Here is a 72,089-nt window from a genome sequence, read left to right on the forward strand (position 1 = left end):
ATGCACAAAATAATATCTTTCTATCTATTGGTATGGACGGTATTGGAGAGCTTCTAGAACATGCTTCTAGATGTTTCTTTGTTCATGACAACATAAGAAAAGCCCATTTAGAATTTTCACATAAAATTCCATGAAATGAAATTCAATCCTCAAGGCCCAATATTCCTATATGGCCGTGTGACTTGAACTCATTGTCATCATATGACAATGTCAAAAAACTTATTTATTGACATTCATACCATCCTATGTCCAAAAGGACAAAATTACTCTTTAGACAATTTTCGTAAAACTTGTCTAGTTCTTGTTTCGACTTAGCTTTCTTGTTTAACTAATCCTACTCTAATGACTTGTGGTAGTGACCTCATGGATCCAAATGAACAAAGCATTTGAGCTAGCAAACTTGGACTCAAAAGTTCAAACGTTTTCAAAGTTCTAGCTTAATGTCGACTGACTTCACTAAAGAGTTGACACTAAAATCTCTCGGTTCAAATGAATATATTTTCTACTCAAGAATTATACTTAATTGTAATGAGTGGATCCATTGAATATTATCTATGTTTACCCTTCATGAATATCATCGACTAGATGGGATTTACAAAATTACCATTTAACCCTTTTAGTTGTTATTTCCTCAACTCATTTGTCGCTTGTGAATAAGTTAGAAACAATGTATTGAAGAGGAGCTAACAAGTCACATTGATTCATCCAAGAGAGTCATGACTCAATTTGAACACTGGCCAGTTCATTTATTCACATTCCAAGGAACAAAGCATGAGGTGATATGCATTGCATTTCAGCAATCTTGTACATGAATTCCATATCTATGAGATCTTAACAAAGTTACTCATGACATCTTCACAACTTATTTATTCACCAATATGTCATGTTCAGATCACATAGTGAGTCCGAACTCTGACTTTCTCAAATGAGAATACGTAAGCTATGAAATGACATCTCTAATTTCAGGATTGAGGTAAGCATGATGTAATTCATACGTAGTGACTCCGAGACATAAGAGGTTAAATGGTTTGTTCTTATTCTATCTCTAGAAGTGCACTGATCGATTCAATACCTTCAGAAGATACCTAGGAAGAACTATAGAGTCTCCAACTCTCAATGCCTCATAACCAGACATCATAGATTCTCCTAACAATCATACTGAGACCAATAGCCTTTTTGATCCTTAGATTGTGAATATACTGTTTTAAGCAAACCATGAAGAGTTTGTTCATGCAAATCTATATTTGACTCTTCATTTGTTGTTAGGTTTGTTTAAGGACTAAAGACTATAGTTTATCATAAAGCTTCAAATAGACAAGGAAGAATGAATGAACGTTTCAAATTTTATTAATTATTCAGCAGTTACAAGCAAGAGTCTTCGTGAGACTTTATTACATCAAATGTACATAAGTAAAGACTACTACTCTTCTTGTGGGCACCATTGAAAACACTTCACATGTCTAGCTTCTATATGGCTCAGAGCGAATGAAGAATTAAGCCCCTCGAGAACATGTCTTTGCTTCTCAATCTCTTGCCTTGTGTGATGGAACTTCTGCTTCCCTCAATCTGCCAACTCCTTAGAGAAGTCCTTGACGGCCCTTGGGAAGTTCGTAGACCATGTAGCTTTTATGATCTCTGTGCACTCGGTGTCCTCGCACCATGCTGCGTCGAACATGAACTGAGAAGTACTTCTTCTTTGGCGGCCCCTCACAGCTGGGTTTTCTCCATCTAGTAGCAAGATGAGGGGACGATGGTCTGACGCCCACATATCGAGATGGTGAGAACATCTTAGACGAAACGCCTTGTTCGAAACACTATTGGGAACACATTTTTCTAGGCGTTCCAAGATATAAACTTTGCCGAATTTTTTACGCTAAATGGATGGATCACCGACGTAGTCGATATCATCCAAGTCACACTCATCTAGAACTTGCCTAAAGGTTTCTACGTGCCTTGGATTTCTTACACGACTACATCTCTTATCGTGGGCAAAGAGAATCTCTTTTAAATCTCCGTCGCATAGAATCGGCCCCAAAGTAAGCTTGTACACTCTCTTCAAAAGCTCCTAAGAAAATCTCAGTATCGATGTCTCAAGATTACGATACATCCCAATGAACCTCTATTATTTACCATTAGTATTTCTAATCCTTTCTTCAACATGATACCTTGAAAACATGCCCACGTGAACATCACCCCATCATTCTAGAATAGAGTAAGACCTCCACTCCGCCCTATTGGTTCCACCGCAAAGCAGCTCCCAAAACCGAGATTAATTCGAAGTCTTACGGCTGAAGCTTTGGATAGTGCTTTGACACATGGAACCGTAGGGCCTCCACCGTCCAAGGGTTGCCAATCTCTTAAACGTTCCAAATAACAACGATCATTGTGCTCGTCACCCCTGCATTGCAGAGGTCACCGATAAACTATGGGAAAAGTCATCGTCCATATCTCGGAGGCGAGAAAGAACTAGGGGTGAGACCAAAATACGATCATCACAGTCAGGAATTACGCCCGTGTTTCCAAGGGTGGCGAAAACTCTCGGACTCACTCTGCTTATTCTCCGCCTTTTGCCAGAATCACCAGCCTCAATGCTAGAACTCGATCGACTTAAGATCTTCACAAACACACATTTCCGAGGCTTTTATGTTTTTAGCAAAGAGGAAGGCCTTGGAGAATTAAAAACGAAAGCTTTCTTTAACGATTCAGAGAATTTACCTCAGCGGGTCTTGGGTGCGCAAGAGGGCCCAACTCCGTAGACAAAATGGGGAGTGGGGCTAGGTGACGGTGTTGTGAATACGTCAAATTTAGAAACTTACTTCCTAACAATAGTATAGGGATAATAAGGGTCGATCCCACAGAAACACAAATAGTTACGATTCTTCTATTTTCTCAACTAAATTAACCGGAGGGATTTTTCTTGTAACAATAATAATAAAAACACGAGAGAAAATTAACTAGAACAATCAACGAATAAAAATAAAGAGAACTTTCACTAATGAGATGAATATGGTCAAGGGATTTCTCGCCACTACTAGCCTAACATGAATTTCCTATTGCGCAATTACTCCTAATATGTCTACTCAATTACCAGCCGTTAAACACCAAAGTTCAGTTTTTCATAAGATTTGCTCGAACCCGAAAGCACAAATTCTAACACTCAATCCTAATTAATTCCTAACAGGCGTTATTGAACTAACTTAGAATTGGCAATACTCTCTAAAAACCGGCTATTCGAGTTTAACTAATCAAGCGTATTAATTAAACAAGGTCTTTCTCACAATATGTTCATAAATGCATAATCCCATATTTTATCCACAATTCAAACCGTTGATCATAGACAATCCCGATATTCAAACTAGCTATCAAAGCATGTATAAATAATTTAGTAAGCTTCCTAAACAATTCATAGGAAAATATCAAATAGAGAGAAACACAATTTCATAGATTACTCAAGGAACTTTGCAATATTCAATTCAAGTCATAGAATTAGGGTTTTGAAATTTCCCCAAACCATTAAGGAATTTAGTCACACATTATTGAATCAGAAAAATAATAATTCATTGAAGAGAAAAGAATAAAACTGTTTTGAAGTGTTGTAGCCGTCCATTAGCAATCGCCGCTCCTCTCCAATGATGCAACTCTCTTGTTTTTCGTCCCCCTCCTTTTTTCCTTCGTCCTTCCTCTGTTATATATCTCCCTTCTCAACTCACGTGATGGGCTATAAGTCTTCCAAGCTCACGTAATGGGCTTTTACCCCAGTTTAGATATTAGGCCGATAATCATTATCATCCCACATTAGCTATTAAAGATTATAATGAATCTCTAGCTCTTTGGTGATTAATAAACAAATGTGAACTTGTAAAATGTTGTGGTAGAATGTACAATCTCTCCAGCAAGAATTCTTCCAAACTTTTCCATCTTTATTTTTTGCCTCTATTTGCTGGACTTTCACACCCCTTTTAATTCTTTATCTCCAAATAAATCTATAACATCATAAACACATCATTTAGATTCATAAATATAATTTTATAATTAAAATGCATATAAATCCAATATAAAATATTTATAGATTTAATACCTTATCAAACTCCCCCACACTAGAATATTGCTAGTCCTCGAGCAAACCGTTTATTAAAATAAAATAAAATACTTAAAACAATGAAAGAAAAAAAACCGTTAAACCCCTAGGTGGCCCATAGAGGACGAGTGTCGTCTCGTGAGGGCTTCCAGTGATGATACCAACAAACATCTTTTGTCTCTTTTGTAGTCTCCTAAAATAAACAACGCTTCAAACCGTCCAACAAAACACAAGTGATACTTAACATTTTTTTTGCATAAGAGAGAGAGAGAGAGAGAGAGAGAGAGAGAGAGAGAGAGAGATTGTGTGTGTGTGTGTGTGTTAACCAAGCTATCATCTATGGAATTGTGCATAATACCAATCAACCATTAATTCCTATCAGGAACTCCGATGTTTTAATTACCTTCTCAACATCTTACCTTCTCCATTGGGCTCCCACTACATCGCAGGCTTCGCACAAGATCAAGAGGTCTTTGCAAGGTTGTAACGGGGCCATTAGGTTAAATTTTGGCTCATGAGAAATGGGAATAAGGAGATTTTCTGAGAGGTTTCAAGAACTTCATGATAGAAACACCCTTTAGCGACACATAATTACTTGTATTAATGTTGGAGATTAATACACCCTTTTTCACACTTTCACATATGTCTCGTGTTTATTAACTCAAGCATTGTTGTACTCTCACACTCTCAGCCCCCAATGTATAAGCTTGTATGTTCTCTCAATTATTTCTTGTTCTTTTGGTTTGTTTGTTTGTTTTTTTAAGAGAGAAACATATGGCTATTTTTTTTAACCCATATAACATTGATCACTCCCCCACACTTGTCTTACTAACCATCTCTCAACAACAAACTTTGACCTCAGATTTCATTGATCACTCTAGCACACTTGTCTCATTGTCCATCCTCTCAACAACAAACTCTGTCCTCATTCATTGTCACAGCAAAGTATTTCTATCAATCGGTTCAAGAACAAAGGGTAGGATAAAAAAATATAGGCTAGGTAGGAGTGGCTCAGAAAAGAAAACCGGCTAAAATGAATAAGGCTCGGGGGGCTTACTAATCGGTACGTTTTAAAAAAAACATCAATTTAAGAACTGGTCTTTTTGGCCATGGTGTTAACTCCTAATAGCCTTGATCATCTCCTGTGTTTTGCACCACGATCGTTCGCCTCGAGTAACCGCTAAAGAAGTCTGATACTATGATCTACAATTGAGATTGAGAAAGTAATTGAGATATTAATAGGAACAACAATATCAGGTATTCTGCAACTTTCCTGGACTCACGGCGTGGTTAACGAACGTGATATATGACTTTTTTCCATTATTTTTGCATGAAAAATGTTCAGCAACAATATTAAGATCACAAGATTTTTCCTTTCAGAAATCCACATTTTTCACTTCATTCGACTGCAAAACGAAACATCCTAACCTAGAACAAAACTAAAAGCAAGAATAGAAAAACACAACTTTATGACCCCCCCCAAGTAAAAAAAATATAAAGGGAGGAAGAAGAAGACTCCCTGAACAGACACGCTCATTTAATCAACATTCATAGTGATCTCTATCTTCTTTGTTGTCATGATTTTTTTTTAAACAAAAAGGAAAACAAGAATAACATTTTTTTAAGTACTGGAATAGTGAGGAATAAGTGCAGAAAAAAAATTAAATAAATAATAAAACCTGAATGATTTTTTTTAAAGATATATGAACTAAATTAGAACAAATAAAGGATACAAACATGTTTCGGCGTTCGGGTTGCCTCCCAACCAGCACTTGGTTTAATGTCCTCGGCCCGACACAGTAAAACCATCACGCATCATAAGTTACCTCCGCGAGAGTGATCACCTCAACCTCTTCTGTTGGGAATGACTCGTAGTATGGCTTGAGTCTATGCCCGTTAATTCTGAAAACCTTTTGTGTATCGAGGCTCTGAATCTCTATTGTTCTATGCGGAGACACATCGAGGACTACAAAAGGTCAAAGCCCTCGAGAACGTAGCTAGCCTGGAAATAATCTAAGTCTAGAATGGTATAATAAGACTTTCTGCCCAACCGCGAATTCCTTCCGTATAAGCTTTGAATCATGATATGCCTTGGCTTTTTCTTTGTATATCCTTGAACTTTCATAAACATCATTCCGGATCTCTTCAAGTTCTTGAATCTGCAATTTGCGTTGTTCACCTGCTGAATCACAACTCATGTTGCATTGCTTAATCGCCCACCATGCTCTATGCTCTAATTCCACAGGAAGATGGCATGGTTCTCCATAAACCAGCCGATATGGTGATGTCCTGATGGGTGCAAAAAGCTGTTGGGGATGATTCCCCCATATAACCATATTAATGCGGAAAAATAATTAATTACGCTAATCATGAGCTAATTAATTCATTGATTATATGACAAGATCTAGATTTACGTTAATTAAAATTATACGAGAGCATATATGTCAAGCAACCGATATAAGAGTAAACGAATACTTACATTGATTTTCGGTTCAGCTACAGAACGCTCCTAAACCAATCGCGTACTCCTTGCGTCGTCTTGATGAAGGACTCGAGGATGACACCTTAGTCTTCCGAAACGTAATCTCCGAGATGAATAAGAAAGATGTGTGGGCACAGTCTTTATCGCACTAGATCACGAAACTAGGTGTTTCGAGATCTCGCTCTTATTTTACTAAGAATGGAAACGAATTTCCGAGGGGAAGAGAAGCAAAAGTGCACGGCCAAGGAAGGCTAGGATGCACGAAGTTTTCTCAAATTAATTGCTTATTTTTGCCTTCTCATGAACCCTATTTATAGTAGTAAAAGGAGATATTCATGGAATCTTGCAGAATATTTTATTTCCTTTTATTGTGTTCACACTAGTGGATTAAATCTAGGCCATTGGATCTCAACAAGTGAATCCTACTTTTTCTCTCATCCATGAGATCAATATCTATGGGATATTATTCTCTATTTAAATAGAGAATATTTTATTTAGTGAGATAATAAAGGAGAATATATTATTTCCTTTAAATATATTCTCATATATTCTCATAAATACTTTCCTTTAAATAAGGAGAGAATATAGGACAATATCTTATATTATTCTCTCTCCTTTATTTAAACAACTAAAGAGAAAATATTGGTAAATACCAATTTTGAAATTTTCGAACTTGATGGCACACGGCCAAGGAGATTTGCGCAAATCCTAGTGCCATAAACCCTATTTCGACTTTTCCATGTGTGCAAGGCTCAATTGCTTAAAACCCAATTAATCATTTATTTACTTGGTCCAACATTAAATAAATAATTAATAATTTTTTATTTACTTGATCAAACAATAAATAAACAATTCTACCATAAATATTTATTTAATTCTGCGAATACCCGTTTTCCAGAATTAATGCTGTCAATCATAATTACAGCAAGTGAGATGAATAATGATAAACATTATTATACGAAAGTTCTTATCCGCCTTTATCAGAGCCGAATCGGGGACTATGGATCTAGTAATAGAAGCTTAACAAATCCGATGAAAAAGACGAAATAGTCTTTTCTCTTTTTCCATCGATTCGTTTAATCTTGGTCAAATACTCCACTTTGTAAGCCAAGACTGAACTCTCCTTTATACTAGAATTATATTTATTCATCGTGACGAGTGTCCACTGATATAGTCAGTTCGTGATCAAGATCCTCCAGGTTCAACCCGTATCGAGAGAAGTCAATTTATTCCGTTATACTTCCCTTGATACATATCAGCCCTAAGCATTGTTGCTTCCCTAGCGAAAGATTCTTTTGAACGTTACTTACTTCGAAAGTGCGCGCAATCTGTCGGTTCTGGAATCAACCCTTAGGTGAGAGAACATTAACCTTCTTTCAGGAAGGCTAGATTCCGTATCTGTAAATCATTTACCACTCGAATTATGCTCTGAGAAAACTCCCATGACATAAGCTGTGATTAGCATGAATAGCCTTTTAGCGAATGAGTCAAAGAGCTCAGTAACATAACCCAGTGTCCATGATCACTTCAGGATTTATATCAAGTCTCACTGTGACCATCATAGTGGCCTCGGTTAGTGTGTCGTAATGGTCCTCAAACGAGACATCTACACCAAGACCTGTCCAAGTCGTACACTTACCACAAGTGTAGAATGCTCCCACATAGTGATCAGCCTTCACCTATGTGTTCCACATATATGACTTTAGAAATAGTTTTCCATGCGTATATCAGTCATCGACCATGTTTTAGCACACCGCCCGAACTCAGGTGCCCAGCACGTGACTCAGTTAGATACGGAGGCTATGGAATAATGAATGTTTGATAGATCCCATCAAATAAGATATAATGCTTTCAATTCAAATAGATAATAAATGTCAAACTTTATTTTATTAATAATTTCAACTAGAATTTACATAAGTATCTTCTCGTGGGCAAGAATTCCTAACAATCTCCCACTTTGACCTAGAGAAGATATGGCAGGTATCTAAGGCCCATTCCTCCCACGTGTTTCACGAACACATGTTCAGATAGTCCCTTTGTCATTGGATCCGCGATGTTGTCCAACGTCAAGATCTTCACGACTGCCACGTCTCTTCTTCGAACTATTTCTCTTATAAGGTGGTATTTTCGCTCTATATGCTTTCCTCTCTTATGGCTGCAAGGTTCCTTCGAGTTTGCAATGGCTCCAGTGTTATCATAGTGGAGTTGCACATGCTCGTTCATGTTAGGAACTACCTCCAGTTCGGCTAAGAAATTCTTAAGCCAAACAGCCTCTTTGGCTGCCTCGGAAGCTACAATATATTCAGCTTCCATAGTAGAGTCTGCGATACTAGATTGCTTAACGCTTCTCCAGACAATCGCTCCTCCATTGAGAGTGAAAACTGACCCAGACGTTGACTTCAACATGTCACGGTCTGCCTGAAAATCAGAGTCAGTGTATCCTTGTATCACCAAGTCATTACTTGTGTATACAAGCATCATGTCTCTAGTTCTCTTAAGATATTTTAGGATATGCTTAACAGCTACCCAATGTTCTTGATCAGGGTTTGACTGGTATCTACTAACAACTCTCACTGCATAGCATACGTCGGGTCTAGTACATAACATGGCATACATCAGACTCCCAACTGCTGAGGCATATGGAACTCGACTCATATCATCCACTTCTTGCGGTGTCTTAGGATACTGCTCTTTCGACAGGAACTTTCCTGAACGAATTGGAAACAACACCCCATGGGAATTTTGCATCGAGAAGCGAGAAAGTACCTTATCTATATAAGTACCTTGAGACAGAGCTAGTAGTTTGCTCTTCCTATCATGAATGATTTGGATTCCTAGAACAAAGGCAGCATTCCCCAAATCCTTCATTTGGAATTGCTTTTCCAGCCACTCCTTTATGTAAGACATTACTTTAATATCACTTCCTATAAGGAGGATATCGTCTACATAAAGGACTAAGAAAACAACTACTTTCTTCGAGTATTTGTAAACACAAGGCTCAGAAAGGTTTTGTTCGAAACCATAGATATTGATAACCTCATCAAACCTTTGGTTCCAGGATCTAGACGCTTGCTTGAGTCCATAAATGGACTTCAATAATTTGCAAACCTTGTGCTCTTGACCCTTTTCTATGAATCCATCTGGTTGAGCCATATAGATTTCTTCTCCCAGATAGCCATTCAAGAATGTTGTCTTTACGTCCATTTGCCAAATCTCATAATCGTAATGAACGGCAATGGCCAGAAGAATTATGATGGATTTAAACATGGCTACATGAGAGAAGGTTTCGTCGTAGTCGATTCCTTCTCTTTGGATAAAACCCTTAGCCACAAGTCTAGCCTTAAAGGTTTCGACTTGTCCATCAGCTCCTTTCTTCCTCTTATAGATCCAGTTGCACCCAATCGGTCTAATTTGTTAGGGTGCATCTACAAAAGTCCAGACTGAGTTCGAGTGCATAGACTCTATCTCTAGATCCATGGCTTCTAGCCATTTTTCTTTGTCCAAGTCGACCATGACGTCATTAAATGACACGGAGTCGTCGTCGTTCGCATCCAAGGCAACGACGTTTGCTTCAAAACCAAGATATCGGTCGGGCTCTCTAGAGACCCTCCCGCTACGACGAGGCAGTGTAGCACTTGGACCAACGTTTGTGTTTTCTTCTTCATCTCCCACTCTCACAACAAATGTAGGTGGAGATGGATTCCCTTGGACGTTAGTCTTCGGGGTTGGTTTAACAGTTTCCTCGAGTATAATTGTACTTCGAGGTTTGTGACTTTTAACATAATCATCTTCAAGAAAAGTAGCATGAGTTGAAACGAATGTTTTCTTATCAATAGGATCATAAAAAATACCTCCTTTTGTACCTTCTGGAAAACCAACAAAGAAACAAACGTTTGTTCTTGGTTCCAGCTTGCTTGATTTCTTTTTCAAGACATGAGCGGGACAACCCTAAATACGGAAGTGACGCAAACCTTCAGGTGCTCCATTCCATAGTACTTTGGGTGTTTCGGATACAGATTTTGAAGGAACTTGATTTAAGATATACATGGCAGTCTTCAATGCATAACCCCAGAAAGATGTTGAAAGTGAAGAGTAGCTAATCATGGATCTTACCATGTCTAATAGAGTTCTATTTCTCCTTTCAGCAACCCCATTTTGTTGAGGGTTACCAAGAGCCGATAATTGCGACTCAATCCCATGCTCAAGCAAGTAATCGGTGAACTCATTGTTCTAAGAACTCGCCTCCCCGATCTGATCGAAAGGTCTTAATAGTCTTACCCAATTGGTTTTCAACACAAGCATGAAATTCTTTGAACTTACTAAAAGTTTCAAATTTTCGTTGCATTAGGTAAATGAAACCATATCTAGAATAGTCGTCAGTAAATGTGACGAAGTATTCATAACCGCCTCTCGCAGCTTCACTCATTGGTCCACAGACGTCAGAGTGAACAAGTTGCAGAGTTTCGGTGGCTCTTAATCCTTTTCCAGCAAAATATCGCTTGGTCATTTTTCCTTCAATACAGGATTCACAAACAGGTAGAGTTCCCACTTGAAGGTGTTTCAACGGCCCAAGCCTTGAAAGCCTCTCTAGCCTCTTTATATTTACATGACCAAGTCTTAAGTGCTATAAATAGGTTTGTTCATCACTAGACAGTTTAATTTTCTTATTAGATGTGGGTTTAGCTACTTTAAACATTTCAGCATTAAATGAACATTTATTTTCAGGAGTTAATACATATAAACCATTATATAATAAGGCATCACATATTATTCTTCCATCTAAAGAAACACTCATAGTTTTCTCATTCACAGATAAAGAAAAATTTTGTTTAAGTAATTCAGAAACTGAAATTAGGTTTCTACAGAACCCAGGTATAAAATAAACTGAATCTAATATCAAATATTTATTTCCAAATCGGAGTCGAACAATTCCTAAAGATTTAGCCGTGACGGACTCTCCGTTCCCCACTCTAAGCTGTAGTTCGTCTCCCCTCAGTTCCTCCCACGAGTCAAACACCTGTAAGGTTGTACAAACATGATTAGTTGCTCCCGAATCAATTATCCAAGACGAGAGAGAATCTCCGGCATATAATGCTTCTAATACATGTAAGTGAGTGAACGGCACATTACCTTCACACGACTCAGGGCTGATGTCATCATCATCAGGAATCACTATAAGTGATGGTTTTTCCATTACGAGAACATTCTCTAATGGTAAATCTTCTGGTGAAGGTGGACGAGGCTGTGGTGCCAAACTCGGTTGCACCTGATGGTAAGTATACTCTATCAAACCATCACGCCAAGAAAGAAGTTCGCTTTGAAACTTCATCATCTTATAATCCGGGCCAAAACCACGAAAGTAAATGACAAAGTCGGCGTATTCCTCGGCGAGTGAATTCAGAATGATTTCAACCCGAGTTGCCTCATCAATCTTTGTGCCCCGAAAGGCGGCTTGATTCATTCAATCCGACATGTTTCTCATATAGAGAACTGTGCATTCACCAGACTTCATTTTGTTATCCATAATATACGTCAAGAGATTATAATTCGAAGCCATGCTGAAATTAATAAAATACAACTACATAAATTACTATTGAAAAGAAAAAAACATTCATCATATAAATTTAGGAAATAAAAAAAATAATGCATAAGCACGGGGAAAAATACTAAAGATTTAAAAGACCCAGTTTTTTATATTCCAAGGTAATTCGACTAATAGTCACAGTCCGTTTCACTCTGGTGACATAACAGAGTGCACCTAGTGAAAATGAGAACCATCTCAAATTAGTGAACAATCACAGTACATGTACCTTCATAATTATGCTCACTGACTACCATTTTAATAGGAATCGTTGGCCATATGAGCAACCACCGGTTGGTTCATGCATGAGTCGACCCTACATTTCAGTGAAAGAAATTTAGCCCATACGCACTAGCGTAACTAGTACACGCAGAGATCAACCCTCCCACCTATCGTCAGAGACACAACCTTGGTATTGGAATCAGAAAAGCCCTTCCGAATGGAACTGACCACCATGTTTAGAAAACCGCCGGTCACGAGGGGATCTTTCATCCTCACGGTGTTGTGTCAATGTTGAAGGCCTAAGACTCAATATACTTTTAGTATTTTAATTTCCTAGCATTAACTTTAATCTAGGTGATACACTCGTGTTTACTAAATCATATTAAAGCTCGAGTGATTCTAAACTACCCTTAAAAACAATAAGTTTCGATATAGCTTAGTGATTAGGAAAATTGTGACATTCTAGTCTTGATTATCCTAATAGTATTCCTTCACGGAAAAGCTCCCAGTAGAGAAGGTGAGACACTAGGTCTTCTTAAGTACCTCTCAGCTTAGCCTCTTATCGGCTTGGTGACAAAGCTCTCCGATCTGTTCAACTCATTCATTAATTAACTATCCTAATCCAATTAGACAATTTTAATGAATGAAAGCCCATGAAAACCATTAACATACGATACATGATCTAAGTTATATCGTACAAGCATGGCAAAACAATTAAATAAACAAGCATAGCAAGCATGGTTTGATTTGTGTTGATCGTATCCTAATTGACTCTTAAAAAATAAATCAAGATGAGTCCAATCATATTGGCCCAAGGATTCAATTGGGCCCATTCTTATGTCCTTTAGAAAAATAAATCAATATCAAATTATTTATTTTTTCTAATTTTTTTTAATGAGTGGGCCCGTGGGCCCACTAAGGTTTCTGGGCTGAGGCCCGAACGAATCCTCTAATCTTGACCTAGGTCAAGATTAGACTTGAGGCTGCACCGGACCGCCGCTGCCACGAGGGCGCGGCCCGGCACGAAGAGGATGGCCGAGACTTGTCACAAAAATTTGTGACAAGTTTTCTTGTGGCATAGTCGTTGAGGCTTTCTTCGTCCGTCATGCTTCTTCGTTGTGTGTCCGTCTCGTCTCTCGCCGATCGTCGTCATCAAGAACGTCGCTCGTCGGATTACAACAATAATAATAATAAAAGATTTACAAAAAATCCTATACCCTTTGAATTTCGGGTGTACAAAAAAACTAGAAAAGCGAGAATCAAAAATTCTACGATCAACCACAAATCACAATTCACATAATCATATATTGAATTGCATGAATTCATATCAAATTATAAATTCATTCAAACCATATTAAATTTAATCACATGAATGAATCAATTAATTAAGTAAATCGACTAGCTCTAATACCACTTGTTGGGGATGATTCCCTCATATAACCATATTAATGCGGAAAAATAATTAGTTACGCTAATCATGAGCTAATTGATTCATTGATTATATGACAAGATCTAGATTTACGTTAATTAAAATTATACGCGAGCATATATGTCAAGCAACCGATATAAGAGTAAACGAATACTTACATTGATTTTCGGTTCAGCTACAGAACGCTCCTAACCCAATCGCGTACTCCTTGCGTCGTCTTGATGAAGGACTCGAGGATGATACCTTAGTATTCCGAAACGTAATCTCCTAGACGAATGAGAAAGATGTGTGGGCACAGTCTTTATCTCACTAGATCACGAAATTAGGTGTTTCGAGATCTCGCTCTTATTTTACTAAGAATGGAAACGAATTTCCGAGGGGAAGAGAAGCAGAAGTGCACGGCCAATGAAGGCTAGGATGCACGAAGTTTTCTCAAATTAATGGCTTATTTTTGTTTTCTCATGAACCCCTATTTATAGTAGTAAAAGGAGATATTCATGGAATCTTCCAAAATATTTTATTTCCTTTTATTGTGTTCACACTAGTGGATTAAATCTAGGCCATTGGATCTCAACAAGTGAATCCTACTTTTTCTCTCATCCATGAGATCAATATCTATGCGATATTATTCTCTATTTAAATAGAGAATATTTTATTTAGTGAGATAATAAAGGAGAATATATTATTTCCTTTAAATATATTATCATATATTCTCCTAAATACTTTCCTTTAAATAAGGAGAGAATATAGGACAATATCTTATATTATTCTCTCTCCTTTATTTAAACAACTAAAGAGAAAATATTGGTAAATACCAATTTTGAAATTTTCGAACTTGATGGCACACGGCCAAGGAGATTTGCGCAAATCCTAGTGCCATAAACCCTATTTCGACTTTTCCATGTGTGCAAGGCTCAATTGCTTAAAACCCAATTAATCATTTATTTACTTGGTCCAACAATAAACAAATAATTAATAATTGTTTATTTACTTGATCAAACAATAAATAAACAATTCTACCATAAATATTTATTTAATTCTGCGAATACCCGTTTTCCAGAATTAATGCTGTCAATCATAATTACAGCAAGTGAGATAAATAATGATAAACATTATTATACGAAAGTTCTTATCCGCCTTTATCAGAACCGAATCGAGGACTATGGACCTAGTAATAGAAGCTTAACAAATCCGATGAAAAAGACGAAATAGTCCTTTTTCTTTTTCCATCGATTCGTTTAATCTTGGTCAAATACTCCACTTTGTAAGCCAATACTGAACTCTCCTTTATACTAGAATTATATCTATTCATCGTGACGAGTGTCCACTGATATAGTCAGTTCGTGATCAAGATCCTCCAGGTTCAACCCGTATCGAGAGAAGTCAATTTATTCCGTTATACTTCCCTTGATACATATCAGCCCTAAGCATTGTTGCTTCCCTAGCGAAAGATTCTTTCGAACGTTACTTACTTCGAAAGTGCGCGCAATCTGTCGGTTCTGGAATCAACCCTTAGGTGAGAGAACATTAACCTTCTTTCAGGTAGGCTGGATTCCGTATCTGTAAATCATTTCCCACTCGAATTATGCTCTGAGAAAACTCCCATGACATAAGATGTGATTAGCATGAATAGCCTTTTAGCGAATGAGTCAAAGAGCTCAGTAACATAACCCAGTGTCCATGATCACTTCAGGATTTAGATCAAGTCTCACTATGACCATCATAGTGGCCTTGGTTAGTGTGTCGTAACGGTCCTTAAACGACACATCTACACCAAGACCTGTCCAAGTCGTACACTTACCACAAGTGTAGAATGCTCCCACATAGTGATCAACCTTCACCTATGTGTTCCACATATATGACTTTAGAAATAGTTTTCCATGCGTATATCAGTCATCGACCATGTTTTAGCGCACCGCCCGAACTCAGGTGCCCAGCACGTGACTCAGTTAGATACGGAGGCTATGGAATAATGAATGTTTAATAGATCTCATTAAATAAGAAATAACGCTTTCAATTCAAATAGATAATGAATGTCAAACTTTATTTTATTTATAATTTCAACTAGAATTTACATAAGTATCTTCTCGTGGGCAAGAATTCCTAACAAAAGCATCATGTAGCCGCGGGGATCAATCTTTACGATTTGGCGAAACTGTCTTCTCTAAAATCGATTTGACTTCACGATTAGAGACCTCTGCCTGCCCGTTTTCTTGTGGGTGATAAGCTATAGTGACTTTGTGTGTGACACCATATCGCCTCTAAAGAGCTGCAACTGATCGGTTGTAAAAGTGGGTGCCACGATCACTTATAAGAGCACGCGGTGTACCGTATCGTACTAATATATTATCTTTAATGAACTCAACCACTGTTTTTGAGTCATCCATGCGTGTGGCCTTGGCTTCAACCCATTTAGAGACGTAGTCGTCGGCGAGAAGAATGTAGTTGTAGCCACTTGAAGTCGGGAATGGCCCCATAAAATCAATGCCCCAAACATAAAATATATCAACAACAAGAATTGGAATTTGAGGCATCTCATTGTTCGAAGTAATGTTACCTGTATGTTGGCATCGGTCACAAGCCTTGCAAAAAACATACGCGTCACGAAAAATAGAAGGCCAAAAGAACCCATACTCGAGCACTCGTGCAGATGTGTGTTTCGGTCCGAAGTGTCCTCCACATGCTTGAGAATGACAATGAGTAAGAATAGACTGAAACTCGGATAGCGGAACGCAGTGCCTAATGATCTGATCGGTACCGTTCTTGAATAAATATGGATCTTCCCAAAAGTAGTATCGAGCATCTCGGCGTAGCTTATCTCCTTGGATCCGAGAGAATCCTGGAGGTATTTTACCAGTGGCTTTGCAATATCGGCATACCACGATACCTCGACCAAGTTCACGGCCATGAGTTGCTCATCGGGAAATTCATCCCTCAAAGGCAAGTCTTCCTCTGCGCGAATGAGTCAGTTCAAGCGATCAGCAACAGAATTCTCGGGCCCTTTCTGATCTCAAATTTCCAAATCAAACTCTTGAATGAGTAAAATCCAGCGAAGTAGGCGTGGTTTGGCTTCCTTTTTTTGTCAACAGATACTTCAATGCAACATGGTCAGAATAAAGTATCACCTTTGTCTCGAGTAGATAAGAGCGAAATTTCTCAAGAGAGAAGACGATCGCGAGCAATTCTTTCTCGGTTGTTGTATAGTTTATTGCGCATCATTCAGCGTCCGAGAAGCATAATACACGACGTAAGGTGTGTTGTTGACTCGCTGCCCGAGGACTGATCCAACTGCATAATCACTAGCGTCGTACATGATCTCAAAAGGCATATTCCAATCCAGTGGTCGGATAATAGACGTTGTGGTCAGCAGCTCCTTAAGTCTTTCAAAAGCAGCCATACACTTTGTATCACATACAAATGAAGTATCTTTTTGCAATAGATGACAGAGCAGGTTTGCAATCTTCGAGAAATCTTTTATGAATCTTCTATAAAACCTCGCATGACCAAGAAAACAACGTACCCCTTTCACATTTGTCGGTGGGGATAGAAAGCGAATTAGATCGACTTTGGCCTTGTCGACCTCAATTCCTCGAGATGAAATAACGTGCCCCAACACAATCCCATGATCCACCATGAAGTGACACTTCTCCCAATTTAACACGAAGTTGGTTTCACCACATCTTTTCAAAATAATTGTTAAATTAGAGAGACACGAGTCGAAAGAGTTACCATGTACACTGAAATCATCCATGAAGACTTCGATGATGTTCTCGGCATACTCCGAAAATATGCTCATCATGCATCGTTGAAATCTTGCGGGCGCGTTGCATAGGCTGAATGGCATTCAGAAGTAAGCAAAAGTGCCGAATGGACACGTGAATGTTGTCTTATCTTGATCCTCCGGTGCGATCACGATCTGATTATACCCCGAATATCCATCGAGGAAGCAGTAGTGGGAGTGGCCGGCTAACCTCTCTAGCATCTGATCAATAAACGGTAGAGGAAAGTGATCTTTGCGAGTAGCTTTGTTGACCTTTCTGTAATCGATACACATTCTCCACCCGTTTTGAACTCGCATGGGGACTAGCTCGTCTTCTTCATTCCCGACGACCGTGATCCCCATGTTCTTCGGAACACATTGTACAGGGCTCACACATCGACTATCCGATATTGGGTAGATTACGCCAACATCAAGGAGTTTCAATACCTCATTTTTCACAACCTCCGTCATCGGTGGGTTCAGTCGCCTTTGACCATCTCGAGCGGGCTTGGAATCTTCCTCGAGAAGAATTCTGTGCATGCAAATAGAGGGGCTAATTCCCTTTATATCGGCAACTGTCCAACCGATCGTAGTTTTGTACTCCATGAGTACTTGCACTAGCTTCTTCTTTTGATTTTCGGTGAGGCTTTTGGCAATAATTACCGGAAGTGTCTCGTTCTGTAATGTATAAACTTTTGTAAACGCTCGACTTGTGAATTTGAATAAAATGGACGAGTTTTATTTCAAATTCTTGTTGCATATGAGACACCCTTAAATTTTAAATATCTTGGAAAATGAAAATATTTAAGGTCGATGGAATTTCGAAATGGGAATATTCGAGTAATTCAATATTATTATTCGAAACATACTCGGAGATTTAAATCTCGAGAGAAAAAAATAAATTCCGAGATCCCTTAAGTATATTCAAAATAACGAGAAATCATATTAATTTTCTCGATTATTTTTCAAGATTATTTTTAATTAATTAAGGACATGATTGTGAGATTTTATTTTAAAAGGACTTATGTGCAACATTTTGAAGGACGAGATTGAAAGAAAAAGAGGAAAAAGGGGTCATTTTAAGAGAATCGCGTCAAAGTTTGAGTGGACCGCTTGTACCGCATGGCGTAACGTGAGAATGCCACGTAGCCACTGATTCCACTCTCCCTCTCTCTTTCTCGGCCACGTCACCCCTCATCACTCTCTTTCTTTCTCTCATTCTCGGTCTCCATCTCTCTTCTCTCCCTCTTCTTCCTCACATCACTCGGCCAAAAGAACCAGGAAAAGGAAAAAAAAACAACACCGAGCTCCATCTTCACCGTCACCAAGCCTCATCATCACCGCCATCCTCTCTCACTCTTCTCCTTCCTTTCTTCTTTGCACGCCATCAAGCCATCGAGCCACGTTGCCGCGCGTCCACGCCGAGGAAGCACTCCGCCGCGAGCTCACCGTGAACCACCGGGACGTCGGAGCAAGGGGAAATCACCGGGAAGAGGACGAGGAAGCAGTGGAAGCAAGGGATTTCGCTGATTAAGGTGAGGATTTCTTCTCCTTGGTTTGGATTCAAAGCTAGGGTTCATAGCTTGTGAAATTGGGGGTTTTGAATCCGAGTCGAAATCAGTGGAATTGATGGGTTTTAATTGGTTGTGGGACTTGATTAAAGATGTTCCTAACTCGGATTTGAGCATTGTTATGAATTTTCTTGGTTTTGGTATGAAATTTGGCCGAAAATGTGATAAACTAGGTTTTGTTTGGGGCTTTTGATTTCTGCGAGTTATGTGATGATTCTGAGACGTTCTAAACCTGTTTAAAGCTTGAGTTTTGGTTGATAATGGCTGTTTGGAATTCTGTTGAATTTTTGGACGAATTTTCATTGGGATTGCTCTTGGCCGTGTGAATCTTTAAGGTTTGTTTTCAGATTTGCGATGAATTGTTGTTATCTGAGGCTGTTAGGATAAATCTGAGAACCTATATACCTTGGGTTGAGTAGTTGCTTGACCGTGGGTTTGTTTTGAGGTTTTGAAATTGTTTAGTTTGGTTGTGTGTTTTGGCCGTGAGCTATATTGGGTCATGTGAGGTGTTGAGACTGTTTTATGGATTGATTTATGAGCCTCGGTTTGATATGTTTGTGATCGTTGTTGTGTTAGGACGTTTTCGGTTAGTTGGATTCGGGTTGAGTTCGCTTGAATTGGTTTTGGGTTCGGGTTGTAAGTTATGAAAACGGGATTTGGATTTTGGAAGTTTATTAGAGTTGGAATTAAGATGTTAACTCGTTATGGGATTCCGGGTTTGAATTACAGATCTTGACGGACGAGCGGGAACCCGACGAGTCGAAAACGACAAGGCCGGTTTTTGAAGATATAAGGATAAAGGAGTTATCGAAATAAAGCTCGATTAACTCGTGAGTTTTAAATCGCTTATAGCGTTTAAATACTCTTAGTTTGTTTTATGAAATGTATTTTCAGTATTTAAATAAATAATTTATGATTATTTATTTAATAACGTTTGTGAGTTTAATTTATTATTCGTTTGGAATTCTCGGTTATTTTAATTTCGGATTATTTAATTTATTTAAGACTCATGATTACTCGTTGAACTTTATTTCGTATCATTCTCGATACGAGAGTACGCGAGTCTTGAATAAGTTTAACTTCCGGAAAACCGAGGAATAATAAATTAAATTCTCGAATTCCGAACCAACTCTAATCCCGACAACGAACCACATCCTCTTTAAGTAAACTCGAATCCAATAACTAACGGATGTTCAACTTCGGATGCTAGTTCTTCCGACGTTTCGACAAGTGCCAAGTGCCTCGAAGAACGTGTGAAGCAAGACATCTTCGGGAATCGTCAAGCTTTCTGTCGAACAATTCCGGGTAAGTGAGGAGACATAAGTCAACTACTTACCAAGGGTATAACCCTGTTTGTTTGTGCATTTGCTTGCTAGTAAACAAGAGTAGGTAAAAGCCTAAAATGAATAAACTCGAAAGTTAAGGCTTCGGCCACTCTTGCTTGAAAACTTAGTTCGGGTACGCCCGTTAGGTTCAAACGCTAACTTGAATCAGCCACGTTTGCTCTGTGTATAGTTAGACTCTCTTCTAACTCTAGGAAGTAGGTTAGAATCGAGAGGACGGAAGAGCGATAGACTCTCAAATTCGATCGAGAGTAGAGAGTTCGGAAGTCACATTTCGAGCTTTCAACTTAAAACACTTAACGAGCTTCAAAGGGAAACAATAATTTCTTTCGGGGTTTATCCCGTTACGCTCTTCCGTATATAAGTTTAGCGTGTACGCTGCTAGCTGCAGGGTACCCAAATTTTAATTAACTGTTGTCGGTGGTACCCACAAGTTAACGACTTGTGTTTGTGGCAGACCAAGGTGGTCTGTATGGCGCTGAGTACTCAAAACTGGGAAGAACCCAACAATACGGGAAGACGCCATGGGCGAACCCGATGGTAATGGGCAGTCGCCTCGAGCGAACCCAACGATAACGGGCAGTCGCCACGAGCGAACCCGATGGTAATGGGCAGTCGCCTAGAGTGAACCCATTCAACAATGAGCAGCCGCCTCGAGTGAACTCATTGTCGTGCCAAGACGGCACACATGCGCCGACGTCAGATGAAGATGGTACCACTAGTGGATCCCAGACAATTTTAAAATACCCAAGCCGCCGTAAGATCGCTGCTCGAGGTCTGAGGCTGGTTTCTTGTCGTTTGGAGATTGTAGCAGGAGAGGATGTACGATCTGGTAAAGCGGCAAGTATGTAGATAGAGTGTGGCCACGCGTCAGTCATGCTCTAGTCTTAGAATCTAGCTGCATCTAGCATTCATTCTGCATTCTTATGTGTTTGTTTGCACGTCACATGGCATTAGTCTTTTACTTTATAGATAGACTCCCACTTACTGAGTCAATCGACTCATAGTTTTATGACCTTTGGTAATGTAGATAAGGGAAAGGCTCGTAAGCGGGAAACGAGACTGAAGACCGAGACCGAGCACGCATTGCCTTGACCTATGGGCTATGGGGTTTCTTAATCGGGGGTTAGTATCTTCTGATAAAACGTTCCGGAACATATTTGTATAAGAGTCGCTATAAGACTCTAAGTTATAAAAGCGAAAAATTTCCCCGAATTTTCGCAAACTATTTTATTATATAATCTTATGAGATATTATGTTTAAATTATGTGAGTTATGTACAGATTTGAGTTGATCAGTCGCGGTTCGTGGGCGAGCTGTCGCTCGCGGGTCGTGACACGTTCTCTCCAAGAAACACATACTTCAAATAATCTGGCAATGGCTCTAATTAAAGTTGGGGAGCCTTTTGGATTGAAGGCAGCACCTTTTCTACAGCGGCAGGGAGCTCGATGTATTGTACATCCTTTTGTTTAAGTTGCAGTGGTGCATTGAGTGCTGTAATGTTCTCCATCTTTGCGGTGTAGCCCGAGGTGGTGATGATTAATTCTGCATTTTCATCACTGATCTCGACACTTTCCCGAAAAGAAATATCGACATCGTCGTCTCCGTATAGTTTAAACACTTTTTGTGACAATTCCTCGATGATGTCAATGCCGCAAATAGTGTGCACATCGCTAGGATAACGCATGGCTTCATAAATGTTAAAACGGATTATCTCTCCGTCAAACTCCATCGTGAGAGACCCGTCATGGAAATCAATTTTTGTTCTTGCGGTCTTTAGGAACGGTCTGCCAAGTAAATCGGTGTCGTAGACAGTGATGAATCTGCTTCCATCTCTAGAACATAGAAATCCGCTAGAAAAATTAGTTGGTTGACTTGAACTATGACATCTTCAACAACTCCAATTGGACGAGTTGTAGAACGATCAGCCGACTGTATGATAATTCCGGTCTCCTCAAGCGGTCCCAGATTTAGAAAAGCGTATATAGAGTATGGCATCACATTGATAAAGGCTCCCAAATCAAGCATAGCTCTTTCGAACCGTCTATTGCCTATTATGCACATGATAGTAATTTGCGGTTGTGATGGGTGTTTACCCGAGTTCTGAGCTTCTAACTGGTTGAGCAATGTAGCCATTTGCTCGATCTGATTATCTATGTGTTGAAGATATGTGTCGGTCGTTTGCATATATGCTTCAGTTTTCTATATGAACTGTGTTTGAGACGTGCAAAGAGCTCTGACCATATCACTCAATGAGATTTCTTGCCCTTGACCTGGAGCTTGTTGACGCTGAAACTGCGTAGGCCCTTGGCGTTGATTTCCGTAGCTCAAATTAGGGTGATTCCTCCAAGAGTTGTTGTAAGTATTTGACATTGGCTATCCCGGGAACCCACCGAGTGCATTAGCTTCTTCAGGTGATGCCTCTTGCAAAGTTGGGCACATATTTGTGGGATGGCCCACCACCGCACAAATCCCGCAAGGTCGTTGTTGTTGTACTTGTCCCATAGCAAGTTGTTGGACTAACGATGTAAGTGTAGAGATTTGTTTACTAAGTGAGGAAGAATCAACCTCATTAACTCGTTGAACCAAGCTTGAACGCGTTCCAAACTGTTGGGAATTCGCTGCCATGTTGGAGATAAGTGCGCGTGCAGGGTTTGGTGTTTTTATCAACTAATGCACCTCCGCTAGCGGCATCAATCATGCTCATCTCCATGGGTAATAAGCCTTCATAGAAATACTAGATTAGAAGTTGCTCAGCAATCTGATGGTGTGGGCAGCTTGCACATAGTCGCTTAAATCGCTCCCAATATTCGTATAGCGTCTCACCAGAGTTTTGACGGATCCCGCATATCGCCTTGCGGATTAAAAAAGCTTTTGACGCCGGAAAATACTTCTCTAAGAATAACCGCTTCATCTCCATCCACGTAGTCACAGATCCCGCTGGAATGAAATAGAGCCAATCCCTCGCAATATCTGCAAGTGAGAATGGAAAAGCTTTCAACTTGATTTGATCTTCTGTGACTCCGGCTGGCTTCATACTCGAACACACAACATGAAACTCCATGACGTGCTTGTCGGGGTCCTCACTGGGAAGACCATGAAACTTGGGCAATAGATGAATAAGCCCAGATTTCAGCTCAAAACCCGTATCGTTTGCCGGAAACTGAATGCCCATCGGTTGTTGGTCTAGCAACGGGGCTGCCAACTCCTTTAGTGTACGATTGTTATTCGCCATTGTTTCTTCCACTTCCTTCTCCTCTTCTTTGAAAAGTGGATTAAACTATGCACTAAATGCTTTGATTCTTGCTAGTCTTTCGGCGATCTCGTTGTGAGACATACACATGAGACAAATAAAATAAAGATTGAGAAATAAAATAAATAAAAGAAAATAAAAAATATATCAAAAACTATTGCCGCGTCCTCGGCAACGGCGCCAAAAATTTGACGGTGTCGTGAATACGTCAAATTTAGAACCTCACTTCCTAACTGTTGTCAATGGTGCCCACAAGAAGAGTAGTAGTGTTTATTTATGTACATTTGATGTCATATAGGCTCACGAAGACTCTTGCTTGTAATTGCTTATTTATTAATAAAAGTTGAAACGTTCATTCATTCTTCCTTGTCTAAAGCTTTATGATAAAACCTTAGTCTTTAGTCCATAAACAAACCTAACAACACATGAAGAGACAAATGTAGATTTGCATGAACAAACTTTTCATGGTTTGCTTAAAACTATATATTCACAATCTAAGGATCAAATGACTACTGATCTCAGTACGATTGTTAGGAGAATCTATGATGTCAGGTTATGGGACATTGAGAGTTGGAGACTTTATAATTCTTTTAAGTATCTTCTGAAGGTACTGAATTGACCAGTGCACTTCTAGAGACAAGATAAGAACAAATCATTTAACCTCTTATGTCTCGAAGTCACTACGTATGAATTGCATCATGCTTACCTCAATCCTAAAATGAGACATGCCATTTCATAGCTTACGTATTCTCATTTGAGAAAGTCAGAGTTCGAATTCACTATGTGATTCTTAACAAGACCTATTGGTGAAGTACTAAGTTATGAAGATGTCATGAGTAACTTTGTGAAGATCTCATAGATATGGAATTCATGTACAAGATTGCCGAAATACAATGTATATCACCTCATGCTGTGTTCCTTGGTATATGAATAAATTAACTGGCCAGTGTCCAAATTGAGTCATGACTCTTTTGGATGAAACAATGTGACTTGTTAACTCCTCGTCAATACATTGTTTCCAACTTATTCACAAGCGACAAATGAGTTGAGGAAATAACAGCTAGAAGGGTAAAATGGTAATTTTGTAAATCCCGACTAGCTGATGATATTCATGAAGGGTAAACATAGATAATATTAAGTGGATCCACTCATCACAATTAAGTTGAATTCTTGAGTAGAAAATAAATACATTTGAACCGAGAGATTTTCAGTGTCAACTCTTTAGTGGAGTCAATTGACATTAAACTAAACTTGGAAAAGGTTTGTGAACTTTTGAGCTTTGTTCATTTGGATCCATGAGGTCATTATCACAAATCCTATCGAGTAGGAATAGTTAAACTAGAAGCTAAGTCAAAACAAGAACGAGACAAGTTTTACGAAAATTGTCAAAAAGGTATTTTTGTCTTTTTGGACATAAGATGAAATGAATGTCAATAAATTTTTTGACATTGTCATATGATGACATATTATCACTCGGCCATAACAATTTTATTGGGCCTTGTGGATTAATTTCATTTCATAGAATTTTACTATAAAATTCTTAATGGGCTTTTCTTATGTTGTCATGAACAAATGAAGAAGCATCTAGATGCCCACTCTAGAGGACTTGGCCGTTCAACATAGCTAGAAAAAGAGAGATTATTTTATGCATTGATGTATGAAGATACTTGCCAAAAGAAAAAGAGGAAACAAATTTCCTCCATAAGGAAAGAGGGAATTCAGCCAACAAGGCTAAGGGATAACAAAAGGGGAAACAAATCCAAGGCTTCTAGAAGCCTATGTTGGATGTGTAAAGCAAAGGGAAAAGATGAAATAAGATTTGCTCATGAATGCTTGAAAAAAGAGGAAACTACTTTTTTCCAAGGCCAACTCTTCTCCTATAAATAGGACCCTTATTCCTCTCATTTCATTCATTCCACATAAGTTAGAGATTGAGAGCTTCTCTCTCTAGACCTTGTGGTGGCCGCCACTCTCCCTCTCTCTCTCTCTCTAGTTTTCTTTCGTTTTTTTTTTTGCACCTAGGTCCACATTTCACCTAGTGTTTTAGCTCTCGACTTTGAGACTTGTTCTTGAGTCGTCGTGTTTAAAAGTGCCCACACACTAATTCCTTTATCTCTCGAGTGATTATTGTGATAGAAACTTTCGTGGTTGCTCGAGTTCCCGAGGAAAGAAGAGGGACGTGCTGCGAGGAGAGACGAACGTTTCAACCTTCCTAAGGCTTCTCAATGTTCAAGCTTCTCAAAGGTTAGTAAACATTTAATGCTAATTAATAGTTTTAATTTATATGTACTTGCTCTTTGTCTAGGTTAGTAAAAACGTTTTACTTGTTTTAAAGAAAATTTTTAAATTATGTCGCTTGCTCGAAGCGTTAAATATTTTCTTAACCCTAGATTAATTCCAACACTAGCAATAGTATAGGGAAAATAAGGGTCGATCCCACAGAAACACAATAGTTACGATTCTTCTATTTTCTCAACTAAATTAACCGGGGGATTTTTCTTGTAACAATAATAATAAAAACACGAGAGAAAATTAACTAAAACAATCAACGAATAAAAATAACGAGAACTTTCACTAATGAGATGATTATGGTCAAGGGATTTCTCGCCACCACTAGCCTAACATGAATTTCGTATTGCGCCATTCCTCCTAAGATTTGCTTGAACCCGAATGCATGAATTCTAACACTCAATCCTTATTAATTCCTAACACGCGTTATTGAACTAACCTAGAATTGGCAATACTCTCTAAAAACTGGCTAATCGAGTTTAACTAATCAAGCGTATTAATTAAACAAGGTCTTTCTCACAATATGTTCATAAATGCATAATCCCATATTTTTGCCACAATTCAAACCGTTGATCATAGACAATCCCGATATTCAAACTAGCTATCAAAGCATGTATAAATAATTTAGTAAGCTTCCTAAACAATTCAAACACAATTCATAGGAAAACATCAAATAGAGAGAAACACAATTTCATAGATTACTCAAGGAACTTTGCAATATTCAATTCAAGTCATAGAACTAGGGTTTTGAAATTTCTCCAAACCATTAAGGAATTTAGTCACACATTATTGAATCAGAAAAAGAGAAAAGAATAAAAGTATTTTGAAGTGTTGTAGCCGTCCAGTAGCAATCGCCGCTCCTATGCAACTCTCTTCTTTTTCTTCCCTCCTTTTTTCCTTCGTCCTTCCTCTGTTATATATCTCCCTTCTCTTTTTTCTTCTCCTGGTAACCGATTATTATCCAACAACTCACGTGATGGGCTATAATTCTTCCAAGCTCACGTAATGGGCTTTTACCCCAGTTTAGATATTAGGCTCATAATCATTATCATCCCACTTTAGCTATTAAAGATTATAATGCATCTCTAGCTTATTGGCGATTAATAAACAAACGTGAACTTGTAAAATGTTGTGGTAGAATGTACAATCTCTCCGGCAAGAATTCTTCCAGACTTTTCCATCTTTATTTTTTGCCTCTATTTGCTGGACTTTCACACCCTTTTAATTCTTTATCTCCAAATAAATCTATAACATCATAAACACATTATTTAGATTCATAAATATAATTTTATAATTAAAATGCATATGAATCCAATATAAAATATTTATAGATTTAACACCCTATCAAACTCCCCCACACTAGAATATTGCTAGTCCTCGAGCAACCGTTTATTGAAAGAAAATAAAATACTTAAAACAATGAAAGAAAAAAAAAACCGTTAAACTCCTAGGTGGCCCATAGAGGACGAGTGCTGTCTCCTGAGGGCTTCCAGTGATGATACCTACAAACATCTTTTGTCTCTTTTGTAGTTTCCTGAAATATACAACGCTTCAAACCGTCCAACAAAACACATGTGATCCTTAACTTTTTTTTTTTGCATAAGAGAGAGAGAGAGAGAGAGAGAGAGAGAGAGAGAGAGAGAGAGAGAGATTGTGTGTGTGTGTGTGTTAACCAAGCTATCATCTATGGAATTGTGCATAATACCAATCAACCATTAATTCCTATCAGGAACTCCGATGTTTTAATTACCTTCTCAGCATCTTACCTTCTCCATTGGGCTCTCCACTACGTCGCAGGCTTCGCACAAGATCAAGAGGTCTTTGCAAGGTTGTAACGGGGCCATTGGGTTAAATTTTGGCTCATGAGAAACGGGAATAAGGAGATTTTCTGAAAGGTTTCAAGAACTTCATGATAGAAACACTCTTTAGCGACACAGAAGTACTTGTACTAATGTTGGAGATTAATACGCCTTTTTTCACACTTTCACATATGTCTCGTGCTTATTAACTCAAGCATTGTTGTACTATCACACTCTCATCCCCCAATGTATAAGCTTATACGTTCTCTCAATTATTTATTGTTCTTTTTTTTTGTTTATTTGTTTTTTTTTAAGAGAGAAATATATGGCTATTTTTTTTTTTAACCCATATTACATTCATCACTCCCCCACACTTGTGTTACTAACCATTTCTCAACAACAAACTTTGACCTCAGATTTCATTGATCACTCTCCCATACTTGTCTCAGTGTTCATTCTCTCAACAACAAACTTTGTCCTCATTCATTGTCACAGCAAAGTATTTCTATCAATCGGTTCAAGAAAAAAGGGTAGGATAAAAAAAATATAGGTTAGATAGGAGTGGCTCAAAAAAGAAAATCGGCTAAAATGTATAAGGCTCAGGGGGCTTACTAATGTGTCGAAATCATCGATACCTCTCTCCGATGACTCCGCATGCTCAGGACCACTGAGACTCATGTTGCTATTGGGTTTGGTCTCCTTTCATTTAACTTTTGAAACCGGAACTTTCGATACCCTCCAATGCCCGAGATGGATCAAACCTGCAGGATAAAGGGATTAAAAAATTAAAAAGGATAAAATTATTATTCACATCATAAATTACCACCGTTATATTGTAAAAAGAAAAAGTCGAGCCAAAGCCTCGATACTCTTAGCAATATTAGACGAACAGAAGGCCATTTCATATATTTTCCTACCCATTTGCCTTCATTTACAATCACTAAATTAGGTCTCCAAAAATCCTAACAAACCAATTCATGTCCGTCTTCAAAACCCTAATATCCCATTCGCAAAACCAGCGCGGCTCTCTCCTCCTGAGACTCCATTTCAGATCTTTCTGCGACTTCTCCCTCTTCAGAGCAACTCCAGCGAACAAGGGTTCTAGACTCCCCAGACCCAAAGATACCCCATGCATTCCGTCCATCGACGAAGAGAAAAACGATTCCGGGAGAGACTGGAAACAAGTAGTGACTTTTTTGAGGAGTTTGAGAACAGAGAAGCGCTCTGACAGCGAGTCCGCGAATATATTCGAGTCCGGCGAGAAGGCCATCGACGGTGTGAGAAACGAGGCCAAGAGAGGCTCGAGAAATGTGAAGAGTGTTTTGAGAAATTTGAAAACAGTGAAGAGCTTCGGGAGCAAGTTCTTGAGCCGGATTGAGCCCGGCGGGAAGACGATCGACTGTGAGAGAAACGAGGCCAAGAGAGACTCGAGGAATTTGGAGAGTGTTTTGTTGAATCTGAAAACAGTGAAGCGGTTCGGAAGCGATTTCGCGAATCGGATCGAGTCCAGCGAGGAGAGAGCGATGGAGCTTCCGAGAGATGTGAAGTTTCTAGTGAGGCATTTGTACGACGGAGGCTATTTTGACGAAGCAGGTTTCCCGACCAAGACAAATGATGATGATGATGCTGAGAATGGTTTGGATTTCAGTTTGTTAGACGATGACTTTGGCCGGAGATCAATAGCTATCGCTGCGGAGAAGTTTGGTAAAGACAACCAAAAGATTGCAAAGTAAGAACTTTTTGCTTGATATCTGCTATCATTATCAACAGTGATAATTTTCGCGTTTGAATGAATAGTGTCTGATGTGAATTGGTTGATATTTGTTCACAGTTCAAAATTTGAAACTTTAACCAGGGATTATGATTTAGTCATATCTGCCTTCTGTGTAGCTTCTCTGCTGTTTTTACTTTATTTTATGTTATTTAGGATTTTAATGTTGATTTTCGGATTATCAGATGACTTTCTGGCAATCACAGTTTACATTTCGAGCTTTTTTCTGCTGAGAGAGAGTTACTAGGGTTTTGGTTGGTATTTTTTTCATGTTGAAACAAGATTCACAGAACAGTGGCTTCATTCCTGCTATAATAAATTGGGTAGCGTCTTTGTTGTCTTGCTTTAGTTCATGATTTTAATGTTGATCACTTGATTGTTGGATTACCAGATGGATTCCAGGGAATCACGTGAAAAATGTGCTACTCTTAGGCTGTCCGTCGCTTGAATGGAAGATCGTTTCGGCTGCGAAAAGGCTACGAAAGTTTTTTCAAGTTCGAGAACAAACTGTGAGTTTTTTTTTAATATTATTTTATTTTATATGGCTTAGTTTTGGTTGCTTATGTATGGGTCTTCTTACCAGGTTTGTGGCAAATGTGCGTTGAATCAATCTTGCAAGTTTGTGAACCGGAAATTGCACAAAACAGATACCAAGAAGTTGATACTAACCGATGTTATGATTGTAATAACTCAGTATGCTTTGGAATCCTTGCCTCCGCAGTTGCATGTCAGCGACTACATTAAGGCGTTGATTAGCCGATCGATAAATGAGGTCATAAAGCTAAGCCAAACTACTTCACAAAGCAAAAAGGCTCTTTCTCAACGCGGCGCAAGCAGGACCAAGTTCATGATATCAAGTAGTTGAGATGTCCAAATTAATCGGTTCTTGTCACTGATGATGAATCGTAAAGCCTGTGGCTTTATGCGATGCCAGCGTTCGGTGATGTGAAAATCGGCCCAAAATAATTTGCAGCCCCGGAACGAACTATGGGGATTGATAAGCGATCGAGTTTCTTTCAGGTGATTAAAAACGCTTCACTACAACTAATTATGACAATGGTTCTGCAAGATGGTCTAGGACTTTGATTATAAGGCTTGAATTTCGTTACATGCAAGTTAGATCTTGCAAATCTGAATGTCTTCACAGGCAAACAATGTTGTGTAGACTTCCAGAATATTGGGATTTAATTTTGGACCCCATGTTTTTTTTAGTGTTCTGGGTACTGTGTAGTGTGGTTGACTTGTTCCTCAGACCGTTTATCTCTGGTCAAACTTATGAGTTTGTAACAGATTAGTAACTTATGGGGCTTTGGCTGGTCATTTTTTACTTTCTTTTTCTTCTTACTGTTTAAATTTATTTTCCCATGATCCCATTGAGAGAAAGTTGACTTTTGACTTTCACTTGCCGCGACTCGTGTGTTATAATATGTTATTGTTTAACATTAGCTTTTGCGTAAAAGAGCTAAATGCTAGGATTGATAGGGTAATCACAGTCAGACAAACCACCATGCAATAAATATCACCATTATTTAATTTTACATCATTTATTTTTTAGAATCCAATGAATAATTGTTTGAGATCTTATATTATTAGTGACATTTTTTTTTTCTTTCCAAGACACAATCATTCCAATTCGAGTAAGTGGGTTTAGGCTATGTTCCATTCATTTTGAATTTGTTGAATTGAAAAGTAGAAGGGCATATTAAAAAAAAAAACTAGGAATGGCTTTCGTGACAGAGAGATTGAAGTGTTTACCATTATTGTTTGACATATTGTTTACCATTGTCGTGTCGGTGCTCAGAATTTATGGGTATACCCCTTATCGTAAGGATTTACTCGAGTTTTTCGGGAAAAAAATCGGTAGATTTTTAATAATATATAAATATAAAATAAATTTTCATAACTTTTATTTTTTATTTAAATTTATTTTATTTATATTTTTATTTAGAATTGCGATAAACTCTGGTTTTCTCGAGGTAAACCCCAATTTTATGAAATTTTTAACTGGGTCGAACTGATTTTTTGCATTATGGGATTCTCTATTGGTATTGGCGTGTAAACCTCGATTTTACGGGTATTTCACAGTTTTGTACGTTTCGCTATCGGGATCTGGCGGTAAGCGATAGACCGCGGGGTTACCTCAGTAACTCAAACTTTGCACTCAACAATACTAATTATTCTTTCCGTGTTTCCAATGTTTTTGGGTGGACTTTTTATCGACACTTGTTGAGAAACTTTAGGTGTCTCGTAAAGTCTTGATATAATATAATTATAAAAAAATAGGAAAATAAACAATTTAAACGTACGACATTGTTAAATAGCCAACGTTTGGTAAATCATAGGTAAATAGCCACTTTCAGACGTAAATTTTAGTAAATAAGAGGAAAAAAAACATTAAACGCCCAAGAGCTTTTCTTCTCGGTTCACTCGGTTCTTTTCTTCTCCACGACTCTCTCTCTCTCTCTCTCTCTCTCTCTCTCTCTCTCTCTCTATCTCTCTCTATCTCTCTTCTTTTATTATCCACGATTGTTCTTATTCGTCTTCAAAGAAAAAAAATACGAATGTTCTTCTTCTTCGTCTATTCCTCTTGTTGTCAACCACAAGTAGCCTATTTCTTTATTTATGTTATTCTCCACCAAAAATGACAAAGAAACATCAAAAACCCAACCCAAATCCTAAAGTTAAATCTGTGGCCAATAAACCCAAACCCTCGCTGGAGAAAAGTGTAACCCTACCCAAAAAAAGGTTCACCGACTAAAAAATCGTCCCCGGTGCGTAGAAGTCCTCAAGTCTTGAATTCTAGTGTCGCTGGTTCAAACCCAAGCCCTATGGAGACGAAGAGGAAGGAGCGGATAACAAATTCGCCGAAGTCTGCAATGAAGCGTGGGAAGATAGAGATCAACACTAAGCCTAGAGAATCTGAAACCGATTCGATGGACGAATTCGTAAAACCTCGAGTTGAGCATATTCTTAAAAAATCTTCTTCCAATTAAAATGGGTTGAGCAAGATATTGCAAAAGGGGTCAAGAGCAAGCAATTATCATTTCGGATTCGCCCGAAAAACCTCGGACGAGGAGGCCATCGGCAATATATATTCATACATCGAAGTGCCATTGCCATATGTTTTTTTCACAAGAGGCCAGAAAAAAGTACTTTCGCCATGCCCCACTTACGGATCCAAAGGCACCGTCTTCTGTAGATGATGTTGATGCCATGGAAAAGTGGTTGGTAGTTGGTCTCAAACGTGGACATAAAAAGATAAATATTAAGATCAAATGCAATGACTTTGAAGAGTTGTGTCTCTGTCTTGGTACTTCCGAGAGATATGCATTAGCTCGAAGACCTAGTTTTATACTTTCTGGAAGCCAGTAGAATGACTAACTGATGAGGTATAAATCATGTTTTAATTTTCAATAACCCATCTGATTTTTTGGTATCCATGTCAATAACACATCATATTTATTGGTAATCATGTCAATAACCCATCTTATTTATGAACTAGCTTTATTTTTTTGCCGCACATGAATGTACTATTCTACTACCTTAGGAAGAAGAGGAAGTAAATGAAAGTCAGCCATGCATACACGACCACCAACACACACTTCACCAAATACGTCGAAGAATTACACACAAAATGGATATTTGTAGGAAATCCCGACAACTTTAACTGGTCCAAACAACCAATTGCTCAAGAGGTCATTCTATGGACCAAATCAGCAAAGAAGTGTGTCTGCCTATGAGTAAGAATAGGTATTATCTACGTCTATTTGCATTCAATAGATCATTAGGTTCTTTTGGTTATTTCCCTCCCCGCCAAATCAATGGCAGTTTATGACTCATTGAGATATCGAAAAAGGGGATGAATAGTAGTCTAACCATTCTGGCTTAATTTCTCACCATATGATAGGCTTAACTAGTGCATTTGCGAGCTTGAAGATTGAGGATCAGACTTCTGAGCCTTTCTCGATTATATACGGCCATGATATGCCTCAACAACATAACAAGTATTGTTAGTTATTTCCATATTATAATTTTCAACTTTTTATCTAGTTATTACTTCTAAATTTAATATTGTTAATTGTGTCAACAGTGGAGGCTGTGGAATCTTCGTCATTAAGGCCACAAATTTCTCGATGCAGGGCTCCCATTGATAGAATTAAGGCAATAAGACATGGCCATGTACCTGTTGTCGCCGAAAATTGAACAATGTTGAAGACTTCGGTCGGATCGACCGAAGGTCAAACCAAGTGACCACGCTTGAGCCGGGTGTGTGGAACTTAAAATTCTCGAGTGTCACTCCTTTAACTCAAGAACGTTCTTCATTCGTCGCGGAGATCAGAGAATAAGACGAAGAGGAAAATAAGCTATAAGGGCGCAGAGGCGGTGCCTATGGCATGCGCTCCGACACTCAACATTAGTCTGATTGCAGTGAGTGAGCTAGGGGCCATTATTCTTTGAGAATATTTGAGATAAAGTGCGGATGATCCTCGACAACGTTTCAGGAGTCTGGAATCGAGTATATTGAGTTTAGAATGTGTTGTAATTGTGTACATTTTCCTCTACATTAGGGGTCTATTTATAATGAAGAGGAAGGCTGAAAAACCCTCATGGGTGACTACATGGCGCACGCGATGCACACATCATATCAAGAGGCTTACGAGGAGGGATCGCCTAGCGTGCAGTGGGATTCGCTTAGTGCGCGGCGTGCCATGTCTTCCGTGCGGTGCGTGCTTGTGTCTTCGCCGCACGTGTGAGCGTGGCCTTGGCTTAGGCTCGCGTTTGGTTGACTTTTCGGTTATCCTGGTCTTTTATGGACTTTTAGCCCGTTGGGCTTTTCGACATGGAATACGTTGCAAGTCGCGATGAATTTAATATTTTTTATTTTTCGAAAAAGATCGACAACAGTAGCCCTTAAGTTCGTTGCGTGGAGGACTATGAACGGAGAACTTCAAAATCTTCACGGTTGTTTTAAGGAACTTGGCTCTCTTGAGTCTTTGTTATTCAGCGAATATTACATTACGTCTCATAGAGGTGGACGACTTTGTTGCACATCGTAGGCGTCTTTAATGCATCGCTTGGATGTCTTCATTGCACCGCTTTACTTTCTTAGGAAATCATGTGTTGGCTTGTTCAATAGTGCTTCTTTTGATTGCGTCTTGGAGGACATCCTTTATTGTGCCTTGTGGGGCGTCTTAGATGCGCCTCATGAAGCGTCTTTATTAAGCCTCGTGAGGCGTCTTTGGTGTGCCACTTTGGGCGTCTTACGTGCACCTTGTAGGACATCTTTGGTACGCCTCAAGGCATACATACTACCGAGCGAGATCATGTCAACCTATGTCGATAAAAAGGAAACTAATCTTTATTTATCTGTGTGGATCTCAACTTAACATCTATGAGGGGATCACAATTGTCTTGTCCTAAGCCATTAATAAATTGAAAGCGAAAAAATAAATAAAGTCCTAGAGATTTAGGTGACGATATTAAGGGGTTGGTTGTGATCGTTGTGGGAGTGGATATCGTCCCCTTCCACCAGGTGAGTTGGACCAATTGGGCTCGGAGCAAGTTCGGCCCAAAGGGGACAAGATAAACGTCAGTTCGGACCAAAGCCCAGTTCGGCCTAGAAATCCTAGGCGCAAGCGAGATCGGCCCAAGACAATAGCAAGGAATACTTCATCAAAGGACGAATCCCAACTCGACCCGGGCCCATAAATGTTCCTGGACGGTCCCGCCAATTAATGATCAACTAAGAAACGGTCAAATCGCCTAAAGGTGGGGAAAGTACGCGAGATTGAAGGATCGAAGACCGGTTCTGCTCGTACACGTGTATCGATCTGAAGAAACAGGAGAATCAGCGAGCTAGCTATAAAAGCTCACTCCATTTTCATTTTACGCCACTGAATTTTCGGAGAGATTGCGCTATATTTTTCTGTATTCATTTGGAGTTTTCCTGCTTATTCTCAAACAATTTCCCATTCTTGTAAGGTTTACGTTCAATAATCAATAAAAGGAATTTCCTTTCGCTCTTTCTATATTCAAATTCGTATTATCTATTAATTTCTTTTGGGTTTTGGTTTAATCTTCATAATCGGATTCTGAGACCATTAACTCATATAAATAAATATACGAGACAATTCGAAACAATCTGGTATAGATTGTTGGGACGAGAACCGAATCGGTTCAACAATTCGGCGCCGTCTGTGAGAAACTTATCAGAAACCTAACGCCGAAGAACATAGATCGGATCTGAAAGAATGTCTTCTAACAGCGAGCACGAAATCCCGGTTTCTGGAGCCGATCTGGAGACACGGGCTTTTCTGCTGAAACTCGTTGAAACCACTGCCGAATTCCAGAGATCAACCCGATCCCAGCTCGATAGCTTGACAGCTGGACAATCATCACTTCAAGAGCAGCTCGACGCTGAGCGAGCTATTCTGCTGAGTTTGACCGGTCCGCCCACCGCAAACGGATGAAGGTTCGCCCCACCCGGGAGACGACTAAGCTTCTCCGGGATCCACATGTCGCCCGACACGGCCGGTCCTAGCAATACGGCCGTAATTGGCCAGTTCGATGGACATGGCGAGTTCGACCGACTTAAGGCGACATACCGCCCCCGCCTCCGGGAGGCCCTCCTCCTGGATATGTTCCTCAAGTCATCAACCTCCCCCGAGAGGAAGGAGCTCCTGAGGAACCAAACTATTTCGAGCTGATAGTTCGCCCGGAAGAAAGAAACCCTAAGAGAGGAGAAATTCGAACTGGGGGAGAACAGTTCGCCGTAGAGATCCCGAGGGATGATCACCCCGCGTTCGATGCCTTCCGTCAGATGGTGGAGGAGAAGTTCCAGGCTGTAGACTCCCGAATGCACTATGCCACGAGCTCGGCCCCCGAGATCGATCGGCTGGTGGAAGATACTGGGCGAACGCCTTTTGCTCCATGTATTACCCAAGCCAGAGTTGGGGACACCGGAAAGATAAGACTCCCCAAGTACTCTGGCACTTCCAACCTGAAAGCATATGTAACGGCCTTTCGCATCGCGATGGGGCGAGCATGTCTGCGAGATAACGAGCGAGAAGTAGGGTATTGCCAGTTATTCGCTGAGAACCTGTCAGGAAGCGCCTTGGATTGGTTTTCACGTCTCGAAGAATGGTCGATAAGTTCTTTTCAACAGCTGTCGGCCGCGTTCATCAAACACTACTCAATGCTAGTAGAAGATGAGGCGACAATGGCAGACATGTGGAACACTCAGTAAGCCCGAGACGAAACCCTGAAAAGCTTTATGACAAGGTTTAAGACTGTCATGTCAAAAATCCATTCCGTGGAGGGAGAGTCGGCTCTGAACGCTCTAAAAAATGGACTGTGGAACGAGTCCAGATTCCGAGAGGAAATGACCGTAAACAGGCCACCTACCATCGAGGATGCAATTCATCGCGCCTCAAACTACGTAAAAGCCGAGGAAGAAAGGGCCCTCCTGTCAAAGAAACATAATCCAAGGAAGGTCCCTTCTATGACACATGTTCCGACCATGGCCAGGACACCTGGAATGAGACCTTACCGAAAGAATGAATGGAGGAAGCCTTCAAACATTCCAGAACATGCCTTTAACGTAAACGACGAGGGAGTTTCTGAAGGAGGCACCCCGAAATGGCCGCGTGACAAGAAAAAATACTGCGACTTCCACAAAAATTACGGACACGACACTTTAGACTGTGTCGTAGCCCGACAGGTACTTATCGAGAAGTATAAAAATGGAGAGCTGAAGAATGTCGACCTGAGACCACAACCCCAGAAGAAGGAATTTAACAATAACAGAACCCGAGGAAATCCCTCCCCAAAAAGGGGAAGGGAAAAGGAGGACGATAACTACGTTCCACAAGCAAAACCCCAGATCGACTATATCATGGGAGGTTCAAAGTTTTGCAGGGATAGCGTAAACTCAATTAAGGCACACCAGCGTCAACTTAAAGGTACACCGAGGTCACCTAGGTGCCGAAAGGTAGAAGATACCACGATCTCATTCAATGAAGACGATACCAAAAGGCTATATGGGCCCCACGATGATGCTTTGATCATCGAACACGAAGTGGGTAACTGCGTAGTAGCAAGAATCTTGGTTGATGGTGGAAGCTCCGTAGATGTTATATTCAAAACCACTTTGGATAGAATGAACATCGAGGAGGCTGAAATTGAGCACAAACCTAACCAGCTATCTGGGCTCAATGGGGAAGTAACACCCTCTCTAGGAATCATTACTCCCTGTACGGGCCGGAGACGTAAACCGGATGGTCGAATTTACCGTTCTCGACTGCCGTCCCCGTTCAACGCTATCCTCGGGAGACCTTGGATACATGGGATGAGGGCGGTACCGTCAACCTACCACTTGTGCGTACGATTTCCGACTCCCAATGGGATACAAGAAATCAAAGAGAGCCAGGAGGCATCCCGAATTTGTTATATGAATAATCATAAAAAAAATCATCGAAAAGCACCAGCCAAAAGAAAACAATTCGAAGGATATATCTAGCGAAGAAACCAACAAAGGCCAATAGCAATTAATGGCCATCAGAAACGAGATCATCCATCCTCCTCCGATGGAAAATTCAGAGGAAAAAGACGAGCCTAATACGGAGTCAATAACGAAAATTCAGATTGACGAAACTGACCCCGAGAGATGCGTAGGCATCAGGGCCAAGTTGAAAGGGAATGTACGCCGAGAACTGATAACGTTCCTGAAGAAGAACAAAAAGACGTTTGCATGGACGACAGAGGACATGCCAGGTATAGACCTCGAAATCGCTACACACCAACTGAACGTCGACCCCAGTTATAAGCCCGTAAAACAAAAGCGTAGGAAAGTCGGTCCAGAGAGGGCTAGAGTGGTGAACGAAGAAGTAGAGCGCCTCTTAAAATCTGGTTTAATACGCTAAGTAAAATACCCCGATTGGCTCGCCAATACCGTCATCGTCAAGAAAAAAAACGGTAAATGGCGCGTATGCGTCGACTATACCGATCTTAATAAAGCTTGTCCTAAAGACAGCTTTCCACTACCACACATAGAACGCTTGGTGGAAGCCACCGCTGGCCATAAAATCTTGTCATTCATGGATGCGTTCTCAGGATACAATCAAATCTTGATGCATCCCAATGATCAAGAAAAAACCACTTTCACAAGCGACAAAGGTATCTATTGCTATAAGGTGATGCTCTTCGGGCTCAAAAACGCAGGAGTCACGTATCAACGACTAGTGAACAAAATGTTCGCTGACAAAATAGGAACAACAATAGAAGTTTACATCGACGACATGTTAGTAAAATCACTACGAGCAACAGACCATGTCTCACATTTAGAGGAATGTTTCAAGGTCCTAAACAGTTACCAAATGAAGCTAAACCCATCTAAATGTACATTCGGGGTATCTTCTGGGAAATTCCTCGGATACATGGTAACTCAGAGGGGGATTGAAGCCAACCCGGACCAAATACACGCACTCCGAAATTTACCTTCCCCCAGAAACAAAAGAGAAATCCGGAGACTAACAGGACACGTGGCAGCCCTTAGCCGATTCATTTCTCGATCGACCGATAAATGCTTACCCTTTTATAAGCTCCTAAGAGGAAACAAGAAGTTCGAATGGACAGAAAAGTATGAAGAAGCATTCGAGCAACTGAAACAATACCTGGCTGAACCTCCGATCTTAGCCAAGCCAGAAGTAGGAGAACCGCTCTACCTGTATGTAGCCGTATCACACACCGCAGTCAGCGGTGTCCTCGTCAGAGAAGAACGAGGAGACCAAAAACCAGTGTTTTACATAAGTAGGTCACTCATTGATGCAGAGACGAGATATCCAGCAATGGAAAAATTAGCTCTGGCCGTCGTCACAGCGGCCCGAAAGCTACGACCATACTTCCAATCTCACTCAATAGTAGTGATGACCACTCAACCTTTGCGTTCATTTCTCCATAGCCCCAATCAATCGGGGAGATTAACCAAATGGGCCATCGAGTTAAGCGAATATGATATCGAATATCGCATTAGAACATACGCGAAGTCACAAGTTCTAGCCGATTTCCTTATCGAGCTCCCCGCAAATGAAAGCAAAACCACGACAAGCACTGGAAATTGGACCCTCAAAGTCGATGGTTCATCCACAAAACAAGGGGCCGAGATTGGGATATATCTGGTATCGCCACATGGAGAAGTGATTGAACAATCCTTCCGCCTGGATTTCACCACCTCAAACAACGAAGCCGAGTACGAGGCGCTAATCGCAGGATTACGCCTGGCAAAGGCTGTGGGAGCAAAATTCGTATCCGCTTTTTGCGACTCGCAGCTTGTTGCGAATCAAATCAGCGGAGAGTTCGAAACAAGAGACGAGCGTATGGAGGCATACGCACAATTAGTAAAAGAAATGACAAATCAATTCGAAAAATTCGAATTAACCCGCATCCCTAGAGGAGAAAACACCACCGCTGACGCCCTCGCCGCTTTAGCTTCAACGTCAGATTCTACGATAAACCGAATCATACCGGTCGAGGCAATTAAACAATCTTCTATCACTACCAAAAGCGCAAGCATAATGGTAATAATAGAAGAGGGGGACTGGAGAAGGGATATAATCAGATATATCTCCGAAGGCCATACCCCGACGGATAAGCAATTGCGCCGAAAGCTAATTAACCAAAGCGCAAGATTCTCCATAATAGACGGAGTGCTTTTAAAAGAAGTTTCTCCGGAATATACTTACGATGCATAGGAAAAGAGGAGTCCAAACGCATTCTTTCCGTAATACACGAAGGAGAATATGGGAACCACGCGGCCGGAAGAGCCCTAACTGTTAAAATAAAAAATCAAGGGTACTTTTGGCCAACCATGGTCGCCGACTGTGAGCAACACTCACGGAAATATGACCAATGCCGAAAGCACGCCCCGAATATCAAGCAACCATCCTTGGAACTATCCTCCATATCCGCTTCATACCATTTTCTGAAATGGTCCATGGATATCGTCAGCCCCCTAGCCAAAGCACCAGGAGGGCTAAAATTCCTCTTTATCATAACAGATTATTTTTCCAAATGGGTTGAAGCCGAAACATTCGTCTCAATAAGGGATGTGGACGTAAAAAATTTTATTTGGAAAAATATAATATGTCGACATGGAGCGCCACAAGAGATAATCACTGACAACGGCACACAATTCATATCAAAAGAGTTCCGACGCTTCTGTGCAGCAGAAGGAATCACATTACGATTCTCGACACCCCGATACCCACAAGGGAACGGACACGCTGAGGCTACCAACAAAACAATTGTTAGTAACCTGAAGAAGAAACTTTTAGCCAAAAAAGGGCGATGGGCCGACGAACTCCCTGGAGTGTTGTGGGCCTACCGCTCGAGTCCACGAAGGCCTACCGGGGAAACCCCATATTCTCTGGTCTACGGGGTCGAAGCAATATTGCCCATCGAACACGAGATTCAAACAATTCGCACCATGTACGCGAATGATCACGAAGAAACTAACAACAAAATGTTGTGCGATTCCCTCGACTTGACAGACGAAAGGAGAAACCAAGCATTAACGCGCATGAATTTATACCAACGATCAATCGCCCGATACTACAATAAAGAACTTCCAAGAATTTAACACTGGAGATCTCGTGTTGAGAAAAGTGTATCAGAACAGGGCCGAAGAAAACGCCGAAAAACTGGGAGCAAACTGGGAAGGACCATACCGAGTCTCAGGAATCCCACGAACAGGCGTCTACGAGCTTGAAACGCTCGATGGTATCCCAGTACTCAGATATTGGAATATCATGAACCTAAATAAATATTACTGTTAAGAGTAATATCATAACAATCGAACTACGCAACGGCTTGATCCCAAACATGGGTACGTAGGCAGCCTTGAGACAAGGTCCAGCCCCCACCTCACATAAACAAGAGAAACTTGGAACGAACAAGTTCGATTCAGATCAATTTGCCAAGCATGGCGGATTCGACTTACACCCGAAAGTGAACTTGCCCAAGGCTTTGTTCATACGTTGTGTACGATAAACCACTATAAACCTGACTCAAGAGCAAAAAAAACACTTAGAGCTTCGGTTCGGAAAAACATATTATGTATAAGGCATAACTCGGTGGCATGCCATATACATAATCCCGATACGATTAGGGGTTCGACTGACGATGGCCGATACACATCATGCGAAAAAGTTGTCAACAAATAAACGCCGTAGTAAATAAGCACGTTCGCTCAAACACACAAATTTTTAGACATTTAACAAAAAATAATTGTCTACTGTCTACCGAGACGCGAACAAAAGCAATGGGCAAATGTGAAATAAACATTCATGACATTTAATAAAGGAAATAAAGTCATGGAATATGTTCGAATCAAGTAAAAAGGAAATTAACAGCAAAAGAAAAAAGCAGGAAGAGTTCGACAAACTTGCCCAAACATTGGGCCCAAAATGAATACGCCCACGCATGGGCCTAAAAGCAAACAAATTATTTCAAATTTAAACTTGGAAAAGAAAATGGGCGAGGCGAGGCGAGTCTAGGCCGACTTGTCCTTGGCGAGCTCAGCTTCCTTCGAGTTCTCCCCGGCCTCATCGATCGACGCAAGCACGGCCTCCGAGTTGTCGAGCATCGAGCCGAATTGATTCGCGACCTCAGAAGTCTCGGGCGCTGGCGCGTCAGGGGGTGAGCGATCCCCGTAAGGAGTGAACTCGAGATCTTCAGCCCTAGCAAGAGAAGGCAGAGGCACGCTATCGAGCTCAGCTTGAAGCTTCGCCAGCTCGTCTTTGGCCTCTTACAGCTCGACAGGAGCGTCAGCGATCTCCTTGTTGACGACCTCCTGGAAGATCGACGACGCCGCCTTGGCCTGGTCAAGATTCCGCAGGATGGTCGTTCTCTTCCTCCCGGCCGTGACGAACTGGCGGTAGGCCACCAGCACCCCTTTGTACTTCGCCCCAGCGGCCTTCCTGCCCGAACGAATACCGTCGTCCTTAGCCGAACGGTAAGCTCGATACAAGGAGCGATTTCCCGCCTTCTCCTTCGCTAGCTCGGCCTTCACCCGGTCCAGTTCGGATCCAAGGTTGCGATGGGAGGCCTCGGCCAAGTCAAGCTCCTTCTTCAGGTCGACCCACGTCGTCTCGGAGTCTTGAAGGCGATCTTCAAGGTCCTTCACGCGACGAGCATATGTCTCTGCCTCGGCGATGAGATGGTCCATTTGACCGAGGGAACCTTGACATTTCGTGAGCTCGTCCTCGGAGGATTTCAGCTTAGCTCGCAACTCTTGGTTTGTAAGGGAGAGGCGGTCGTACATCACCTCATAACCGAGGAAGCCCTTGTTCAGCTCGGCCATGAACTACGAAAATTAAGAGTTAGCCTTGGGAAATGATATGGAAACCAAAGCACAGTCAAAACTTACCCGAGAGCCCGCCGCACTGACGGACCGATAGTAGCTCGCCCCGTGCATCCTTGAGACCATCGGGAGCCGGTACTCGGGAAAATTGAACAGGCGCATGAGACACGCCGCCGCCGCTGGGTCATCACAGACCGGCTTATCGAGATTCCAGTTAAACGCCAACTTGCAAGAGCCCGGCGGAGAACCCTGAGGTTGGCCGGGCAGCGAAGTCGGCTGGCGGGGTTGTTGGGCAGATCCCTTCACGGCTTTCCCGCAATCTTCAGTTCGACCTTTCTTTGGGTCGTCCTGCTGTTGGGAATCGCCCTCCGTCCCTTTCCTCTTGACCTGAGAGGACGGAACCGCCGTGGACTTGGTCGCAACGGTCGAAACCTTCACGACTTCGGCACCAGAGGCCTTAACCCCAGCAGGGGAAGTCTTGGAGGTCTCGGTCTCGCCATCGAGCTCGATGAGTAGCGTGGCCGGAGGCCGCACGACCGAGAGCTCCTGGAAGCCAGAGGCAGAATGTGGTGCCGTCGGAGCGGAAGAGGTAGCCTTCTCGGCCAACCCGGAAGAGGCTCCGGTTTCGCTGGCCGCCCTGAGGGCCTTCTTCTTAGCCCGCCAATCAACGTCCTCGTTATTCATCTCGGACGAGGAGGAGAGGTCGTCTGAAGAGTCGTCTATGGAAAGATAAAAAAAATTAATAACGCAAAATAAAAAAAAAATTGAATCCGGAATAAAAGACCGACCTGAAGAAGCAACAGACCAAAGACCGGCTGCCACAAATCAGGCTTCGGAAAAGGATTTCCAAGACAACTCACAAGCGCGCAGCTTCTGGACCTTAAGATCGAATGCGTCCGACGGGAAAATAACGATCTTCTCTGCAAAAACAAAACAACAAAACATCAGTTCGCTCCAGGCATGCATTAGCCAGTTTGCAGATCGCCAGAAAACCCCCTACCTAATTACCACAGTCCGTCTTCCACTTAACGAACAGATAGTCCATCTCCACCTCGACTGTCTTGTCACTGATCTCGAAATAAAAATATTTCGAGCCCCAGTTCTTGTCCTTGCCAGGAATGCCAGTGACGATTCCTTGGCGAGGTCGGTTCGCCAAGTAGAAGCACATCGGATGATGCTTCGAATTACGCTTCGTGACCAGCAAGCGGCCGAGATCATTAACGTCTAAAGAGGTTCCTGCCTCTTTAGACAGAAGCAATAGCGCCATCACTTGACGCACGAAGTTCGAACACATTTAGGCGAACTGTAAGCCCAGACGGTCACAAAACTGGATAAGCAATCGGGGAATGGGGAAGCGCAGTCCGTACTCTTCGAAGAATACATGGTATGCGCAAACATATCCAGGAATAACTCGGTCGGCGGACCTGCCCCCCACCTTCACCCTCATCTCGTCAGGGAAGTTGTATCGCTCCCCCATTTCGGCGAGGTCGCGCTTCGTCAGTGTCGACGGCAACGACAACTCACTATTGGGATCATCGCCTCTCTTATAAGATGTCGACATCTTCTTTTACTTTCGAGAAAATACAAGAAATAATAGAAAGATGAGAATCGACTAAACCTAGATGGCACGAAACCCACTACTACAACAAAGGAAAAATAAAGAACTCGAAATTCTTTTTAGGACAAAAATGGCGGAAACCATAAATTCAAGAAGAAAAAAAGAAGAAGAAGAGAAGAGTCATGAGTTTTACCTCTGGGCGATGAATGGGTAGATATTGATGAAGAAAATCGAAGAGTCAGGGTTCTATTTAAGCGTCAAATCGACGGTTGAGAATCCCGAAAGAATCGCAATGATCATGAAAATCTTGGAGTTCCCGAGGCGCGGGCGTGACAACACGTGTCGATGGCGTGTGCCCCGAAATAACAAAAAGTAGAAATACTCGAATATTTCGTTAGAATTCAACCAGATTATGAGAAATCTCGGTTCGCCTTAAAGTATCTTATATATTATGCAAACTTGTATTATAAAAGATACTGGGGGACTGATTGTGGGAGTGGATATCGTCCCCTTCCACCAGGCGAGTTGGACCAATTGGGCCCGGAGCAAGTTCGGCCCAAAGGGGACAAGATAAACATCAGTTCGGCCCAAAGCCCAATTCGGCCTAGAAATCCTAGGCGCAAGCGAGATCAGCCCAAGACAATAGCAATGTATACTTCATCAAAAGACGAATCCCAACTCGACCCGGGCCCATAAATGTTCTTGGACGGTCCCGCCAATTAATGATCATCTAAGAAACGGTCAAATCGCCTAAAGGTGGGGAGTGTACGCGAGATTGAAGGATCGAAGACCGGTTCTGCTCGTACACATGTATCGATCTGAAGAAACAGGAGAATCAGCGAGCTAGCTATAAAAGCTCACTCCATTTTCATTTTACGCCACTGAATTTTTGGAGAGATTGCGATATATTTTTCTATATTAATTTGGAGTTTTCCTGCTTATTCTAAAACAATTTTCCATTCTTGTAAGGTTTACGTTCAATAATCAATAAAAGGAATTTCCTTTCGCTCTTTCTATATTCAAATTCGTATTATCTATTAATTTCTTTCGGATTTCGGTTTAATCTTCAGAATCGGATTCTGAGACCCTTAACTCATATAAATAAATATACGAGATAATTCGAAACAATCTGGTATAGATTGTTGGGACGAGAAATCGGTTCAACAATCGCCGTTATTTTCTTGGCTAGTTGCAACGTCCGGTCGGCCCATGGGAGCATTGGCGTTGTCAACCATTTCAAGGACAAAGTATTTCAGCTCTTCTGCTCAGATTAGTTCTTCGATTTGCCTCCTTAGGTGTACATTCGGATGTCAAGTGTGTTAGGAATTCTTGTCCACAAGCAGATGCTTTTGTAAATTCTCGCTGAATTATGAGTTAAAAAAAGTTTTGTCATTTATAATTTATTTAAATCGAAAACGTTATTTCTTATATATTAAGATTTTTCAAACATTCATCAACCCATAATCTCAGTATCGAACTGAGTCACATGCATGGAATCTGAGCTTGGCCGGTGAACTAAAACTGGTCAATGATTGATTCAAGCCTGGGTTGCTGAATCTGAATCATATATGTGGAACACAAGTGAAGTTTATTCACTTAGTGGGAGCATTCTACACTTGTGGTAAATGAACGACATGGACAAGTGTTAGTTGTAGATGTTTCGTTTAAGGACCGTTCGACACACTAACCGAGGTCTCTAATGATGGTCACAGTGAGAATTGATCTAAATCCTGAAGTGATCATGGACACTGGATCATGTTACCGCACTCTTCGACTCATTCGCTAAAAGGTCACTATCATGCTAATCGCAGCTTATGTCTTAGGAGTTTCGAAATGTGGTTTGAGTGGGAAGTGATTTACAAATATGAAATCCAGCCTTCCTGAAAGAAGGTAAATGTTCTCTCACCTAAGTGTTGATTCTAGAACCGATAGATTACACGCACTTCAGAAGTTTGTACGTTTGGAAGAATCTTTCGCTGGGGAAGCAACTATACTTAAGGATTATAGGTGTCAAAAAAGTATAACGGAATAATTGATTTTTCTCGACACGGGATGAACCCGTAGGATCTTGATCACGAAATGATTATATCAGTGGACACTCGTCACGACGAGTAAATATGATTCTAGTACCAAGGAGGATTCAGTCCTGGCTTGCAAGGTGGAGTCTCACCAAGATTAGACAAATCGATGTGGAAAAGATATGAATTTGTCGTCATTTCATCGGATTTGTTAAGCTTCTAATACTAGGTCCATAGTCCACGATTCGGCTCTGATAAAGGAGGATAAGAACTTTCGAATAATAATGTTTCATTATTATAATCTCACAAGCTGTAATTGTGATTGACAACATCAATTCTGAAATATGGGTATTTGCAAAATTAAATAATTATTTATGGTAGTATTAATTATTTATTGTTTGATCAAGTAAATAATTAATCAATTACTTATTTGTTTATTGTTGGACCAAGTAAATAAATAATTAATTGGGTTTTAAGAAATTTGGCCTTGCACAAAATGAGGTGGATGAATATTTAGGGATTTGAGCACAAGGATTTGCGTCATCCCTCTTGGCCGTGTGTGTCAAATTCGTCCATCATAATATTGGTATTTACCAATATTTTCTCTTTAGTTGTTTAAATAAAGGAGAGAGAAAAATATTTAAAAGGAAATAAGATATTGTCATTCATAAGAGAGAATAATATTTAAAAGGAAATAAGATATTGTCATTTATTCTCTCTCATGAATATTAGGAGAGAATAATATTTAAAATGAAATTCGATATTTTCCTTTTTACTCTCTCATGAATATTTAGAGAATAATATTTAAAAGAAAATAAGATATTTCCTTTATTCTCTCACTAATAAATATTCTCTATTTAAACAGAAAATAAAATCTCATAGATATTGATCTGATGGCTAAGAGAGAAAGTAAGAATATATCATTTCCACTACTATAAATAGGGGTTCATGAGAAGGCAAAAAAAAAACAAGGGATTTGCATTAGAAAAATTCGACCAAGAGCTCTCTCCCTCTCTCTTGGCCAACCTCTCTCCCCCCTCTTGGAACTCTGTGATTCCAATCCCATAAACATGGTGCGATCTAAACACCTCGTTCTAGATCCTAGTGAGATAAAGATTGTGCCCACTCATCTTTCTTATTCGCCTCGGAAATTACGTCTCAGAAGACTATGGTGTTATCATTGTCGAGTCTAGATCGTCGAGGAGCTAAAGCTTGAAGATAGTCTTTCTAAGACTGAAGACGGAGGAGTGAAAGATGGAAGATTTTGTAGATGATCCAAATCATGTGAGTCTCTCTGAATCTTTAAACACTTCTCTTATTGGTTGCTTGACATCGCTTTCATGAATAATTAATAAGTAAATCTAGATCTTGTTAGATAACCATAATACTAATTAGCTCTTGTTAGTGTAATTAATATTTTCCGCACTTAATATGGTTATCAAGGTGCATCAATCCCCAACAAGTGGTATCAGAGCTAGCTGGTTTACGTTATTAATTTATTCGTTCATGTGATTAATTTAAATGGTTTGAATGAAAAAATATTTAGCTTATGTTTTTCATGCAATTCAATATATGATTATGTGAATTGTCGTTCGGGGTTGATCATAGAATATTTGATTATCGTTTTACTAGATTTTATGTTAAACCCGAAAATAAAAGGGTATAGGTTTTTTTTGTAAACTTTATTATTATTGTTGTAATCCAACGAGCGACGTTCTTGATCAAAACGATCGGTGAGAGACGAACCCACAACGAGGAGAAGTGAAGGACCGAAGGAGGGCCTCCACGGTCGACGAACAAAAGGGGCGGACAGGCCGTCCGCCAGCCCCTTGCTGCCGCGCCTCTGTGGCCGTGTGGCCCACCACTACCAGAAATTTGGCCTCTAACTACTGCCGAACGCTGTAGTCATTTTAAATCCACTACAGTTTACTTACTGTCATCTATTGCACTGGAGTCTTATCTCTTTGATTATGACTCCAGTGTTTGGCCGTAGCGTATCTGTTTTATAAGACTATAGTTAAAATATATAACTACATTGTTTAGATGTAGTCTTACTAGTGGCATCTATAAATACTACAACGTTATGATGTAGTTATATAGAACTCAATTACATAAGATAAAAAACTACAGTTTTAACAAGTAGTCTTAATTGAGTCAATTAGACAGACTACGGCGTTTTTGTGGCATCAATTGCACTGGAGTCTTATCTCTTTGCCTATGACTCCATTCTTTTCTATGGAAGACTACATCTTTAAAATGTAGTTGTTGAAGTTAAGAGTGTATAAACACTACAGCTTTAGAAAGTAGTTTTAATTAATTGAATTTGACAGACTACTGTGTTTTTGTGGCATCTATTGCACTGGAATCTTATCTATTTGTCTATAACTTCAGTCTTTTATGTTGAAGACTACATCTTTTAGGTGTAGTTTATATTCATGAAGTTATATTTTAACAATATAGACTACATCTTATTTATGTAGAGAATTTTTTTTACTAAAAACTTATATTTAAATGAATATAAATAAAATACATTTATAATAAATAAATATCCAAAAAACACCTAATAATTTCCAAAAAAAAAACTCCTATTTCAATAAATCAATCATAAATCTCATTTCATTACAAGTATGTCAAACACACAACAAATTCCAAAACTTCCACAACAAATTACAAGTATGGCATTCAAAAGTCCAGATGTTCACAAAATGTACCAAATCATTATGGAATTGGAGACCTCACCTTCTCGGAGCTCGTTATTTATCAGAGATTTCACAGCGACGCTGCCGGCGAGACATGAGTTCGTGCGAAAATCCCAGTCGGAGTCTTAAGTCGAATAACCTGGAGGAATTACCTTGAATGAGTTCGTGCGAAAATCCCAGTCGGAGTCACAGCTTTTACTTCTCTGTTTATACAAGACAATGACAAAAACAACATCCACAAAAATAAATAATGGCGGGAGATGGAGGACTCGATGTCGGAGGTGGCGGCCATTAGTAGGAGGCCAGCAGCTCTGCTATAATGTTCTGATTCCAAACACGTGCATAGAGAGTCATCGCCTGAAAGAATCAGTCAATCAAGGCAAAGATACACAGAAACTAAGCAATTGAAGTAAGCAAAGTAACGACCTTTTTCAATAAAATAAAATCTACACACTTGATAGGACTTAACAAATTAAGGAAATATATATACACACTATAGTTGGATAAATATCAATATCTCAACACTAATATCACTATAGCAATCATTCAATAATATTTAATACAAACCAATCCAAAATCCCATACCAACTTCAAAGCAAGCAATAGAGCAATACACAGCCTCAGCATCATGATTACAATAAGAAAGGCATATGAGGTTCAGAATTACCTCATAAAGATCAACATCTTCTCATAACTGCCCAACCTAACAACAATCAGATCCTTCTCACACATATGAGTAGAAATCATTAACTAATTAGTGCAAGAATGAGAAGAAAAGTAGACATCAAAGAAAAAAAACTAGTAGAACTCCTATGATTTCCAGGTTTTTGCAAAATTCCTTTATGAAGGTCTAAAGGAAGGAAAGAAATAATAAGCACAAATTAACAGAGTTGTCAGTTTGTATAAACATGCATATTAGGGGAACGTTTGTTATTATGCGTTGACCATATAAAATTTAAAGAGGCCATATTTATACAAACAAAGACTCATATATGAGTGTCCATGTGGTTCCAATTTATCATTCAAACCTTGTAGCTTAAACATAGTAGTATTTATACTAATATGATAAATTTAAACATAGTAGCATTAAAAACATAGTAGCAAAAACTAATGCAACTTTGCACTGTCATTGATTTTGTGTACGGTTTCTAAGAGAGTCGGAATCTTATGCTGTAAGATTTGATTATTTAAAATATGATATCACTGGTTCAGTCTTTTGGTGGGTCAGCCTAGAGAATGACAAAGTTGACAACTAATCTCCTCTAAGCTTTTCCAATAATATGTCCAAAACATGCAGTATAATAATACAATGAAGATACATAACTAAAGCCTCAAATTATACACCTTTTTCAAGTTATTCGCAAAATTTAGCATGCCAAATATCAGCACTGCAAGGAAACAGGGCAAAAAAGAGAGCTCATTGACGCTCAAATAGATTTTTTTTTATCTTGCAGTTTTTGCATCCTTATTACAGCCTAGAATGAAAGTAATATCATATTTTAGAATGCTAAAATACGACTCCATTCTAGGTACTCATGTTATGTTATTACCTTGAAATATTTGATTGAAAAAGGTCTGGTCATATGATTTCATTGCCTCAGTAATCAGCTCAGTGAAATGTCCCTCGACAACAGACTGCTTCTCCAAAGTTTGGAGCTCTCTGTTAATCGCAGCAGTGTCCTTGCTAACCTTTACATCGAAGTTCCGTTACAAATTACAACAAAAGAGATTCAATGCTATATAAACAAGAGAAAAGAGAGAAATAAATTCGGATCCAGTCTCAAACTCCGAATTCACAAGAAAAAGTTCGGACATCTCACTTCTTTGCAGCCATTGTATCATAATAATACCCGACATCTACTCAATATATATATATATATACACACACTATACACACACACACACACACAAAATGTCCCTATATGATCATCAATGGCTTGGAATCTGATACTTCAACTTCAAGTACATGTAACAAAATTTTAAGATTCCGGAACTAGAGATCTTCAAATTAGTACAAAATTATAAATCTTGTGTAAGAGACTTTTCATACATCACAGGAAACCAAATCGAAAGTCCTCTTCACTTCTCTATGAACTTAAGTTATGATTTCCCAGTACGATTTTTCTTAAATCTTTTCATAATCGCACAGTATATGTAAACCTAACTCTCGTGAATTCCAAATTTTTAGACTAATTTTCATTTACGCAATGAATGAATGAGAAAGTGAACAAATATAAATGATGGGACCTAGTTGTTACTAAACTCATTTTATATCGGTTTTGTGATAGATGAAATCCCAAGATACTTAACATGGTATCAAATACACGGGGTGAGACTCAAATGTGTGAGACAAAACAACATTATTTATGCAAGTTCACGGGATTTAAAAAAAAAATAGAACCCATGGTACTTAAGCAAGTGTTAAAAATTGATGCTTATTAGTCTTTATACTTCATACGTAAATCATATGAATTTCTAATTTAAACCAAACCATGTCATTTTCCTCTAATATCAAGTATAGATTCATATAAAATAAAAAAATAAAAAAAGGACAATGTACCATTAAACATGGAGAAAGTATCAGCACAACAGCCTTAAAAACACCCAACCCTTAATCAAAATACTCAAAACTCAACACGAGTTTTGAACTTCTACAACTTATAATGATGTGCCCTAAATTATTTCTTTATTTATTTTACCCAAAAGAACCAAGAACATAAATGCAGCTATAGAAAGAACACACCAGTTTAGCGACGCGCAAGTAAAGAACAAGCATTTGGTTAGTGTAATTTGAATCCCCCAATTAGCGCATTTCCAAGCTACCTACTTTACTATACCCAACAAAGCTTCGTCAAAAAATCAATCTTAATTTGATTATAACCAAATACCCTTCGAATCCAAATCCCACACCGAATCCAAAAACAAATATTATCTCACAATGCCAGAGCAATCTCAACTAACCATAGGTGATTTAAATTCATTTTATTCAATAAGTTTTTTTCCTTCCCCAAATTATCAAGGGATGTGATGATAATTAAACCGAGAATGAAGAAGAAGGAAAGTAAAAACAGAAGTGCCACGAACTACACATACACCACGAATTCGGGAACCCTAAGTCAAAGAATTTCATATCAAGAACAACAACAAACCGAGCCCAATCTAACCCATATACCACGAAAAATCACAGAACAAGCAAGAGAAATCCAAAACCCCTAATTTCTAAACCTAAATCGAACTAAAAGAAAGAAGAAATTTTCAAATAGAAACTCATACCTCTTATTAATGAACGAACCACGGACTCTTTGTCTCTCCTTAACCAGAAATCCGCGCTCAAGACCTTGTAAAGAAATGAAACGGAGCCATAGACTAAGATTAGACGCGATTCAACTAAAGAAACGAAGATGAACGAAGGAAAAAGAAATACGAAGAAGAGAGGAAGGAAGAGATCTCACCAACACAAGTCCGGCGACGCTCAACCCTCACTTACTCGCTCGCTCTCTCTAGCTCTCACTCTCGGAATCTCTCTGGCTCGCTCCCTCTAGCTCTCTTTCTTTTTCTTTTTATTCTTTTTGATGTTTTTACGGTGAAGCAAAGAAAATAAGAAACTATTCAATTTGTCTAAGTGAATATAGTGTTGTTTCTATACTTAGTCAAATTTGAAGATTTCATACACTGTGTTAAGCAAAATTATTAGTGGGAAATTTCCCTCCACACTTAAATAGTAAAATTTTGTTAATTTTTTATATTTTAAGTATTACAACTCCATCTTTACCTTTGACTGTAGTGTAAATGTGCCAAAATTTTGTGGGAAATTTCCCTCCATTTTAAAATGGTGAAATTTTCATCATTTTTAATTTTTTTAGTAAAACCACTACTTTTTTATATAAGCTGTAGAGAAAAGTAGACCATTATATACAGTTTTATATTCGACTAGAGTCTAATATAGGCCAAAAAAAAGGTGACTGTAGTCTGTATTCAAAGACTCCATTAAAAGGCTAAACTGAAGTTAAAAAAAAAAACTATAGTTGTATCCCATATTTCTGGTAGTGCACCTAGCACATGGCCCGACCACTCGGGTCGAGTCCCACCATGGCGGGTGCACTCGAGGATAGTCCGGGCTTGGGCCCGGATGCCAAGTGGGCCCAATGGCCCACTTACTAAAATAAAATAAAAAATTTGGAAAAATAAATAATTTGATATTTATTTATTTTCCAATGGGACATTGATATGGGCCCATAACTTATCCAAGAACCAATATGATATTGGGTTCATCTCGTTTTATTTATTAAGAGTCAAATAGGATACGATCAACTGAATCAAACCATGCTTGCTTTGCTTTTGCTTTTCCATGATTGCTATAACTTGGAACTTGTGTCATGGGTTATCATGGGCTTTCATTTATTAAAATTATCTAATTGGATTAGGATAGTTAATTAATGAATGAGTTGAATGGATTGGAAAGCTTTGTCACCAAGCCGATAAGAGGCTAAGTTGGGGGGTTAATAAAAGACGATGTCTTCCCTCCCAACTGAAAGTTTTTCCGTGAAGGAAAACTATTAGGTTAATCAAGACTAGATGTCACGAAATTTCTAATAACTAAGCTATATCGAAACTTCTGTTTTTAAGGGTAGCTTAAAAACACTCGAGTTTTTAATACGATTTAGTTAACTCAAGTGGATCACCTAGATTAATGTTAATGCTAGGAAAATTAAAATACTAAAAGTATATTGAGTCTGTAAGGCCTCCAACATTAACACAACATCGTGAGGGTGGTCTTGCTCGCCTCGTGACCGGCGGTCCTTTAGACATGGTGGTTCATTCCTTTCAGAAGGTGTAAGTGCATTCCAATACCAAGGTTGTGTTTCTGGAGATAGGTGGAGAATTGGATCTCGGGTCTGACCTAGGCTTCCCTAGCACACACGGGCAAAGGTTTGTCTGTTGAAATGTTGGGTCGACTCAAGTGTGAGATGACCGGTGGTTGTCTTATATGGCCAAAGATTCCTATAAAACTGGTAGTTAGTAAAGCATAGTTATGAATGTCCATGAACCACAATTGCTTTATTAATCTGAGATGGTCCTCATTTTCGCTAGGTGCACTCCGTTACATCACCTTAGTGAAACGGACTTAGCTGTTGGTGAATTACCGTGGAACATAAAAACTGGGTCTTTTAGAGATTAGTATTTGTCCCCGTGCTTATTGCATCATGTTTTTATTTCCTTAACTATATTGATGAATGTTTTTCTTTTCGAATAATTATTTATGTACTTGTATTTTATTAATTTCAGCATAGCTTCAAACTATTCCTTATTGAAAGAAATTATGGATACTAAAATGAAGAACAGATAGTCTGTCATTGACTACATGAAGTCAATGACGGATAGATTGAATCTGATCGGCTACTGTGGCACTGAGATAGATGAGGCTACTCGGGTGGAAATTGTTCTTAAATCCCTCACCGAGGAGTACGCTGGCTTTAAAGAATACTTTCGTGGTCTCGGCCCGAAGTATGTCATGAAGAAGTTCCAAGTTGAACTTCTAGACTAACGTGATGGTTTAATAAAAGACGAGTGCCTTTATAGATTTCACTCTGGTGGAGTGGCAATCCCATCTCATTATTACTCTCTTGTAAGACAATCCGTGGAGAATGTTCTCGCAGTGGGAGAGCCTTCGGTCATCTACATCTTTGATGATGATGACGAAGTAGTAGACTTGTACCCTGAGTCTTGTGAATGTATTGTCTCATTCACAAACATACATGTATTAGAGGCATTTTATGCTGGAGATTCATTCTCGTCCTGGATAATTATCTCGTTCACAAACATCCATGTATTAGAGGCAACAATGCTTAGGGCTTATAAGTGTCAAGAAAAGTATAACAGAATAATTCACCTTTCTCAACATGAGTTGAACCTGAAGGATCTTAATCACGAACTGACTATATCAGTGGACACTCGTCACGATGAGTAAATATAATTCTAGCATAAAGAATGGTTCAGTCTTGGCTTACCTAGTGGAGTATTTGACCAAGATTTGAATCTATGAAAAAGAGAAATGATTATTTCGTCTTTTACATCAAATTTGTTAAGCTTCTATTACTAGGTCAATAGTCCCCGATTCGGCTCTAATAAAGAAGGATAAGAACTCTCTGGTAATAGTGAATATTATTATTACAATCTTACAGCTGTAAATTATTTAACAGCATTCATTCGGAAATTTGTCTGTTTGTCGTATTAAATATTTATCGTAGAATTAATTATTTATTGTTGAATCAAGTAAATAATTAATTGAATTTTAAGTTGGGCCTCCAAGACTCTATAAAATTCGAAAATTCCGTGGCCCATGACCATGAGGCCTGCATTAGGGTATTAATTACCCAATATTCTCTCTTTAATTAGTTACTAGATTTGTAATAACTAATTAAATAAGAGAGAGAGAGAGAGAGAGAGAGAGAGAGAGAGAGAATAATAATGGTAGATATATTATCCCTCCATTAAATAAGGAAATAAGATATTGTCATTCATTCTCTCTCATAATTGATTTCCTAATATCTAGGAGAATAATAATGGTAGAGATATTCTCTCCATTAAACAAGGAAATAAAATGTTGTCATCATTATTCTCAAATATCTATATTCGTTAAATATATGAGAAAAATAAGGAAATAAATAACCTAGAGTATGATCTGATGGATGAGAGAAAAAGTAGGATTTGTAATCAAGATCCAATAGTTCATGATTAACTACAAAATAGGAAATAATAAAGGAGAATTAAATATCTCTAGGATCTTCCTAGAATATCTCATTTCTACTACTATAAATAGGGGTCTAAGAGAAAACAAAAAGGGTTATTAAGTTATATAGCCACACGGTTATAGTGAATTGGGATATAGCCCACCTTTCGTTAATTTCTTGTAAATAGCAAAGTTAACTTATTAACAGATTAATAAAATATTTATTTAATCCAGTCAAACACGTAAAAAAAAGGTAGTTAATAGGCTGCCACGTATGCAAGTTGGCTATTTACAAAGTATTTACCAAAGGTTGGCTAATTTACAATTCATATAGTTTAGGTGGCTTACGAAACCAATTTTTTGAAACAAAAATGACACAATTGCTTATGCAAGAATTTCGACCAACTCACCTAGGTGTTGGACGAAAATTCTCTCTCTCCATCTCCCTTGGAATTCCGTGATTCCATTCCCATAAACACGATACGATCTGAAGTCATAAATCAGAGTCGTAGTGAGATTTAGAGTTGCCCACCCTTTCTTCTTATTCGTCTTGGAGATTACGTTTCAGAAGACTACGGTGTCATCTTCTGAGTGCCATATGACGAGAGTACTAAAGCCATTCCCGGAGATCTGATCGTGGAAGATAAAGCTTGAAGAAAGAGTTGGAAGAACTCGGAATGAAAGCTTGAAGAACGCATTGAAGATTCTGTAGCTAAAGAGAACCCGTAAATTATTTCTTTTGACTCTAATGTTTGAATCGGTTGCTTGATATTGCTCTCATGCTTATATTAATTAAAGTAAATCTAGATCTTGTTACATATAATCAATACTAATTAGCTCTTGTTAGTGTAATTAATTTTCCACATGGTTTTATGGGTGCATAATCACCAATAGGACTAAGCGGTCGCTCTAGAGCCGAGTGAGCGAAAACTTAAAAGCCTCGAGTGTCGTTCATCTAGTTCAAGAATGTTCTTCATTTGTCACAGAGGCTGTGTCTATGGCACGCACTCCGACACTCAACATTAGTCTGATTGCTACGAGTGAGGTGGGGGGCCGCCATTCGTTGAGAATATTGAAGAGACTCGTGCTAAATCAGTGTAAAACTAAGTGGGGAGGGTTCTTAGAAGCGTTTCAGGTCTCTAAAATCGAGTAGAGAATGTTTAGAATGGGTTATGATTGCCTACCTTTTCCCTCTAGGTAAGCGATCTATTTATAGTGAAGAGGAAGCTGGAAAGCCCTCATAGGCGAGTGCATGGCGTACGCGGCGGGCATCGCAAGGCACGCGTGGTGGGCTTCTCTTAGTGCAAGCGTACATCGCGCCAAGCCTCGTATCAAGAGGCATGCACTGGAAGGATTAGCTAGTGCACACGGCGGACTTCGTTCTGTGCACTAGCGCGGCGCACTGTGCCTTTTTTTCCAGTTTGTGCTTGTGTGTGTGCGGCGCGTGCGAGCGTGGGCTATGTTTAAGCCAAAGTTTGGTGGAATTATCGATTATCTAGACCCTTGTTGGACTTTTGGCCCGTTGGGCTTTTCGACATGGAATTTGTTACAAGTTGCGATGAATTTAAGCAACGAGCATCGCAAGCCGCACGCGACGGGCTTTTCTTAGTGCATCGCGCGCGACGCGCCCCTAAAATCAAGAGGCATGCAGGGGAGGGATCGATTAGCGCGCGCGGTGGGCTTCTCTCAGTGCGCCAGGGCCTTCTGTGTGGTGCATGCTTGTGTCTGCGCGGCGTATGTGAGCGTGGGTTCGGCTTCGGCCCACGTTTGGTGGAATTTTCGATTATCCGGGCCCTTTTTGGACTTTCAGCCTGTTGAGCTTTTCGACATGGATTTCGTTGCAAGTTGAGACGAATTTAATATTTCCGATTTTCTGAAAACGATTGACGATAATACCTCTAAAAGCTAGTCATTGATCTGTATAGGCACGAAAATTTGAAGATCGAGAATGATGCACGTCCGACAATGTTGTGTGATATGTTGAATATTTAGTATGTTATTTTGTTGTCCCACTCTTAAGATATGTAGTTTTAACTTTAACTTGCATGTAGTTTTTGGATGTGGGTACTTGTTTGTGTGTAGTGTTATATGTCGTAGTTTGGAAATATGGTACATAGGATTTTATCATATTTAGTTATGTACTTTTAACTTTCAGATAGTTTTGTAAGGTTTTGACACAGTACTTTTTTTTATTACATTAATTTATGTCTACATATTCGGGTATTTCCTTATATTTATGGACTAGTCCTTTATGGACTGATTGTCAATAAATCGGTATATTTATTGACATAGTTTTCAATAAATGTAGTAATTTATGGACATGATTATCAATAAAGCTAGTGTTCATTGACATCTTTATCAATAAAACTAGTGATTTATGGATATGTTTGATAAGAAAGCTGGTGATTTACTGACATCTTTATCAATAAAATTAGTGATTTATTGACATGTTTTTCAAAAAAAATAATGATTTTTGACAAATTTTTTTTAAAAAAAACTAGTGAACTAGACATGATTTATATCATATTCTATGACAAAGAGAACTCGAAAAATTTCAGATTTTACATAGAAGTCCATAATTTTAAGGCATTATAAAATGTAGTCAAAATTACAAAATTAAAATGTAGCCAATGATTGCGTCTTTGTGACAAAGGAACATTATGTTCACATGTCTTCTTTTTGTGTTCTCCATTGCCGCACCAGCCACAATTACGCCTACTAAGCACTTTACCTTGATATAATATCATTTTCTTCTTAGGTCTACTTGCCCGACGACTATTGAAATGTGAAGGAAGTAATGTAATTTTGATCTCAAGAGGAATGTCCCGTGCTTTAATACTTTTATGTGGGTTGATGGCACCTAAATAACATCATTTTCAATACTCGGTGGTATAATAGGCAGAACATTAGTCCATAAGTGGCATTTTATCAGAGATCTTGTTGAATATAAAATTGTATCTCTTGAGGATGTTAGTACATAAAGCCAGTTGGCGTATATTTTTACCAAAGCTATTGACGCAAGTCAATTTGGGAAATTGAGATCAACCTTGGGTGTTTGTGCTCCTGATCTATAGCAGTTACTCATTGTATCAGAGATTGTGTTGGCCATTTATTGTGTTTATCTTGGGCCTACTATGTTCGAAAGTTGTATCTTGTCAATAGCCTCTATCGCTTACACGTGTCTGGTCTCTGCTCCCACTTCTATGACGGTCATCTCACGAAGAAAAGTTACTTGATTAAAATCGATTACTTTGCTCTGACTAATTTCACGCTTATTTCAAATTTCAAGATTCCTAAACTGTCATTTTCTTGTTTTCTCGAGTTTTCCCTAATCTTTTACAGAGAATTCATGTACGTGACAATGGTTTCCACACAATGAGGAACCAGCACTTTCGGTGTTCAGACGAAAAAATTGCAGAAGAAAGTTGTTAGTAAAGATGGGTATGAAAATATTGTCACCAACAAGAATGGCGTGAAGACATTTCTAGGGAATTCCTTGATGAGAGTCGATGGTCAGGCCGGAGATTCTTCTTCCAAGGACAAACCCAGTGATCTGAGAGATGTGCTCCCTCCCCATCCTATCCTGCATGGAATCGTTCTTAAGAATAGTCACATGCCTCCTTACATCAACAAGAATCCCCTCTCGACGACTGATTTGGTTGGTGATGGTTCAGAAAGCTCCTCCAATGAATCCGACCACCCTGTTGCCTCTTCAGAGAGACCTGAGAAAGATGTCATCAGCATTGAAGATTAATGTAACTCATCTTCTGATTTTGGTGTTAGGGTTGCTAAGAATGTATTTGAGCCTAAGGCTCCTAAGAGTAATGTTCTAGAGGAACTAGTTGATGATTATTATGAACTTGTTGCGAATGCAATGATGAGGCTTGGTGATGGTCCTGACAAGATCAAGAATAATAGTCCATCTGGTGTTGTCGCTGAAGGCTTGGGTGAATGCCTAAATCAGTATGTCCTTGAGTATCCTACACATGCTACCCTCACTCTTGATGTTAGGACCTTTCCCTGGATATCTGATCGCAATCAGGACCCTGGAAGCCATGTTGATGAAGAAGTTGTTGAAGATAATCCTACCTCGACTGAGATTGCTACTGATTTAAGAGATGCATGTTACGATTCTGAAATTGCAAATGGGATTGAGCAAGACAAGGTTGTTGATCCTAGTACAGAGAAAACCATCACTGAAGAAGAATTATTGAAGATCGTGGGTCAGGATACCCCTAGTTCCGTCAAGGCTCCTGTGTCTTCTAAGAAATGGAAGAAGAAGACTTATAAGACAAATCCTGTTGAGAAGAAGAAGCCTGCTGCTAAGAAGAAAGAAGTGAAGAAGAGGGGGAAAAGTGAAGATGTGTTTAAGATCTCAGAGGCTCTGAAGAAGATTAGAGTTGAAGAGAAGAAGAATAAGAAAGTTGTGACTTAAGAAAAACAGGAACACAAAGTTCCTGAAGATGTGTCTAACATGGCTTCCAAAATCATTGAAGAAGAATAAGAGGCATAAAGAAGGGCAGACAAGAGAAAGAAGAAACCTAGGAACAAGGTTCGTGTGCTCCCCGGGATGGCATCTTTTTCCACACAATCCAAGATGGTGAAAGTTTGTAGTCAAGAGAAGCATTACTCCTGAACTTGAATACTCTAACAAAGCACTGGAGTGTAAGGAAATCATGGATTACATCATGGATGTTGATCTCATGATGATTGTGACCAAGATCAGTCATTACTATGTGCAACTAGTCAGAGAATTCATCATCAACCTCCTTGAGAAAATAGTGGATCCTCAATCACCTGACTACCTCAAGGTATATATTCGTGGACGATGTTTTGAGTTCTCTCCCCGTGCGATTAATGAGTTTATTGGGAGAGTTGTACATGTCCATGTCGGCCCTTTGCCTACCAGACTTGAGCTTGTCAAAGAGATCACATGTGGAGATCCTAATGGCTGGCTTGTCAAGGATTTGCTTCCTGATGTGGATATGAGCATCAAATACATCATTCTCTACAAGATTGGTGTAAAGAATTGAGCTCCCACTGCTCATTCTAGTGGTATATCTTTTACCCTTGCTCACTTCATCTATCAAGTGAGAACTAGACCTGCTTTCTGCTATGGATAGTTTGTGTTTGATCAAGTCATCCGTCATGATGGATCTGAGGCCATAAATCTCCCCATTGCATATCCCTCTCTGATATGTGGGATGCTTATTGAGCAGCACCCTGATTTTCTGACATAAGAGAAGTCTAGGTCCTCTCGGTGTTATTTGCAAAGATCTCATTCAAGTAGAAGCTGTTTATGAGAGAACATGTTGCAGACATTGTCAGGCACACCTGCATCTGTGTGCCTAAGAGCTTCACCTTCCCGAGCATGAATAATGCTGCTCCTGTTGTGCCCCCATATGTCCTCTGATCTTTGTGCTCTTACTACAAGCACCATGCTTGGTGAGATTAAGCAACTTCTTGAAAAAGTGATCCTTAATGTCACCAACATGAGGAAAGAGATGGAAGACGTCTTGAAGTTGATGTGCATCGTCGACAAAGCCTTCACTGCATCAAACTCTACTGAGGTTGCTTTCCAGATGTTGAAGATTAGGTTACTACAGACAAGGCATGATTTGTTTGAAGACTCTTGCTTGTTTAAGTTTGTTTCTATCATCATCATGAACATCAACTCTACTGATGTTGCTTTCCAGATGTTGAAGATTAGGTTATTACAGATAAGGCCTGATTTGTTTGAAGACTATCACCTGTTTAAGTTTGTTTCTATCATCATCATGAACCTCATTCTTTTGTCATTGGTCTGTAATATTTTAGCATATTTCGACACTCGCTATTATATTAAGACTTATTTATGTTCATGATTGTGCTCTTGTTGGTGTTTAGTGATTGCAATTTATTTTTGCACCTTGCCTCCCCTAGATCGTGTTGTATTGCCTTTGACTTTGTTGAGGTAAACAAGGGGAGAAACAGTAACCTTGTAATTTGTTCGTACACGCATTATTTTGACAAGTGTGCTTGACTTTTCTTTATTATTGCCAAACACGCATTACTGTTAGGCCTTGTGATTTGCACTATTTCACATTATGGCTAAGACTATGAGTACATGGGTGATCTGCTGAAGTTACTAATGAAGATGCCCATAGAAGTCCAATTACACGTTTAAAGTTTTTGTGAGTGTTCTTGAGCGAAAAAAAAACTTTTGTGTGGTTTAATTATGTCTTGTTCCTTATTATCAATGTTCGTGAAATTGATAGAGTTTGGTTTTTTAATCGTGATAGTGTAGATCATGTATTGTTATAAACATTGATCAAGCACTTGGTGAGAGTATTGAGAGTGGAAGTGAAGGGACTCGGTCTCAGGGAGAGCCTGAGTCGGAATTCACTGAGGTAGTTTTGAAGTAGTACATATGATAGGTGATCATTCAGATTGGATCGGTTATACTTATTCTACAGGTAACGAACTTCCTTTCCACTGGGATTGCACCCCTCCAGACACAAAGCACGATTTGTGGAACTAAGTCATCAATTCCTTGTCTCTTGGTTTAGAGCTTTAATTGTTATATTAATCTGGTAAATTAACTGGTGTCACATAACTTGTTAAGAACATCATTAAGAGACATCACAAAATAGTTTATACGCTTTTTCACCATGTACCACTATGCTTGACATATATTGAAATTTCACCCAATACTGCATAAAAAGAGTGTATCCGGCATGTTATTTTTCTATTTTAAACGTTTAAAATTAGTTTAATGATTTTATATTTATACTATTCTTTTTTAAAGTACTAGATTTATTGACATCTTTGTCTTTTTATTGTCAAATATGTCAATAAATCTTCAAAGAATCTCCTAGAATCGTTTGAAGACTTATTGACATCTTTGTCAATAAAAAGACAAAGACGTCGATAAATTTTCAAGTAGTATCCCAGATTTTTCAAACGAATTTTTTTTCCATGTTAAAAAAAAATACCTAGAATATGTTATAAAACCAAATGAATAACTTGAATTGAATACTCTTTAAACACTAATGAGATGAGAATTTAGAGGAGAAGATTATGGAGAGTAAACGAGAGAGTAAATTTGTAGGAATTTTAGGGATGAATTTTCCATTCACCATCATCATGTATTTATAGTAAAATTTGTGTACATTAGTCAATAAGTTAGGTGTAGGGTAATTAATTATTTACCCCATATTTTTTACTTTAATTTACCCTATATTTTTTACCTTTGAGCATACCAATTATTTACAACACTCCCCCTTTGGGATGCTCATTGATACATTTACGTGTTCATGCTGCCTCGTTAAAAATCTTACTAGGAAAAACCCAGTGGGATAAAAACCTCAGTAAGGAAAAAAGAGTACAGCTATGTAAAGCTCCCCCTGATGCAGACATTGATGCGGTCTTTCTACAGATCTTGCAATTTACGCATTCCAATGTCATGAATATGTTTTCTGGAAGTTGAAGTGGGGAGCGCCTTTGTGATGAGATCAGATGAGTTATCACAAGAACGAATATACTGGATATTGATAACATTGTTCTTCTCTAGCTCTTGAGTGAATGAAAAGAACTTCGGAGGGATGTGTTTTGTTCTGTCGCTTTTGATGAATCCTTCCTTCATTGAGCAACACATGCGGCATTATCTTCATAAAGTGTGATGGGGTCTTCGATTGTTGAAAGACCACTGGTGGCTCTGATATGTTGCGTCATTGATCTCAGCCATACACATTCACGACTTGCTTCATGTAGTGCTATAATCTCCGCATGATTTGATGATGTAGCAACGAGCGTTTGCTTTTGAGAACGCCGAGAAATTGCAGTCCCTCCATACGTAAACACATATCCAGTCTGAGATCTCCTTTTGTGTAGATCTGATAAGTAACCTGCATCTGCATAACCAATCAAAACTGGTTTTGTCTTGTTAGGATAAAATAATCCTAAATCAATCGTTCCTTGAAGATAACGAAGCACATGTTTGATCACATTCCAGTGTCTCTTTGTAGGAGCTGAGCTGAATCTTGCTAATAGATTAACTGCAAAAGCTATATCTGATCAGGTGCAATTAGCAAGGTACATAAGGGCTCCAATCGCACTGAAATATGGTACTTCAGGACCAAGAATCTGTTCAGATTCCTCACATGGGCGAAATGGGTCTTTTACCACATCTAGGGATCTGACGACCATTGGAGTACTTAAAGGATTTTACTTATCCATATGGAAGCGTTTTATCACCTTTTTCGTGTAATTTGACTGATGCACAAATATTCTATTTTTCACGTGCTCAATCTGTAAGCCAAGACAATATTTTGTCTTCCCAAGATCTTTCATTTCAAATTCTTGCTTTAAGTAAGAGATTACTTCTTTGATCTCTTCATCAGTCCCAATGATGTTTAAATCATTAACATAAACAGCGATGATTACACATCCGGATGTTGTTTTCTTAATGAATACGCATGGACAAAGAGAGTTATTGACATAACCTTTTTGTATTAAATATTCACTTAAGCGATTAAACCACATTCGTCCGGATTGCTTTAACCCGTATAAAGATCTTTGTAATTTGATGGAATATTTTTCTCTAGGCTTTGAACTAGATGCTTCAGGCATCTTGAATCCTTCAAGGATCTTCATATATATTTTAGTATCCAACGATCCATATAAATAAGCTGTGACAACATCCATGACATGCATATTTAGTTTCTCATGCACTGCTAGGCTGATCAAGTATCTGAATGTAATTCCATCCATTACAGGGGAATATGTTTCTTCAAAATCAATTTCGGGCCTTTGAGAAAAACCTTGGGCAACAAGTCGAGCCTTGTATCTCACAATCTCGTTTTTCTCATTTCTCTTTCGCACAAATACTAATTTGTATCCAGCAGGTCTCACATCTACAGGTGTGAGTACTATAGGTCCAAAGACCTTGCGCTTGTTAAGCGAGTCAAGTTCGGCTTGAATTGCCTTTTTCCATCCCCCCCAATCGTGTCTATTTTTACATTCAATAACAAACCTTGGTTCGGGATCTCCATCATTTTCATCCATGACATCGCATGCCAGACTATATGAGAATGCATCCTTGATTTCATCATTTCGGTTCCATTGTGTACCTGTATTGGTATAATTAATTGAAATTTCTCGATTTTCCTCGTTTTGTATTTCTGGAATACATTCCTCCATTTTTGTCTCTCTTCTCCTTTTTTTCCGATGATTTTTATCTTTGGAACCGAATGGTCTTCCACGCTTCAGGCGTGTTGTGACTTCATGAGTGACTTTATTTTCAACTTGTCATTTTGGTACATCAATTTGCGCATGAGCATTTGCAGCTGGAATGTATGATTTAGTCACTCTTTTAGTGTCTGTAAACGCATCAGGAAGTTGATTTGCAATATCTTGTAAATGTACAATCCTTTCCACTTCTCCTTCACAATCTTTTGTGTAAGGGTCAAGATGCAATAATGTTGGTACAGACCAAGTAATTTCCATTTCCAGCTGGTTTCTTTCTCCCCCTAATACTAGGAAATTTTCCTCATCAAAATGGCAATCAGCAAACCGTGATGTAAAAACATCACCAGTTTGAGGTTCTAGATACCTAACAATAGATGGACTTTCATATCCTACATAAATTCCAAGCCTTCTTTGAGGTCCCATCTTTGTTCTTTGAGGTGGTGCTATAGGCACATAAACAGCACATCCAAAAATTCTCAGATGAGATATATTTGGTACTTGGCCAAATGCAAGTTGCAGAGGAGAGTATTTATGATATGCACTTGGTCGGACGCGAATTAATGCAGCAGCATGTAATATTGCATGACCCCATATTGAAGCATGGAGCTTTGTTCTCATTATCAATGGTCTAGCAATAAGCTGGAGGCGCTTGATTAGCGATTCAGCTAGACCATTTTGTGTATGTACATGAGCAACAGGATGCTCAACATCAATCCCAACTGACATACAATAATCATCGAACGTTTGGGATGTAAATTCACCAGCATTATCGAGCCTAATTTCTTAATTGTATGATCAAGAAATTGAGCTCGTAATTTAATTATTTGAGCAAGTAATTTCGCAAATGCCATATTACGAGTTGATAACAGACAAACATGCGACCATTTGCTAAAGGCATCTATCAATACCATGAAGTATCGAAATGGGCCAGATGGTGGGTGAATAGGCCCACATATGTCACCTTGAATACGTTCAAGGAACTTAGGTGATTCTGTTTCAACCTTTCCCGGTGAAGGCCTTATGATAAGCTTTCCAAGAGAACAAGCTTTACATGGGAAAATATTACCTTGAGGGATCTTCTGGCCCTTCAATGGATGCCCATGTGTATTTTCAATAATTCTTCACATCATAATAGAACCAGGATGACCCAAACGATTATGCCATGTCGTTAAAATTGAAGACTCGATGACTACCGAATTTGATTCAATCGCATTTATATATGTGTAGTGCAATCCAGTAGGGAGCATAGGTAGTTTTTCTAAAATTTGTTTCTTTCCGAATTTGGATGTCGTAAGACACATATATTTCATGGTGTCTTCAGTCATAGACTGAGTATTAAATCCATGAGAATATATGTCATTAAAACTCAACAAGTTTCGTCTGGATCTCGGTGAAAATAAAGCATTATTTATATTGAATTCTGTTCCATTTGGCAGTGTGAAATTTGCCTTACCAATACCTTCAATCAGATCTACAGGACCTAATATTGTATTCACAAAAATTTTCGTTGGCTTATCATTGAGAAAAACTTTTTATCATTCAAAATAGTATGCGTTGTTCCACTATCCGGTATGCAAATTTCTCCAGTACCAACCATTTGGTTCGCCTCACAATTTGCTTTTTCCATATGATAACTTCATATTAAAACAAAAATAAAGTTAATGAGAAAGACGTACTTATATTATATAATACTAATGTGTTACATAGTCTTGAAAAATATTACACATATTATACATATTTATATATAAGTAGCTAGGTAAAATATTAGACTTTGCTTCATTTCCAAGCATGGGAAAAACATACATGCATCATTAATCTAGCAGTCTTCTATGAAAGCAGCAGAATCAGCAACAGTGTGCACAAGATCACCATCGAAGTCGGAAGCATTAAGATGAGTGAAGTCATCTAAAGGTTCTTGGTCAATAAAGTTGACCTCCCTTTCTTTCCCCTTCAAGGATGCTTTATATAGATTGCACAAATATTGAGGAACACGGCAATGTCTAGACCGGTGCCCTTTTGTGCCACATCTATGACAAACATCTTCACTACCCTTGGAAGTACTTGGGATATTTTCCCTTTTTGTGGGGATAATCGTGATTCTTTTCATCTTGCTGCTTCTTATGATAATCTTTCGTGGTATTGTAAGAATGGTTATGATTATAACCACTTCGACCACGTCCGTATCCACGTCCATGACCATGACCACGACCATGACCTCGACCTCGTTCTCGACCCGGAATATAGTTTCGTTGTTCAGGTTCTTCGGAGTTGACAACGTTTACTTCAAGTAACGCTTTTGAACCTGTCGGACGGGATTGGTGATTCTTTATCAGCAATTCATTATTCTTCTCTGCGATTAGAAGACAAGTGATTAGTTCAGAATATTTCGTAAATCCTCGAACACGATATTCTTGTTGCAAGGTTACGTTCGATGCATGGAAAGTGGTGAATGTCTTTTCCAGCATGTCATGATCTGTCACTTGGTCTCCACAAAATCTCCGATGAGATACTATTCGGAACATCGCAGAGTTATATTCGCTGACTTTTTTGAAATCTTGGAATCGTAAAGCGTTCCATTGATCACGATATACTGGAAACATGATCTCCTTTTGGTGAAAATATCTATCCCTCAACTCCTTCCAGAGTAAACTTGGATCTCTGGTGGTGAGGTATTCACTTTTAAGTCCCTCGTCAAGATGTCGACGAAGAAAAATTAAAGATTTTGCCTTGTCTATATTTGACGAGGTGTTTTCTTTAGAAATTGTTTCCAGTAAACCCAAAGATTCCAGATGCATTTCAACATCCACCTTCCAAGGCATGTAGTTTTGGCATGTGATGTCTAGAGGACTGAAATCGAGCTTGACGAGATTTGCCATGATGATAACTATTATGAAATATAAAATTTCTTAGATTAATAATTAAAGACATATAAGTCTACAAGAATTGTAAGGAATAAAAATAAATACATGAATCCAAACATTACTACAACGAAATAAAATTCTTTCGGTGGAATTTCTATGGTAAAAGTATAAGCATTAAACATTACAATAAATATGGCAATAAAGACTAGTAGTAAGCGAGACATTTTGAGCTTGTACCGAAAAATAGTAGGAGAAGAGAAAAATATGTATGAGGTAGAAAAATTTGAGATTTTGTGTGGTTAAAAATGAGTTGAATAGAAATGTATTTATAAGGTAAAATATAGCCGTTTATAGCCGTAATAATACCGTTGGGTATTTATTAATTTTGTGGTAAAAATTATTGTATTTAAATATAACAATGTGTAATAAACAATATGTATATGTACGAGTATTGAAATGATATAGCCAATCAAAGTAAAATATTAATTAGAGCAGTTAAAATAAATTTGCAATTAATAGCATTTTTCTATAAGGTGGCAGAGCCTCCTGTATATAGAAAATTGATATTAATTACAAGTAAGATCTAGTTCACATCACTTTACTATAAGGAGTCAGAGCCTTCCATGTATATAGTATTATGATGTTATACATTAACGAAGTTAAAAATATTGTAAATCACATCATATTACCATAAGGTGGCAGAGCCTCCTGTGTATAGTAATCTAGTGTTATACAATAAATAATAGTTATACGAGTTTTAGTGTTTAGAGTATTATACCTCCGAATAGATCTTGACGAGAGTGATCGTGCTGATAACGTGTTATAAAACCAAATGAATAACTTGAATTGAATACTCTTTAAACACTAATGAGATGAGAATTTAGAGGAGAAGATTATGGAGAGTAATTGAGAGAGTAAATTTGTAGGAATTTTAGGGATGAATTTTCCCTTCACCATCATCATGTATTTATAGTAAAATTTGTGTACATTAGTCAATAAGTTAGGTGTAGGGTAATTAATTATTTACCCCATATTTTTTTACTTTAATTTACCCTATATTTTTGACCTTTGAGCATACCAATTATTTACAACAGAATACATTTTTTTACTTCACCTAGTAAAAATAAATGCAAAAATGAAAAACTTCTTTAATGAAAACTTCTAAACCCTAAAGTGAACAAAAATGAACGAAAATGAACAAAATTGAACGAAAATTAGAACAAACCTTGCTTCCGTGAGTATTTAGCAATTAAAAAAAAAAAACCCAACTACGAACGAGAGAGAGAGAGAGAGAGAGAGAGAGAGAGAGAGAGAGAGCTTTTCAAGTACGGTCAAATAAGTAATGACAAATGAGGGAATATAGTAAATGCAAATATATTAAGTAAATAACATAAGTAAATACAAAAGAAAATTATAAGGATATTTTATTGAGGGTATTTATGTACCAAAACATATAAGGAAGTCATACTTTTGAATTAAATCCAACTTATTAGAATTTGGTCTAAAATTATTGAGGAGGTCATACTTCTGTTATAATATCGACGGTTATTTTGTTACTTATTGGAACTATTTCCCCCCTATCAGCAGTGGTGGGAATTTTATCGGCTTAGCAAGAATTTCAGGTATTTATGTGATTGTACATGCGTAGTAAGAAGTCTAAGTTCTAAAATTGCATAAATTTTGGAAAGAGAAAATAACGATAAAAAATACTTAAAGTTTTGGGTTGGATATATTATCATACTATATTATCATACCCATTTTTTCATCAGTGAAAATACCTAATGTTATGTTATGGTTTATCTGCTACTGAGAAACTCGAACCCTAAATCCTCCATTCATAAATTCTCAAATTGGAAATCGTACCGATGGCTAAGAGGATGGCTAAAGTGAATCGAACTGATGCATCATAAATCAACTCCACAAAACCTAGGCCTAAATGCATCATAAAACCGCATTTTCTATATTAAGGGTAATTTGAAAACAATGTGCATGATTTTTATGAGGAATGCGACTATAAGCATAGAAATGTAATTCGGTCGATTATCATACATAAATATACTCTATCTTAATTAGTCTCTATAAGGTTATCTTGATTAAAGACGCTTAATCAGGGATAGGATGTTTTAATTTAGGTTAACTTTAATCTCAAAAATATATTGCAATTAATCAAGTTTAACAAACTCCTCCTCAACTTTCTATACACTTAAGAAATATTGATGTATGTTGTCTTCGGTAAATTTAAAAATAAAATTAGGACATATGACATAAAAACTAAAATGATAATAATACAGATATGACCAGAATATAATCAATATAGTTTTATAAATGGGACCTCTTTTTTTTCATGTCATGAAGGGGATTTTTTTTTTTTTTTAAGTATAAGGAATCTTTATTTCGGGCTTGACTAATTATTTTCCTGTACTAAAAACAACGTAAGACAGAAATTTAGATAAATTAATGTTTATTCCATCAAAATTACAAATTAATCAATATAACGTAACTCTGCTTGTTCCTTTTTTTCTCTTTTTTTTTTCTTAATAACGTAAACGTAACTCAAGTTTAGCTATTTCGTGCCAATACCTAAAACTTTAGTTGTTATTCTGTGTGTGTGTTTTTAAAATTTGATCAAGAGGCTCATTTCCTTGAATATGGAAATCAAAGTCACAGAAGTAATTGCATATGCAAATGATATAAGTACGATAAATTTTTCTCTCATGGCTTGTGACACTGACAGAGACAAATAGTAATTGGTATTAGACGTTGTACATTGCAATAACAAAAGTTCGTTCTTATCTAAGTTTTTCCTTATCGCTTGATGGTACCTAATTTTAATTACGTTTTTGTGCCGGAAAATTAAATATCATAATAATTATACATTGAGAGATAGATATATATATATATATATATATATATATATATATATATATATATATATAACGTGTGTGTTGTGTCGTTGGCTTCGTGCACGTTATTAGTACTCTAGAGAGAGAGCTTATGCCTTACTCATTCTGCACCGGTTTGGTAGTTCATACTAACGATTAAAATCTTGTTTATTGTTATTGAGTCACAGTTATGATTTTATTGGTAAATCGTACACCGCATACGATATACTATGGTATTTTTATCGAGATTATAGGTAATCGTTATCAAATCTATACCCCAAAAGATAATAAACTACGAAGTACAAGTAGTTAAAATCTTATTTACTGTTATTGAGTCACGCTTATGATTTTAATGGCAAATTGTATGCCGCATACGATATACTATGGTTTTTATCAAATATTATAGGTAACCGTTATCAAATATATACTACAAAAAATAATAAACTACGAAATATTTAGAAACAAATGTAAGATTATTTCTTAATGAAATAATATTTTCTTATATGGAAATAATCTCCACTTATTATGGTCCATATAAACTCATTAATTATGATCAAATCGCGCTCATATTAATGTCGCAAATCAAATCGCAATCCCTTAATTAAAGGATTGCAATATTCTCCATTGATGGTTTGGAGCCTATAAATATGACGGTTTTGGGGTCCCTAAACTCACTCACACATTCGGAATACCAACGCCATCTAAGGGTGAGAGCGAGAGTTTAGAAGATCCTCAAAGCAACTCGCCGGAATCGGAGTCCGGAGCTCGCCGGAAAAACACAACAATGGCCGGAGGTAAACCGATCCTTTTCGCTTCGCTTTAACGTGTTCATGTTGCTAGAACACCTTTAGTATGTGTAATAAGTTCTTACATTTGGTATCAGAGCCTCCATAACCTTTGCCTTGTTGTTTATGGTGATGTTATTTTTTTCCATTCTTGGGGTTTTCATGTTGCACGTTGTTTTGAAAAACTAATACGTCCAATCCTTTTAAAATTGTTTTTCTATTAATTCTGGGCTTTAAAATCTTGAAAACCATGGAGAAATGATGGAGAAACCGTCGGGTTTTTTAAACGTGTTCGCGGGTCAAAATATGGTTTGATGGGTGTAGAAGACGATCTTAAACGACATGTCGTTTTAGTTTTAATAAGGAAATGTCGTTAAATAAATTTATGTCGTT

At 38.8% G+C, this 72,089-nt stretch overlaps 4 protein-coding genes, 1 long non-coding RNA gene and 1 pseudogene across 5 annotated transcripts; 3 read left to right on the top strand and 3 right to left on the bottom strand.

Moving 5' to 3' along the window:
- Positions 1-16,053: 16,053 nt before the first annotated feature.
- Positions 16,054-23,656, bottom strand: LOC149401240 (uncharacterized; annotated as a pseudogene).
- LOC149401241 (uncharacterized) lies at positions 18,841-20,571 on the top strand. The gene is made up of 3 exons (XR_016296733.1): positions 18,841-19,087; positions 19,853-19,953; positions 20,334-20,571. It is a non-coding gene; the product is annotated as an uncharacterized LOC149401241 (long non-coding RNA).
- Positions 23,657-28,699: 5,043 nt separating the features above from the next.
- Positions 28,700-30,905, top strand: LOC149401242 (craniofacial development protein). The gene is made up of 3 exons (XM_089613875.1): positions 28,700-29,536; positions 29,970-30,087; positions 30,162-30,905. The coding sequence occupies exons 1-3, from the start codon at positions 28,785-28,787 to the stop codon at positions 30,441-30,443; spliced, it is 1,152 nt and encodes a 383-aa protein (XP_089470001.1). The 5' UTR covers positions 28,700-28,784; the 3' UTR covers positions 30,444-30,905.
- Positions 30,906-36,872: 5,967 nt separating this feature from the next.
- On the top strand, positions 36,873-38,096 carry LOC149401243 (uncharacterized). Its single transcript, XM_089610633.1, has one exon. The coding sequence runs from the start codon at positions 36,873-36,875 to the stop codon at positions 38,094-38,096; it is 1,224 nt and encodes a 407-aa protein (XP_089466759.1).
- A 4,284-nt stretch (positions 38,097-42,380) lies between these two features.
- LOC149401244 (uncharacterized) lies at positions 42,381-44,202 on the bottom strand. Its single transcript, XM_089610634.1, has 4 exons — positions 43,944-44,202; positions 43,796-43,855; positions 43,002-43,654; positions 42,381-42,938 (listed from the first exon to the last, which is right to left on the bottom strand). The coding sequence occupies exons 1-4, from the start codon at positions 44,200-44,202 to the stop codon at positions 42,381-42,383; spliced, it is 1,530 nt and encodes a 509-aa protein (XP_089466760.1).
- A 23,011-nt stretch (positions 44,203-67,213) lies between these two features.
- On the bottom strand, positions 67,214-68,044 carry LOC149401245 (uncharacterized). The gene has a single exon (XM_089610635.1). It carries the CDS (start codon positions 68,042-68,044, stop codon positions 67,214-67,216), a length of 831 nt encoding a protein of 276 aa, XP_089466761.1.
- Between the last annotated feature and the right edge of the window lie 4,045 nt (positions 68,045-72,089).

Source organism: Urtica dioica, chromosome 4 (assembly GCF_054948205.1).
Source record: "Urtica dioica subsp. dioica isolate 48M chromosome 4, U.dioica_male_clone48M_v1_H2, whole genome shotgun sequence".
Lineage (NCBI taxonomy): Eukaryota > Viridiplantae > Streptophyta > Magnoliopsida > Rosales > Urticaceae > Urtica > Urtica dioica.

Bases quoted from the DNA above. Each gene is read 5' to 3' on its own strand.
- LOC149401244 (XM_089610634.1), bottom strand. From the start codon at position 44,202: ATGGCGCTATTGCTTCTGTCTAAAGAGGCAGGAACCTCTTTAGACGTT. The intron at 43,856-43,943 runs GTAATTAGGTAG...TTGTTTTTGCAG, and splicing joins TAAGTGGAAGACGGACTGTG to AGAAGATCGTTATTTTCCCG. The intron at 42,939-43,001 runs GTAAGTTTTGAC...TAATTTTCGTAG, and splicing joins TCAGTGCGGCGGGCTCTCGG to TTCATGGCCGAGCTGAACAA.
- LOC149401243 (XM_089610633.1), top strand. From the start codon at position 36,873: ATGTCAAAAATCCATTCCGTGGAGGGAGAGTCGGCTCTGAACGCTCTA.
- LOC149401242 (XM_089613875.1), top strand. From the start codon at position 28,785: ATGTCCGTCTTCAAAACCCTAATATCCCATTCGCAAAACCAGCGCGGC. The intron at 29,537-29,969 runs GTAAGAACTTTT...TTGGATTACCAG, and splicing joins GACAACCAAAAGATTGCAAA to ATGGATTCCAGGGAATCACG. The intron at 30,088-30,161 runs GTGAGTTTTTTT...TCTTCTTACCAG, and splicing joins TTCAAGTTCGAGAACAAACT to GTTTGTGGCAAATGTGCGTT.
- LOC149401245 (XM_089610635.1), bottom strand. From the start codon at position 68,044: ATGGCAAATCTCGTCAAGCTCGATTTCAGTCCTCTAGACATCACATGC.